At 42.4% G+C, this 72,089-nt stretch overlaps 5 non-coding genes across 5 annotated transcripts; all 5 read left to right on the top strand.

The window, feature by feature from the left end:
- Positions 1-4,761: 4,761 nt before the first annotated feature.
- trnar-ccu lies at positions 4,762-4,835 on the top strand. The gene has a single exon. It is a non-coding gene; the product is annotated as a tRNA-Arg (tRNA).
- A 10,042-nt stretch (positions 4,836-14,877) lies between these two features.
- trnar-ccu lies at positions 14,878-14,951 on the top strand. Its single transcript has one exon. It is a non-coding gene; the product is annotated as a tRNA-Arg (tRNA).
- Positions 14,952-39,105: 24,154 nt separating this feature from the next.
- trnar-ccu lies at positions 39,106-39,178 on the top strand. Its single transcript has one exon. It is a non-coding gene; the product is annotated as a tRNA-Arg (tRNA).
- Positions 39,179-55,022: 15,844 nt separating this feature from the next.
- trnar-ccu lies at positions 55,023-55,095 on the top strand. Its single transcript has one exon. It is a non-coding gene; the product is annotated as a tRNA-Arg (tRNA).
- Positions 55,096-61,911: 6,816 nt separating this feature from the next.
- Positions 61,912-61,984, top strand: trnar-ccu. Its single transcript has one exon. It is a non-coding gene; the product is annotated as a tRNA-Arg (tRNA).
- Positions 61,985-72,089: the final 10,105 nt, after the last annotated feature.

The following is a 72,089-nucleotide window of genomic DNA, read 5'->3' on the forward strand; positions in this document are numbered from 1 at the left end:
TCCAGTCAGACAATTAATGGAGTGGATTCCACTGAGATCAAGAAAAATCAAGTGGGGCAGAAGAATTTAAGGCAGATTTATATCAGGGTTGTAGTCATAGGAACAATACCAGCCAGTTCATTCTGGTGTTTAATTGATGTGTTCAAATTATGAGGAGCCGAGATGGAGTGGATAGGAAGGACCTGCTTCCCTTAGCACAGAATTCGATTCCCAGTAAATATAGATCTAATTCTTTGATAAAACAATCAGAGGGGAGTGGAGGTGATTTTTTTTCCAGCCAGAGGAGGGTGGGTGTCTGAAAATGCACGAGAGTTAGAAACTCCCACCACATTTAAGAATACCAGGGTAAACACTTGAAGTGCTAACATCACAGAGCAGTGGACCGAGACCTGGAAAGTGGGATTAGGCCGAAATGCCCGTTTACAGCCAGCACAGACAAGATGGGATGAATGGCCTCAAACTGTGATATAGATTTCTTTGATTCTTTTTACCTGGAAAATGCAGGTGATATTGTTTCCGAACAAAAGCTGCCTTCCTGTCATAGAATAATGATGGGGGAAGATCTTTAGATATTTGTTTCTAGCCCAAAACCTACCCTACCCCAGATGGGACTTGAATCCATAATTCCTGGCTTGAAAGGACATTGCGTGAGCCATTAGGCCACTAGAGTTGTGCACATTGGAAGCTCAGAGCTTGCAATTTGCTCCTTTCTCTCCATGTGATCAGTGGACGATTAGATGCTTTTGTGGACCAGCCCTTTCTTTCCAAACAGAACCGCATTGTCTCAATTCCAAAGGTCCCAGTAATCATCGTGTGATTGGATCTGACTGATTCGTGTGCATTAAAAAGTGAAAATGCTGGAACTGATCAGCAAGTATGGCAGTATCTGTGGAGAAAGAAACTGAGGTAAAGGTCCAGTTCAATGACCTTTCATCAGAAATGGGGAAAGTTAGAAAACCGATAGTTTTTAAACAAGTGAAAGGGGTGAGGGTGGAACAAGAACAACAGGGCAGGTCTGTAACAGGGCAGTAGATGGGAGACAATAAATGACAAAAGAGTTGGCGATGCAGAACCAAAGGGATTGGTAATGGGACAAGTAAAGAAACAAAAGATGTGCCCAGAGGAGGTGTGAATGGCAGAATAATGAACAGCTGCCATCTGAAAGCAACACAAGAGAAAGACAAGGTTAAGACTGAAACATGCATTGAAAAGGAAATAAAATGGGGGTGTCAGAGATGACAGTCTGAAATTGTTGAACTCAATGTGATTCTGGAAGGCTGTAAAGTGTCTAATCAAAAAATGAGGTGTTGTTCCTCGAAATTACATTGAGCTTCACTGGAACATTACAGGAGGCCGAGAACAGAGAGGTGGGTGTGGGAGCGAGGTGGGGTATTAAAATGGTAGGTGGCCGCAAGCTCAGGGTCACACTCGCAGACTGAATGGTGGTGTTTGGTAAAGTGATCACCCAGTCTGTGTTTGGCCTCTGTAATGTAGATCAGACTGCATTGTGACCTGAAAATACAGTATAATAAATTGAAAGAAGAAGAAAGAAACAGTTACTGTTTCACCTGAAAAGAGTATTTGGGGCCTTGGATGGTGAGCAGAGAGGAGGCAAAAGAACAGGTGTTGCATCTCCCATACTTGCAAGTAAAGGTGCTGTAGGAATGGGAGGGGTTATTGGGAGTGACTGAAGAATAGACCAGGGCACCACAGAGGGAATAGTCCCTTTGGAATGCTGAAGGAGAGGAGGGTGAGAGATGAATTTGGTGGTCGGTTACAATCCCTGTCAGCACCAATAACTGTTAAATAAGAGAGCTGAATTCCCAGTGACTGACTGAAAGAATCACATGATAAGCTGTCACATTTGAAGACTTTTCCTGTAGCAAACAAATTGAAATCAATTACAACTAAATATTATTTAGTAAACAACCAATACTGAACTAAAGAAAAGGTATTCCTCTTTAACTTCCTAACACGATCAAAAACCTCATGTCATGTTTATATGTTACACATACCACATACCATGGCAACCAAGTCTTCTTATTGGCTTATCATTGGGCAGAACTAGTAGGAGATCACATTTCCATGTCCATTACTCAATTTTACTTTGTATTAAAAAGACAGTTTAATGTATAACCATCTTGTAAAACCTCGCACTCATAACAGGTGCACAACACTGGAGGTGGGGGAAATTTTACAGTATATTTGGATTTCCAAAAGGCATTCTATAAGGTGCCACATAAAAGGCTACTGCAAAGGATGAGAGATCATGATGTAGGGGTGACTTATTAGCATGGATAGAGGACTGACTAACTAACAGGAAACTGAATGTCGAGATAAATAGGTCATTTAGTGGCTAGAAAACTGTAACTAGTGGGAGTGCCACACAGATCAGTACTGGGGATGCAACTATTTACAATCTATAATGATGAACAGGATAAAGGGACTGACTGTATTGTAGTCAAATTTGTTGATTATACAAACATAACTTGGCAAGCAAGTTGTGAGGAGTATACAAAGAAATTGAAAAGAGATATTAAGGGAGTGGGCATAAAATGGTAGATGGAGAATAATGTGAGGGTGTCCGCTATGGCGGAAAGAATAAGAAAGCAGGATATTATTTAAATAGAGAGATTCTGCGGTACAGAGGGATGTGCATGTCCTTGTACATGAGTCACAACAAAGTAGCATGCAGGTACACCAAGTAATTAAGAAAACAAATAGAATATTGGCACTTATTGTAATGGAGGATGGATTATAAAAGCAGGGATGTCTTTCTACAACTGGCATTGATGAGCTCACACTGAAGGTGCTATGTACAGTTTAGCTTCTGTTACAAAAGCAGTGCAATGGTAATGTCACTGAATTAATAATCCTATGATTGATGCTAGATCTCTGGGGGCAAGTGTTTGAATCCCACCATGGCAGTGGGTGGAATTTAAACTCACTCATTAAATCTGGAATTATCACAATAAAACTAACTAAACACATAAAGATGTAAATGAGACAGATAAAGCAGGAGTATAATAAATATAATGTCCATGCAGTTGCAATGTGTCAATGAATAAGGCATTGGATTCTGGAGCCAGGGCCAGTCCCACCTGGGGTGAGCAAGATAATGAAAGTAATGGGAGAAATTACAGAGATGTTGTTCACAATGTTCCAACCAAACCTCCTTAGATTCAGGGGTGGAGTTAAAGGATTGAAGAATTGCAGATGTTACACCCTTGTTTAAAGAAGGGGAGATGAAGAAACCTGACAAATAAAGGCCAGGCAGTTTAACATCAGTGATAGCAAAGCTTTTCGAAAGTGTGAACTGGGGGGACATTAATAACACTTGGACAAGTATTGACTAATAAAGGAGAGTCAGCAACAATTTGTTAAGGCCAAATCACTTTTGACTGACTTGTGTTATGATCCTCGTCGAGACCAATATCTTTTAAAAACGATGAATTTCCTAAACAACCAATTTAAATAAACTGAAGGACAAGGCTCCATTTCTTTAGACTTTAACTGTGACAAATAAACTCAAGTCAACACAGGTCAAACATTAATTAACAGGCAACTGATACATCAAACTAGAGTAAAAGTAAAATTTCACATTCACCAACTAACAGAACCAAAATATGATAAGCATCTTATTAAACTCTTTCACACAATGCTACACTTCTGGCAGATATGTAGCATTATAAGAATACTCCCACATCTACCCCCAGATCTCCAGCAGAGGCTCACTTCACCAGGTCGAAGCTTCTAGTGTCCTTCCATAATCATCCCACACCCCGTTCAAGTTTTGAGGATTTGATTATCACCAGTGAGGCACATTTCAATGACACATCAGTCCTTAAATCTTCAAGGGCCCATGTTTTCTGTTCCCTTTCTTTTGAACAGAAAGTGAACACTCACAAGCATCCTGCTTGGTTGTTAACACAAAAACAGTTCAGCTGAAGTAGCTCATTTCTTTCTCCCTCTTGGCTAGCGGCCATCCTTTCTCCATGAGATGCTATGAAAAAGTGATAAAACTGCCCCTCGCCCCCACCCCCCCCACCCCGCCCACACCCACCACACCCCCCCCCCCCCCACCACTCCACGTCAATGGATTTCTGTTTGAGTTTCTGTCCCCGTGGCAACCTGATCACATGGGCATGTCTGCAAGTTGAGGTGTTCAATCAGAATTCTCTGATTTACTTTAAGTTAAAGGCACATTTCAAAACATAATTCTCTTCAATGTTAGGGCTAAGCCACAGCTGACTGGTACACATTAACGGCTTGGAGTGACAGGGCACAATTTTGAAGTTCACAAATGATGTGAAACTCAGAATTGTAGTAAACAGTTAGGAAGATGCCAGTTCACTTCAAACCACAAGCTGGTGGATTGGGCGAACCAAGTTATTTAAACAGGATTTGTGCTAAACAAATCCATGGTGATTCTCCTTAATTAACCGGCATTTGCCCAAGTGACTGTGAATTTTGTGCCGAATTATCATTTCTAGAAACTTCCACACAATCAGGCCAATTACAATAGACACTTAAGGAGGTTCAGCTGGACCGATTGTCAATGTACAAGAGACAATCACATCCTGTTACATCATTGTTGGGAGCTTTGTAATTGATAGAATTTGGTTGTGAATGAAAAGAAAGTGCTGGGCCACAAAATACCTTCAGATTTGTCAGGGATTCTCAACAGGAACTGACCTTCTGTCCCATCATGACTCTAGAGACAGAGGGATAATTAAATAGCTGCAACAGCAATACCTATACAGCCCCAGTGGCCTAATGGATAAGGCACTGGCCTCCTAAGCCAGGGATTGTGGGTTCAAATCCCATCTGGGTTGGGGAGGCTTTTGCCTAGAAACAAACATCAAAGAAACTTTCACAAACACTGGCAGATTGATTTCCTTTCAATTTCTTATCCAATCTTGGCTGTTCCTGTGCAGCACCCTTCTCTGTCACTTGTTTCTCATTGGTACAATCCAGTGCAATGTTCCGACTAAACTGTGAGCCACCCAACGTTCAGGGGTTAATATCACCTGCACTTTCCAGGCAACTACTGTCCCTTTCATTCCTGTCTTCAGCTCACCCAACACCCCAGGCACAGTTGTTAATTTGAAATGTTGACACCCAATTGCAATACACGTACCATTCGTGTTACCAGATTCAGGGATGAAATACACACACACTCTTCCTCTAAACTTCAAGATACAAAGGTTCAAATGCTACCTGGCCCTTCTCCTTATATCCTTTTGAGATCCTGACTCTCTGATTGGAGGGTGTCCTAAGATCATAAGAAATAGGAACAGGAGTGGGCCATTCCGACAATCACAACTGCTCCACCATTCAATAAGATCATGGCTGATCTGACTGTGGCCTTAACTCCACTTTCATGCCTGTCCCCCCACCATAACCCTTGTCTCCCTTGTAGATCAAGAATCTGTATAACTCAGCCTTGAATATATTCAATGACCCAGCCTCCACTGCTCTATGGGGAGGAGAATTCCAAAGATTAATGACCCTCTGAGAGAAGCAATTCCTCCTCATCTCCATCTTTAAGGGGCACCCCTTATTTTGAATGTGTTCCCACTAGTTCTAGATTCCGGCATTAGGGGTAATATCGTCTCTGAATCTACCCTGTCAAGCTCCCTTAGAATCTTACATGTTTCAATAACATCTCCTGTCATTCTTCTAATTTGCAAATAATATCGGCGTAATCTGCTCAACCTTTACTGATAAGGCAACCCCTTCATCCCAGGAATCAGCCCAGTGAATCTGCTCGAACTGCTTCCAATGCAAGTATATCACTCATTAAGTTAATTTTTTACTCTTTCAAGGGATGTGGGTGCCACTGGCAAGGCCAGCATTTGTTACCCATCCCTAATTGCCCTTGAGAAGCTGGTGAGAACATATATGCCCAAATAAATGGTGTTGTCATAGGTTCTCCTCTAAGCCCCGTCTTCATCAATATTTTTGTTCATTTACTTAAGAAAAGCCTTTTCAATGCAATGACCCCTAACCTCTGAACCCTTGCACATTTCAGTTATGTAGTTGACATGTTTGCTATATTTCAAACTGAAGCTGCATGTAAGAATTTCTTTACACACCTCAATGTGCTCCATCCCACAATCAAATACACTTTTGAAATGGAGTTGTCTAACGAACTCCCCTTCCTCAATGTGCTAGTTGAGAAATAAGCTCATGGGTTCTCTACTACTCTCTGCAAGCCGACCTTCACTGGTCAATATACACATTGGGATTCCTAAAGCTCCATCCACTATGAAATTGGCTTGTTCGAGGATCTCTAAATAGGGCCCGAGCTATTTGCTCACTGTGTAAGCTTGGTGCTGAAATAGTGGGCATCACAGCTCTCCTGCGGGATAATGGCTTCCCTGTTCAGATCATTGCTCATTATGTATCTTGCGTACTCACAAGTTTACCCATGGCTGCCACCTTCAGGCCTGAAAAGTGCCCAGTCTACCTCAGATTGCCCTGGAAGGGGAAGGTAGCTCAAAAATTTGAGTAACTATTCAGCAGCAAAATGAGTCGTATTTTCCACTAACAGGGCATGGCTGTCAAGACAAAAAGACACTCTGTCCACCACACAAATGAATAATGCAGTATATGAATTTCAGTGCCGGTGTGATGCCAGTCTGACAAAGACTGACGGAGTGAATCAAACAGCATATCCCTTTGGCTGTTCATAATAGGAAAAGTACTGACCATACCCAACCAGCCCATGCTTACTAAACTCAGAACATAATGTCTAACATTAGATGTGATGCCATGATTGAACAGCACTTGGAGAACAATCATGAGTGTGCTAAGAATTGCACTGATAATCAAGTTAAGATTATCGGTTGGGATCACAATGTTGCTCGCTGATGCTTGTGAGTAACTATATCTATTCATATTCAGGGCCCTACTCTCCACAGGGAAAAGGAACATGGATGAGCATTGAGCCTTGTTTGAATTAAACAAAGCATGAGGAACAATTGTTCCCTGGTGCATTCTCCAGGGCAACCCTTTGACTAATCAGAGTCAATTTACCAACCAATCAGCACCCTTTTCTCATGCAGTATCAATTATTCCTTCCTTTGAAATTTGTGTGACATTCTTGTGTCTGTTTGGGTAGATCCCTCTACTTCCAAATTTGTAAAACATTTAGGAGCAGAGGAAGTCCAAAACCAAGATTTAGAAGGATGCTGCTGGGATGGAGACTTTTAGCCATGTTGAGAGAGTGGATAATCTCGGGCGGTTTCTTTCCAACACAAGTTGTTATGGGACATTTCTTTGGGATTGTAGTCACAGGAACAGGCCCAACCAGTTCATGCTGGCGTCTAATTAGTGTTTAAATTCTGAGGAGTCTAGCTGGAGTAGATAGGAAAGACCTGTTTCCCATAGCAGAGAATTCAATTCTCAGTGGTAATATATTTAAACTATATGATTAAAGGATCGGAGGATACCTGAGGAGAAACTCTCATCACATTTTAGAATACCAAGTAAACACTTCAAGTGTTAAAGTCACAGAACATTCAAGTGGGATTAGACTGGATGGCTTGTTTGCAGCCAGCATAGACACAATGGGATGAATGGCCTCCAACTGCGACATAAATAGCTTTGATTCTGTTTGCCTGGAACGTGCCAGTGACATTGCTCCCTGAGAAAAACTGCCTGCACCTCACAGAATAGCAATGCCTTGTTTCTAGCCCAAACTCTACCCCAACCCCGAGGAGACTGGAAACCACAATCCAAGGCTCCAGAAGCTACTGGGGATATGCGAAGGGACAGCTCGGAGCTTGCAATTTGTTCCTTTGTCCACTTGTGATCACTAGAAGGTTTGATGATTTTGTGGATCAGCCCCTTCTTTTCACAAAGAACTGCATTTTATTGATTCCAAAGGTCCCAGTAATGATTGTGCGATTGGATCTGACTGACTCCTTTGCATTAAAAAGTGAAAATGCTGGAAATACTCAACAGGTCTGGAAACTTCTGTGGAGAAAGAGAAAGAGTTAACGTGTGATGGGATCTGACTGGTTCCTGAGCAGAAAGAATTTGTGCAGTTGATTGATTGTAAAAAGCAAGTTTCTTTTCAGAGGTTTCCTTTATCGAAGTTTCTCTCAATCTAGAAGGCATTCCCCTGTCTGAAGCTAATTGATCTCTGTATATTTCAGCAATGAGGATTAAAGGTGGCTTTCAGCAAAACAAAGAGTATTGAATCATCTTATGTAACATTTGAAACCACAAGAGAAATCAACACTTTCCCCATTATTCCAAATGGACTAGAGATAGCTGCAACCATGATACACTTGATCATTGCTTTCCATTGACACTAAATTTCTCCTCTCCTTGTGGCTACTCACCTGATGTCCAGGAACAAGTCGACCAGTTCACAAACTGTAGTAATAATAAGTAGCAGTCGTGAGCACACTTGATTTCCACAAGCAGCTTGTTCAATGATAGTTTCTTGGAAATGTCACTGTCTATCATTAGGAAGGAGGATGAGAAAGTTTTCCTTCATCATGAAGTCTGTCATTTTGACAAGCAGTGCTCCATTGATAAGCTTTATATTACTGGATATGTGCTCTGATTTCTAATGAATCATGATATTTGATTCACAACAGTTTGTATCTCAGGACTGCATCAGAGAATCTCGTATATTTGTAAGAGTGCAAACATCAAAGACAATGATGTCAATCTTCATCAAATACATCACTGTGTTACTTCACATCAGGATGGTGAAGATATTCGATGCCCCAGAGAAGCGTACCAACAGGAACTGGTTGGATCAGTTCCTAAGGACATCATAGAGAGGGTGTTAAACATTTTGAGGGAGGAATGGGGAAGTTGTGATCCATGTGGTAATCAGTGACCTAGGAAGGAAAAGAGGTGAAGGCAGTTCTCTGCACCCAAGAGCATGAGTTGCTATGGATGTGTTGCTTTCCCAGTGCCAGGGTTAAGGACATCTCCTCACGGCCATAGAACAACTTGGAGTGGGAAGAAGATGATTCAGTCGTTGTCGTCCCGTCCATATGGGTACCAACTTAGATAGGGTTAAGAGGCTCTGTCCAGGGACTATGAGCAGCTACAGAGTCAATTAAAAAGCATAACCACAAAGGTAATAATCCCTGGGTCAATACATGAGCCATGAGCCCATTGACATAAGATCAGAGAGTTGAATATGTGGCTCAAATATTGGTGGGGAAGAAGTGGTTTTTGATTCACGGGGCAGCAGCAGCAGCACTGGGGAAAGAGCAGGGATGTGTAGTGCTAAATTTTGAGGTGCCTGAGCTCTAAGAAAATGCGTTGGGCATATCATTTCTAAATCTAATATTACATTGTTTTCCAAAGTATTAAACATTTAAGTCCCCAGACGTCAGCAAAACTATGCTTTTTAAATGAAAAATATTAGTTCCATTTGGCATTTTATTTTGAACGATGTGGTATCTTCAATTGTTAGTCTTTAGCATAGCTAGAATTTCATTATTTAACAGTTCAAACCTATTAAAAATATGAATTGCAGAAACTTTACTTACCTCTGCCTGGGGGATGGTGTATAGGGAGGGCACAGTTTTTCTTGATTTATATTTGTAACCTAGACCAGGGTGTAAAGGGCACAATTTCAAATTGTGATGATGATGCAAGAGTTGGAAGTGTTGTGAACTGTGAGGAGGGTAGTGATAGAATTAAAGAGGATATAGACAGGCTGGTGGAATGGGCAGACACATGGCAGATGAAATTTCATGTAGAGAAGTGTGAAGTGATATGTTTTGGTCAGAAGAACGAAGAGAGGTGACAGAAATGGTAGAGTAGTGGGACTAGCTGAGTTGCTGTTGCACAGAACTGACACAAAGACAATGTGCTGAATGACCTCCTTCTGTGCTGTATCATTCTATGATTCTAGTATCGATACATGCAAGGAACTTGATAAACACATGAGGAAGAATTAAGCTGAAGGTTACCCTGAGAGCGTGATCAAAAAGGGTGGGAGGAGGCATGTGTGGAACATAATCAACAACATAGATGAGGTGCGCCAAATGGCCTGGTTCTGTGCTGTAAATTAAAACTGCCAGAACGGAATACAAGCAATTTACTGTTTTTCATATCCTCAGGCCCTTAGAGCCAAGGAATTAATGTTTAGTAGGTAAACACAGCAGGATGTTCGGGGATATGGATACTGCTTTAGATCCCGGGAACCTTGAGCTTCAATGACTCTGAACAGCCTGTTTATGAGGAAGCTGTGTGCAGGGAGTTGTAAGGTCTGTATTTTTTATATAGTCAGGGAGCTGTACAGGAGAGTTACTGCTGATGCTGCTGCTGCGCATTGACTCAGAGACATTCAGCAGCAGCAGCGCGAGGCCTGGGACCCTGGGCCCTGTCTTCCTTTCACCACCTCTTGTCCTCCACAGGCTCCAGATTCACAGTTACACAGTGAGCTCCGCACGTTCCGGTCAACCCTTATCATCCGGCCTGAACTCAAACTCCAGGATCTCGTGGCCAAACTTGCCCTTGTGCCCCACATAATAAAACAGGTAGAATTCACTTGACATAGTCCCCTCATCGGCCACCTCTGAGTCACAAGTCGCACAGTCTCACATGGCTGTGAGAGGATTTCCCTCCAGTTCTGATTGTTGCCATCAATGAGACAAATCCCCCTGCATGTGTTACTCCCGGAAACAAGTAGCTTCAATGTTGGAGGCGGTGAGGATTAAAATCAACACCAATCTTACAGATTGAAAATCCAGTCAGACAATTAATGGAGTGGATTCCACTGAGATCAGTGGAAAGAAAAATCAAGTGGGGCAGAAGAATTTAAGGCAGATTTATATCAGGATTGTAGTTATAGGAACAATCCCAGCCAGTTCATTCTGGTGTTTAAGTGATGTGTTCAAATTATGAGGAGCCTGGATGGAGTGAATAGGAAGGTCGTGCTTCTCTTAGCAGAGAATCGATTCCCAGTGAATATAGATTTAATTCTTAGATAGAATGAACAACGTGGATAGGAGGAGATATTTTTTCCAGCCAGAGGGGGCTGGGGAATTGAAAATGCACTAGAATTAGAAACCCCCATCAGATTCAACAATACAAAGGTCAAAACGTAAGTGTGAAAGTCACAGATCAGTGGACCAAGATCTGGAAAGTGGGATTGGGCCGGATCACTTGTTTATAGCCAGCGCAGACATGATGGGATGAATGGCCTCCCACTATGATATAGATTTATTTGATTATATTTACCTGGAAAATGCAGGTGATATTGTTTCCAAACAAAAGCTGCCTTCCTATCACAGAATAACAATCAGGGATGATCTTCAGATACTTGTTTCTAGCCCACCTCAGGCAAGACTGGAAAATAAGATCCCTGGCTCTGGAAGATAGTACCATATCCATTAGGCCACTGGAGCAGCACAACCTAATAACTCAGAGCTTGCAAATTTCCCCTTTGTCTCCATGTGATCAGTGGAAGATTTGATGTTTTTGTGGACCAGCTCCTTTCTTTCCAAACAGAACCGCATTGTATCAATTCCAAAGGTCCCAGTAATCATTATGTGATTGGATCTGACTGACTCGTGTGTATTAAAAAGTGAAAATGCTGGAACTAATCAGCAGGTCTGGCAGCATCTGTGGAGAAAGAAATTGAGGTAAAGTTTCAGGTCGATGACCTTTCATCAGAAATGGGAAAAGTTAGAAAAGCGATAGTTTTTAAACAATTGAAAGGGGTGAGGGTGGAACAAGAACAACAGGGCAGGTCTGTAACAGGGTGGTAGATGAGAGACATTAAATGACAAAAGAGTTGGCGATGCAGAACCAAAGGGATTGGTAATGGGACAAGTAAAGAAACAAAAGATGTGCCCAGAGGAGGTGTGAATGGCAGAAACAGCTGCCATCTGAAAGCAACACAAGAGAAAGACAAGATTAAGACTGAAGCATGCATTGAAAATGAATCAAAATAGGGGTGTCAGAGATGACAGTCTGAAATTGTGAAACTCAGTGTGATTCTGGAAGTATGTAAAGTGTCTAATCAGAAAATGAGGTGTTGTTCCTCGAAATTACATTGAGCTTCACTGGAACATTACAGGAGGCCGAGAACAGAGAGGTGGGTGTGAGAGCGAGGTGGGGTATTAAAATGGTAGATGGCCGCAAGCTCAGGGTCACACTCACAGACTGAATGGTGGTGTTTGGTAAAGTGATCACACAATCTGTGTTTGGCCTCTGTAATGTAGATCAGACTGCATTGTGACCTGAAAATACAGTATAATAAATTGGAAGAAGAAGGCGCTAGTTACTGTTTCACCTGAAAAGAGTATTTGGGGCCTTGGATGGTGAGCAGAGAGGAGGCAAAAGGACAGGTGTTGCATTTCCCATACTTGCAAGTAAAGGTGCTGTAGGAATGGGAGGGGTTATTGGGAGTGACTGAAGAATAGACCAGGGCACCGCAGAGGGAATGGTCCCTTTGGAATGCTGAGGGAGAGGAGGGTGAGAGATGAATTTGGTGGTCAGTTACAATCCCTATTATCACCAATAACTGTTAAATAAGAGAGCTGAATTCCCAGTGACTGACTGAAAGAATCACATGACAAACTTTCACATTTGAAGATTCATCTTGGAGCAAACAAACTAAAATCAACTACAGCTAAACATTACCTAGTAAACAACCGATAGGCTGAACTGAAGATATTCCCATTTAACTTACTAATACGATCAAATACCCCATGTCACATTTATATGTTGCACATACCGCATACCGTGCCCATGGTAACCAGGTCTTATAGGCTTCTCATTGGGCAGAACTAGTAGGAGATCACATGCCCATCTCCATTACTCAATTTTACTTTGTATTAAATAGACAGTTTAAAACATAACCATCTTGTAAAACCTTACACTCAACAGATTCATAAAACTGGAGGTGGGGGAAATTTTGCCATGTATTTGGATTTCCAAGAGGCACTTTATTCGGTGCCAGAGGAAAGGATACTGCTAAGGATGAGAGCTGATGGTGTAGGGGTGGTTAGCATGGATAGAGGACTGGCTAACTAACAGGAAACAGAATGTTGAGATAAATGGGTCATTTGCTGTTTAGCAAACTGTAACTAGTGGGAGTGTCACACAGATCAGTACAGGGGATACAACTATTTACAATCTATAATGATGAGTTGAATAAAGGGACTGACTGTATTGTAGTCTAATTTGTTGATTATACAAAGATAGATAGACAAGCAAGTTGTGAGGAGGATATAAAGAGTCTGAAAGGGACATAGGTTAAGTGAATGAGCATAAAATGGTAAATGGAGAATAATACGGGAAAATGTCAGGGTGTCCACTATGGCAGGAAGAATAGGAAAGCAGGATATTATTTAAATAGCGTGAGACTACAGGGTTCTGTAGTACAGAGGGATCTGGGTGCCCTTGTATGTGAATCATTACAAGGTAGCATGCAGGCACAGCATAAGAAGGCAAATAGAATATTGGCATTTATTGTAAGGGGAGATGGAGTATAAAAGTGGGGATGTCTTTCTACAGCTGGCATTGATGAGGTCACACTGAGAGTACAGTTTAGGCTCCCTTCCTTGGGGCAACAGATAATAATCCTAGACTAATAATCCTGTGATTAAAGTTAGATCTCTGAGGACAAGTGTTTGAATCCCACCATGGCAGTGGGTAGAAAGTAAAGTTGCTTACCAAATCTAGAAATATATAGAAGTAAACTAACTAAACATATATAAAATGAGACAGATAAAGCAGGAGTATGACAAATATAATGCTCATGCAGCTGCAGTGTGTCATACATTAATTAACAGGTAACTGACATAACACACTAAGGTAAAAGTTAAATTTTGTACTCACAAACTAACAGAACCAAATGTGAAATACATCTTATTAAATTCTTTCACACAATGCTACACTTCTGGCAGATATGTAACATTGCAAGAATAGGCCCACAGTTACCCAAGCTCTCCAGCAGTGATTCACTTCTCCCCACTATGGCAAGTTGAAATTTCTAGTGTGGACAATTGCTCCACCCTGTTCAAGTTTTCAGGATTTGATTACCACTAGTAGCAATGACACATCAGTTCATAAATCTTCAGGGGCCCCGTGTTTTCTGTTCCCTTTCTTTTGAACAGAAAGTGAGCTCTCACAAGCAACCTGCTTGGCTGTTAACACAAAAACAGTTCAGCTGCTTCCCACAGAATTAGCTCCTTTCTCTCTCCAACTCAGCCAGCAGCCATCCTTTCACCATGAGATGCTATGAAAAGGGGTTAAAACTGCCACCGTGCCACACCCCCACCTCTCCCCCCGACCCCCCACCTCTCCTCCCCACCTCCCACCCCACCTCAATGGATTTCTATTTGAGTTTCTTTCCCCATAGCAACCTGATCACATGGGTATGTCTGCAAGTGCAGGTGTTTATTCAGAATTCTCTGTTTTTCTTTGAGTTAAAGATATGTTTCAAAACATAACTATCTTCAATGTTAGGGCTAAGCCACTGCTGATTGATATGTATTAATGGCTTGGAGGCACTGGGCACAATTTTGAAGTTCACAAATGATATGGAATTCAGAAGTGTAGTAAACAATTACAAAGATAACAGTTGGCTTCAAAAGGATACAGACAGGCTGGTGTATTGGGTGAACACAATGCAGATGAAATTCAATGCAAAAAAGAGGTTCAACTGGACCACTTGTCAATGTACAAGAGACAACCACATCCTGTTACATCATTGTTGGGAGCTTTGGAATTGATAGAATTTGGTTGTGAATGAAAAGAAAGTACTGGGCCACAAAATACCTTCAGATTTGACAGGGATTCTCGACAGGAACTGAACTTCTGTCCCATCATGACTCTAGAGACAGACAGATAATCCAATAGCTGCAATATTAACTTCTATATAGCCCCAGTGGCCTAATGGATAAGGCACTGGCCTCCTAAGCCAGGGATTGTGGGTTCAAGTCCCATCTGGGTTGAGGTTGATTTTTGCCCAGAAACAAACATCAATGAAACTTTCATGAACACTGGCAGATTGATTTCCTTTCAACTTCTCATCCAAGCTGTTCCTGTGCAGCACTCTTCTCTGTCACTTGTTTCTCATTGGTACAATCCAGTACAATGTTCCTACTAAACTGTGAGCCACCCAACATTCAGGGAGTAATGTCACCTGCACTTACCAGGCAAATACTGTCCCTTTCATTCCTGTCTTCAGCTCACCCAACACCCCAGGCACAGTTGTTAATTTGAAATGTCGACACCCAATTACAATACACGTACCATTCATGTTACCAGATTCAGGGATGAAATACACACACACGCCTCCTCCAAGCTGGAAGATACAAGGTTCAAATGCTACCTGGCCCTTCTCCATATATCCTTTTGAGATCCTGACTCTCTGATTGGAGGATCTCCTAAGATCATAAGAAATAGGAACAGGAGTAGGCCATTCCGACCATCACACCTTTTCCACCATTCAGTAAGATCATGGCTGATCTGACTGTGGCCTTAACTCCACTTTCATGCCTGTCCCCCCACCATAACCCTTGTCTCCCTTGTAGATCAAGAATCTGTCTAACTCAGCCTTGAATATATTCAATGACCCAACATCCACTGCTCTATGGGGAGGAGAATTCCAAAGATTAATGACCCTCTGAGAGAGGAAATTCCTCCTCATCTCCGTCTTCAATGGGACACCCCTTATTTTGAATGTGTGCCCACTAGTTCTAGATTCCCCCATGAGGGGAAACATCATCTCTGCATCTACCCTTTCAAGCTCCCTTAGAATCTTCCATGTTTCAATAAGATCATCTCTCATTCTTCTAAATTGCAAGTAAAATTGGCGTAATCTGCTCAACCTTTACTCATAAGACAATCCCGCCAACCCAGGAATCATCCTGGTGAATCTGCTCTGAGCTGTTCCCAATGCAAGTATATCCCTCCTTAAGTTATTTTTTGTTCTCTCATGCAATGTGGGCTTCACTGTCAAGGCCAGAATTTGTTGCCCATCCCTCATTGCCTTTGAACTAAGTGGCTTGCTGGGTTATTTACAGAGGGCAGTTAATAGTCAACCACATTGTCATGGGTCTGGAATATCATGTAGGCCAGAACAGCTAAGGATGGTAGATTTCCTTTCCTAAAGACCATTAATGAAGCAGATGGGTTTTTAGAAGAATCAATGATAGTTTCATGGTCACCATTACTGAGACTAGCTTTATATTCCAGATTTGTTGGCCAAAGAACTCTAGCTTTGAATCTCCTTCCTTTCCCAATCATGGGAACATATCTCCTCGTCCTCAAACTATGTCCGCTTGGAAGGGCTTCTATTGTTCAATAACTACATTGTCTACCAAATTCTGATTCCAATCCACCTGAGCCAGTCTCTGTTACTGAGTCCCAAGGATCACCACTGTATATTTCTCTCCAGTCTGAAAAGCAGCTGTTCACCATCACTGTCTGCTCCCCATCCCTTAATCAAATTCATATTCACACTGCCACTGTCTCTTTGATTGCTTGGGCTTTAATTTTGCTGACAAGACTGTTTGTTTTATTATGCATTCTGTCGTGGGATGTGGGTGTCAGCTGCAACTCCAGGATTTGTTGCCCATCCCAATTTGCCCTTGAGAAAGTGGTAATACCATCTATGACCAAACAGATGGTGTTGCCATATGTTCTCCTTTAGGCCCCACGTTCGCCAACATTTTTGTTCATTTACTTAATGAAAAGCCTTTTCAATGGAATGACCCCTAACCTCTGACCCCTTGCACATTTCGAATATGTAGATGATACGTTTGCTATATTTCAATCTGAAGCTGCATTTAAGAATTTTGTTACACACCTTAATGTGCTCCATCCCGCTCTCAAATGCACCTTTGGAATGGAATTGTCTAACAAACTCCCCTTCTTCAATGTGCTAGTTGAGAAATAAGCTCATGGGTTCTCTACTACTTTCTGCAAGCCGACCTTCACTGGTCAATATACACGTTGGGATTCCTAAAACTCCATACATTATAAAATTAGCTTTTTCGGCAATCTCTAAATAGGGCCCAAGTCATTTGCTGACTGCAAATTTGGTGCTGAAATAGGGCGCAGCACAGCTATCCTGCAGGATAATGGGTTCCCTGAAAAGATCATTGCTCATTATGTATCTCACATACTCACAAGTTTATCCATGGCTGCCACCTTCGGGCCTGAAAAGTGCCCAGTCTATCTCAGATTGCCCTGGAAGGGGAAGGTAGCTCAAAAATTTGAGCAACTATTCAGCAGCAAAATGAGTCATGTTTTCCAATAACAGGATACAGCCATCAAGACAAAAATACGCTCTGTCTACCACGCATATGAGTAATGCAGTATATGAATTTCAGTACTGGTGTGATGCCAGTCTGACAAAGGCTGACCAAATGAATCAAACAGCACATCCCTTTGGCTGTTCATAATAGGAAGAGTACTGACCATACACAACCAGCCAATGATCACTAAATTCAGAACATAATGTTTAACATTAGCTGTGATTCCATGATTGTACAGCACTCGCTGAGCAATCCTGAGTGTGCTACAAATTACACTAATAACCAAGTTAAGATTATCAGTTGGGCTCACAATGTGGCTCGCTGATGCTTGCGAGTAACTACATCTATTCATTCCACAGGGAAAAGGAACATGGACGAGCTTTGTGCCTGTTTTGAGTTAAACAAAAGCATGAGGGATAATTGTTCCTTGGTGCGTTCTCCAGGGCAGCACTTTGACTAATCATAGTCAACTTGCCAACCTATCAGCACGCTTTTCTCATGCAGTATAAATTGTTGCTCCATTTGAAATTTGACTTTCTTGTGTCTGTTTAGGTAGATCTGAGTATTTTCGAACTGGCGAAAGTTAGGACCCGAGGAGGCTCAAAGTGAAGATTTAGAAGGGTGCTGCCAGGGATGGAGAATTTTAGCCATGATGAGAAATTGGATAATATAGGGCTGGTTATTTCCAACAGGAATCATTATGGGAGATTTATTTGGGATTGTAGGCACAGGAACAGGCCCAAACAGTTCAAGCTGGTGTTTAATTAATGTATTCAAATTATGAAGAGTCTAGATGGAGTGGATGGAAAGGGCCTGCTTCCCTTAGCAGAGATGCCAATTCCCAGTGAATATAGATTTAAACTATATGATTACAGAATCAGAGGGGAAATGCTCATCACATTTAAGAATACCAGGTAAACACTTTAAGTGTTAAGATCACAGAGCAGTGGACCACGAGCTAGAAAGTGGGATTAGGTTGGATAGCTTGTTTACAGACAGCGTAGGATGAATGCCCACCTCCTGTGACAGATATTGCTTTGATTCTGTTTGCCTGGAAAATGCAGGTGACACTACTCCATGAGAAAAGCTGGTGCACCTCACAAAATAACAATAATCAAGGTCCTTGGTTCCACTCCAAACTCTATCCCACCCCCACAGAGACTGGAATCCGCAATCCCTAGATCTAGAGGCCAGTGCCTTATCCATTAGGCAACTGGGGATATCTAAGGTGACAGCTCACAGCTTGCAATTTGCTCCTTTGTCTCCATGTGATCACTGAAGGATTTGATTCTTTTGTGAACCAGCCCCTTTCTTTTCACACAGAACCCACATTGTATCAATTCCAAAGGTCCCAGTAATGATTGTGCGATTGGATCTGACTGACTCCTTTGCATTAAAAAGTGAAAATGCTGGAAATACTCAACAGTTCAGGAAACATCTGTGGAGAAAGAGACAGAGCAAATGTGTGATTGGATCTGACTGGTTCCTGTGCGGAAAGAATTGGTACAGTTGATTGTTTATAAAAAGCAAAGTTTTTTGCAGATGTTTCCTTGACTGAAGTTTCTCTGATTCTAGAAGGCATTTCCCTGACTGAAGCTAATTGATCTCTGTATATTTCAGCAATGAGGATTAAAGATGACTTTCGGCAAAACAAAGAGTATTGAGTCATCTTATGTAACATTTGAAGCCACAAGAGAAATCAACACATTCTCCATTAGTCTAAATGAGCTAGAGATACCTACAACATGATACACTTGATCATTGCTTTCCATTGACACTAAATTTCTCCTCTCCTTGTGGCTACTCACCTGATGTCCAGCAACAAGTCAAGCAGTTCCACAAACTGTAATAATAATAAGTAGCAGTCGGGAGCACACTTGATTTCCTCAAGCTGCTTGTTCAATAATAGTTTATTGGAAATGAAGTCTGTCATTTTGACAAGCTGTGCTCCATTGATGGGGTTTATATTACTGGATATGTGCTCTGATTTCTAATGAATCATGATATTTGATTCACAACAGTTTGTATCTCAGGACTGCATCAGAGATTCTCGTACATTTGTAAGAGTGCAAACATCAAAGACAATGATGTCAAACTTCATCAAATACATCACCGTGTCACTTCACATCAGGATGGTGAAGATATTCAATGCCCCAGAGAAGCGTACCAACAGGAACTGGTTAGATCAGTTCCTAAGGGCACCATAGAGAGGGTGTTAAACATTTTGAGGGAGGAATGGGGAAGTTGTGATCCATGTGGTAATCAGTGACCTAGGAAGGAAAAGAGGTGAAGGCAGTTCTCTGCACCCAAGAGCATGAGTTGCTATGGATGTGTTGCTTTCCCAGTGCCAGGGTTAAGGACATCTCCTCACGGCCATAGAACAACTTGGAGTGGGAAGAAGATGATTCAGTCGTTGTCGTCCCGTCCATATGGGTACCAACTTAGATAGGGTTAAGAGGCTCTGTCCAGGGACTATGAGCAGCTACAGAGTCAATTAAAAAGCATAACCACAAAGGTAATAATCCCTGGGTCAATACATGAGCCATGAGCCCATTGAAAAGCCTGTTTATGAGGAAACTGTGTGCAGGGAGTTGTAAGGTCTGTATTTTGTATCTAGTCAGGGAGCTGTACAGGAGGGTTACTGCTGATGCTGCTGCTGCGCATTGACTCAGAGACATTCAGCAGCAGCAGCGTGAGGCCTGGGACCCTGGGCCCGGCTTTCCCTTTGCCACCTCTTCATTGTAGGGTGGCCAAATTGCACTGTTAATGATAGAGTTGATCAGCAGACACTTCTTAGGTAGAAACTTTATCTTCCTTACCAAACATTGTTTTTAAAGGTATATTACACATTAAATAAAACACAAAATTCCACATCCCTCCCCTTTTACTCAGATATACATTGTATATTTACAAATACAATGTTCTCAAGGCAACAAAATATTTACGAGGTAAGTAATTTACAAGTTCAGTCTTTCTGGGGGTTTCCTTATGCGTGTGAAACATCTCAGCTCTATAACTTCAGATTCTTTGTCAGGAACCTCCTTTTCCAGAGTTGCCTGAACATCAGGTGCTTCAGTGGGAACTTGCAGATCTGTTTCCTCAACTCTCACAGGAACATCAGACATGCCAAGCCTGGGTTGAGTTCTCTCAACAGGAAACGCTGACCTGGTCGTGAACATTGGTAGAATCGATCCTCGGTGATTTGTTTCTCTGTTCCTTAGATGATGCACATGTCTCCGTATAACTCAGCCTTCCACCTCCATGTGGTAAGATAGAGGTCCAGTCACCACACTTATTTCACCCGGTAACCATTTTGGTCCTTCTCCAAAGGTCTTAACGTATACTATCTCTCCCATGGTAAGTTTCCTCTCACAACGATGCCAATCGTGTCTAGTTTTCTGGAAATCCTAATTCCTTTCCACCTTCCCTTCTAAATTTGGCATTATAAAGCTCAATCTCGCTCTGAGACAGTGTTTCATCAATAACTCCACAGGTGTGACACCTGTTGCTATGTGAGGGGTGGTCCTGCAATGAAAAAGAAAGCGTGCTAGCTTGGTTGCTAAGGAATCTTAGTTAGCTTTTTCACGCCTGCCTTGAACGTTTGAACTGCCCTTTCAGCCAGTCCGTTTGAGGAAGGGTGGTACGGTGCAGTTTTTACATGACTGATACTGTTGAAGCTGATAAACCGCTGAAACTCAGCACTCGTAAATGCTGTGCCATTATCAGAAACGACCACTTCTGGTAGTCTGTGAATAGCAACACATTGATGTAGCTTCTCAATTCTAGCTATCAACATTGGTGACTTCAACTCATATATATCCATCCACTTTGAGTGGGCATCAACAATGAGCAGAAAGGTCCCACATAGTCAATGTGCAACCACTCCCAGGGTCCTCCTGGCCACTCCCAAGGATGTAACGGAGCTGTTGAAGGTAACTTTTGCAGTTGCTAACATTGCACACAGCGCACAATTCTTCAAAAAACTCTCTATTTCACCATTCATCCCAGGCCACCTTAGGTAGCTGTGAGCTACTTTCAGGATGTTCCTGGATGTGCGCTGTGTGATTTAATTAGTAAAAGCTCTCTACCCTTTGGAGAAACTATGACCCGTGCTCCCCACAATAAGATGCAATACTGGCTGGTTATATCATGTCTTCTGTTGAAGTGCGGTTTCATTTTGTCAGATACGGTCTCCTGTGACCAACCATGTAGCACTTGTTCTCGTATTTGGGATAGGAATAGGTCCTGACCTGTCCAGTCTCTGATCTGTCGAGTGCGTACCGGTGAGGAATCTAAGAAATTTAGCAACAAAACAAGTTCCTGTGGAACTGGGGCGTCCTCATCATTTTCTTGTAAAGGCAAATGACTAAGTGCATCAGTGTTTGCGATTTGATTTCCGGACCTATGTACGAGTGTGTACTCGTATGCTGCCAGGATTAAAGTCCATTGTTGTATTCTTGCTGAGGCTATGGATGGTATAGCCCTGCCTTTGCTGAACAATCCTAGCAATGGTTTGTGGTTGAAACAAATGTAAAATGGCGGCCATGAATGTACTGGTGAAATTCCTTGACACCAAAGATGATTGATAGGCCCTCTTTTTCTATCTGCGAGTATCCCCTTTCTGCTGTGGTGATCGTTCTTGATAGGTAACCTATAGGCCGTTGTGTGCCATCATTCATTCGATGAGAGAGCACTGCTCCCAGTCCGTAGGGAGATGGGTCACATGTCAGCACTAATTCTTTTGTCAGGTCATAATGCACTAATAGACTGGACGAGAGCAATAATAGTTTCACCTTTATGAAAGCTTCTTTCTGGGTCGCCTCCCAAGACCAATGTAGAGAATGCAGGGGGCCAACACTGTAGAGAAATTGGGTAAGAACCGCCCATAATATTTGATCATTCCTTGGAATAATTTGAGCTATGAGGCGTTCTTTGCTGCAGGTGCCTCTCTCATGGCTCTCACTTTCTCCTCAATCAGGTGGAGGCCCTGTGAATCCACCCGGTGACCCAAACTGATTACCTACCTCGCTTGGAACATGCATTTTCCCTTTTTTTAAATGCACTCCAGCCTGCAAGAAACATTTTAAGATTTCTTCTGAGTTTGCCAAATGCTCTTTTCCAATGAATCCTGTCACCAACACATCGTCCATATAGACCACAACCTGGGGCAGTCCCTGCAGTAAGATTTCCATAGCTCTCTGAAAGATGGCACAAGCAGAGGAGACACTGATAGGCAATCGTGTATATTGGTACAACCCTTTGTGGGTATTAATTGCGACAAATTCCCAGGAGGCATTATCCAACTCTAGTTGCTGATTAATCTGAATCATGTTAAGCTTTGTCTACATTGTCCCTCCTGCCAGCTTGGTATACAGGTCTTCAATTTTTGGAATGGGGTGCCTGTCTGGTTTAGCTACTTTATTAACCATCAGTTTGCAGTCTCCACAAATTTGGACACTTTGGTCGGGCTTAAGGACATGGACCATGGGTGCTGCTCATTCTGAGAACTGAACAGATTGTACAATGCCCAGTTTCTCGAATCTGTTCTGTTCAACGTTGAATATTTCTCACAGGGCAAATGGCGCTGGTCTGGCTTTCATGAAGCGAGAGGTTGCTTCTGGATCCACATGAATATTGGCCTGCAAGCCCTGAATTTACCCCAGTTTGTCCTTAAAGATGGTGGTGTATTTTCAAAGTTGCTCGGGTAATCCATTTGCTCTCAACTGGAAAATTTCAGCGAATCTCCTTTAACCAGTTTCATCCCAGGAGGCTTGGCCCCTCGCCTGCTACCATCATCAAGGATAGCTTTGCCCATTGGCTTCCATAATGGACAATTACTCTACTTGTGCCTCTGACTTGAATGTCTTCACCTGTGTATGTTTTTAATTGGGCAGTTGTTACTTCTAAATTTAATTGATGTTCCCCATTATTCAGATATCTAAAGGTATGATCTCCAATTACTGTAATGGAAGCTCCTGTATCCACTTCCATTCCAATAGGTTTGCCATTTATTTTCACTGTTATAAACATTGATTCTGTCTATGCAACCTTCAGATTAAACAATGAGTAAATGTCTGAATTTGTTGTTTCAGGCTCTTCTACATTGCAGATCTCAATGGGTTTTTTATTTTGTTTAACAGCCTACTTGAATCTTTCCTTGCACTGTCTCATTGTGTGTCCATTTCTGTGACAATAATAAATTTGATTTTTTTAAACTGCAAATCATTATAAGATTGCTTGTTTCCACCTCTATTGAAATTATTCCTTGTTTTCGCTGCTAAGTCATTTTTCTCATTTTCTGGCTGTTTCTCACTTCTCAGCAGAGTCTTGCATTTTCGCACCCTTTTTGGTTGGGGTTTCCCACTATGGCTTTTGAATCTCTTACTATGCTTGCCATGGCCAGCACTATCTCCAGCGCCTTCCTGAAATTCAAATTCACTTCGGACAATAATCTCTTCTGAATCATGTCCTCATTCACACCGCACACTGAATGATCTCTGAGCATGTCGTTCAGAGTCGTACCAAACTTACAATGTTCTGTTAACTGCTTCAAACTCACCACATAGCATGCAATCGTCTCCCTATGAGATGTTCACTGTAATGAGAGCAATTGTTCGTGGCTGGATCTAAAAGATCAATTCTTCAGCATTGCAGCATTCTGAGAGGGAATTACTTCTTCGATTCAAATGGAATTTCTACCTCCAGTTGCTGGGCGAGGTACAGTGCTGATTTCATTTCATTTTATTTCTTCTGGTAAACTTGTTTGATCCTCATCGCCAGTTTGTTTTGGGGTGGCTGAGTTGTGCTATTAATGATAGAGTTGATGAGCAGAAACTTCTTAGTTGCAAACTTTAAGTTCCTTCCCAAAGATACTCAGCACCAACTACATGTGTGCTTTCACTTCAAACACTATCTCTGAACTACTAACATCTAACACAGAGGTAGCCCACACTACTTTCCCATTTGGTACTAAAGATCATGGGATCTTGCTTAACAAGCATCATTCTTAAAGGTTTATTACACACTAAATAAAACCATAATTACCACACTCTTAACCTCCCCAGACTCTGGATTCACAGTCACACTGCGAGCTCTAGACCTTCCGGTCAACTCTTACCATCCGGCCTAAACTCAAACTCCAGGAACTGGAGTTTGGCCAAACTTGCCCTTCTGCCCCACATAATAACATAGGTAGAATCCACTCAATATGGTTCCCTCGCCGGGCAACTCTGAGTCACAAGTCACACAGTCCCACGTGGTTGTGAGAGGATTTCCCTCCAGTTCTGATTGTTGACATCAATGAGACAAATCCCCCTGCATGTGTTACTCCCGGAAACAAGTAGCTTCAATATTGGAGGCGGTGAGGATTAAAATCAACACCAATCTTACTGATTGAAAATCCAGTCAGACAATTAATGGAGTGGATTCCACTGAGATCAGTGGAAAGAAAAATCAAGTAGGGCAGAAGAATTTAAGGCAGATTTATATCAGGATTGTAGTTATAGGAACAATCCCAGCCAGTTCATTCTGGTATTTAATTGATGTGTTCAAATTATGAGGAGCCTGGATGGAGTTTATAGGAAGGACCTGCTTCTCTTAGCAGAGAATTGATTCCCAGTGGATATAGATTTAATTCTTTGATAAAACAATTGGAGGGGATTGGAGAAGATCTTTTAATTCCAGCCAGAGGGAGGCTGGTGGTCTGAAAATGCACGAGAGTTAGAAACCTGCACCAGATTTAACAATAACGGAGTAAACACTTGAAGTGCTAACATCACGGAGCAGTGGACCAAGAGCTGGAAAGTGGGATTAGGCCGGATTGCCTGTATATAGACAGTGCAGATACAATGGGATGAATGGCCTCAAACTGTGATAAAGGTTTCTTTGATTCTTTTTACCTGGAAAGTGCAGGTGACATTGTTCCTACACAAAAGCTGCCTTCCTGTCACAGGACAATGATGAGGGAAGACTTTTTTTTCCCCCCAACCTACCCCAACCCTAACAGATCCTAAACCCACAATCCATGGCCCCAGAAACCAGCACCTTCTCCATTAGGCCACTGGGGCTGTACATACTGAAAGCTCAGAGCTTGCAATTTGTTCCTTTCTCTCCATGTGATCAGTGGAAGATTTGATGTTTTTGTGGACCAGCCCTTTCTTTCCAAACAGAACCTCATTGTATCAATTCCAAAGGTCCCAGTAGTCATCGTGTGATTGGATCTGACTGACACATATACGTTAAAAAGTGAAAATGCTGGAACTAATCAGCAGGTCTGGCAGCATCTGTGGAGAAAGAAATTGAGGTAAAGTTTCAGGTTGATGACCTTTCATCAGAAATGGGAAAAGTTACTGCTAAGGATGAGAGCTCATGGTGTAGGGGTGATTTATTGGCATGGATAGCGGACTGGCTAACTAACAGGAAGCAGAATGTTGTGATAAATGTCATTTACTGGTTTGCAAACTGTAATTAGTGGAGTATCACACAGATCAGAACTGGGGATATAACTATTTACAATCTATAATGATGAACTGGATAAAGGGACTGACTGTATTGTAGTCAAATTTATTGATTATACAAATATAGCTGGGCAAGCAATTTGTGAGGAGAGTACAAAGAGTCTGAAGAGGAATTAAGCTTAAGGGAGTGGGCATAAAATGGTAGATGGAGAATAATGTGAGGGTGCCTGATATGACAGGAAGAAGAAGCAAGCAGCATATTATTTCAATGGAGAGAGACTACAGGATTCTGCAGTGCAGAGGGATCTGGATGTCCTTGTACATGAGTCACAACAAGATAGAATGCAGGTGCAGCATTACATTAAGAAGACAAATGGAATATTGGCACTTATTGTAAGAGGGGACTGAGCATAAAAGTAAGGGTGTCTTTGTACAACTGACATTGATGAGATCACACTGAGGGTGCTGTGTACAGTTTAGGCTCCATTGGTTGGGGCAACAGCAGTGTAATGGTAATGTCACTAACCTGAGAATCCTGTGATTGAAGCTAGATCCTTGGGGGAAAACTGTTTGAATCCCACCATGGCAGTGGGTGGAATTTAAACTCACTTACTAAATCTAGAATTATAAACAATACAACTAGCTAATGACAAATGTACTGTTCATGCAGCTGCAAAGTGTCAATGAATAAGGCATTAGATTCTGGAGCCAGGACCAGTCCCACCTGGGGTGAGCAAGATGATGAAATTAGTGGGAGAAATTACAGAGATGCTGTTCACAATGTTCCAACCAAATCTCCTTAGATTCAGGGGTGGAGTTAAAGGATTGGAGAATTGCAGATGTTACACCCTTGTTCAAAGAAGGGGAGATGAAGAAACCTGACAAATAAAGGCCAGGCAGTTTAACATCAGCGGTAACAAAGCTGTTAGAAAGTGTGAACTGGGGGGACATTAACAACACTTAGACAAGGATTGACCAATAAAGGAGAGTCAGCAGTGATTTGTTAAGGACAAAACTTGTTTGACTGACTTGTGTTATGCTCCTCATACAGACCAATATCATTTTAAAAATGATAAATTCCAAAACAACCAATGTAAATAAACTGATGAACAAGGTTCAATTTTTTAAGACTTTAACTGTGACAAATAAACTAAAGTCAACACAGGTCAAACATTAATTAACAGGCAACTGATACATCAAACTAGAGTAAAAGTTAAATTTCGCATTAACCAACTAACACCACCAAAATACGAAATACATCTTAATAAACTCTTTCACACAATGCTACACTTCTGGCAGATATGTAGCATTATAAGAGTACTCCCACAACTACCCCCAGAACTCCAGCAGAGCCTCACTTCTCCAGGTCGAAACTTCTAGTGCCCTTCCATAATCATCCCACACCCCGTTCAAGTTTTGAGGATTTGTTATCACCAGTAAGGCACATTTCAATGATACATCAGTCCTTAAATCTTCAAGGGCCAATGTTTTCTGTTCCTTTTCTTTTGAACAGAAAGTGAACACTCACAAAGCATCCTGCTTGGCTGTTAACACAAAAATAGTTCAGCTGCTTCCCACAAAAGTAGCTCCTTTCAGTCTCCCTCTCAGCCAGCGGCCATCCTTTCTCCATCAGATGCTATGAAAAGATGTTAAAACTGCCACCAACCCCCACCCCCCATCACCCCATCACCCAACCTAACCCCATTACCCCCTAACCACCCCAGCACCCCCGCTACCCACCCACCTCCCCACCACCACACCCTCTACCCACCCCGTAACCACCTCCTAACCCTCCGACCACACCCACCACACCCCCACCTCAATGCAATTTTGTTTGAGATTCTCTCCCCATGGCAACCTGATCACATGCGCATGTCTGCAAGCCCAGGTGTTCATTCAGAATTCTCTGATTTACTGTGAGTTAAAGGTACATTTCAAAACATAACTCTCTTCAACGTTAGGACTAAGCCACTACTGATTGATACACATTAACTGCTTGGAGGCACTGGGGACAATTTTGAGGTTCACAAACAATGTGAAACTCAGAATTGTAGTAAACAATTAGGAAGATGACAGTTGACTTCAGAAGGATATAGACAGGCTGGTGGATTGCGTGAACTAAGTTATTTAAACAGGATTTTCACAAAACAAATCCATGATGATTCTTCTTAATTAACCTGCATTTGCCCAAGTGACTGTGAACTTTGTACCAACTTATCATTTATCGAAACTTCCCCACAATCAGCCCGATTACAATAGACCCTTAAGGAGGTTCAGCTGGACCAATTGTCAATGTACAAGAGAGAACCACATCCTGTTACATCATTGTTGGGAGCTTTGGAATTGATAGAATTTGGTTGTGAATGAAAAGAAAGTGCTGGGCCACAAAATACCTTCAGATTTGTCAGGGATTCACGACAGGAACTGACCTTCTGTCCCATCATGACTCTAGAGACAGACGGATAATCTAATAGCTGCAGCATTGACTCCTACACAGCCCCAGTGGCCTAATGGATAAGGAACTGACCTCCTAAGCCAGGGATTGTGGGTTCAAGTCCCATCTGGGGTGAGGCTGATTCTAGCCCAGAAACAAACATGAAAGAAGCTTTCTTAAACATTGACAGATTGATTCCTTTTCAATTTATTATCCAATCTTGGCTGTTCCTGTGCAGCACCCTTCTCTGTCACTTGTTTCTCATTGGTACACTCCTGTGCAATGTTTCTACTAAACTGTGAGCCACCCAACATTCAGGGGGTAATGTCACCTGCATTTTCCAGGCAAATACTGTCCCTTTTATTCCTGTCTTCAGCTCACCCAACACCCCAGGCACAGTTGTTAATTTGAAATGTCAACACCCAATTATAATACACGTACCATTCATATTACCAGATTCAGGGATGAAATACACACACACTCTTCCTCAAAGCTGGAAGATACAAGGTTCAAATGCTACCTGACCCTTCTCCTTATATCCTTTCGAGATCCTGACTCTCTGATTGGAGAGCGTCCTAAGGTCATAGGAAATAGGAACAGGATTGGGCCATTCCGGCCATCACACCTGCTCCATCATTCAATTCATGGCTGATCTGATTGTGGTCTTAACTCCACTTTCATGCCTGTCCCCCCACCCATAACCCTTGAATCCCTTGTAGATCAAGAATCTGTCTAACTCAGCCTTGAGTATATTCAATGACCCAGCTTCCACTGCTCCATGGGGAGGAGAATTCCAAAAATTAATGACCCTCTGAGAGAGGCAATTCCTCCTCATCTTCATCTTCAATGGGACATCCCTCATTCTGAATATGTGCCCACTAGTTCTAGATTCCCCCATGAGGGGAAACATCATCTCTGCATCTACTCTGTCAAGCTCCCTTAGAATCTTACATGTTTCAATAAGATCACCTCTCATTCTTCTAAATTGCAAATAATATCGGCGTAATCTGCTCACCCTTTACTGATAAGACAATCCCTTCAACCAAGGAATCAGCCCAGTGAATCTGCTTTGAGCTGCTTCCAATGCAAGTATATCACTCTTTAAGTTTTTTTTTACTCTTTCACGGGATATGGGTATCAATGGCAATGTCAACATTTGTTGCGCATCCCTCATTGCCCTTGAACTGAATGGTTTGCTGGGATATTTACTGATGTCAGTTAATAGTCAACCACATTGTCATGGGTCTGGAGTCATATGTAATTCAGATCAGGTAAGGATGATAAATTTCCTCCCCAGAAGACCATAAATGAACCTGATGAGTTTTTATGATAATCAATTATAGTTTCATGGTCAACATTACTGAGACTAGCTTCATATTCCAGGTTTCTTGGTCAGGGAGCTCTAGCTTTGAATCTCCTTTCTTTCCCAATCATTGGAACATGTCTCCTCTTTCCTCAAACTATGTCCTCTTGGATCAATTACTACTTTGTCTACCAATTTCTGATTCCAATCCACCTGGACCAGTCTCTGTTACTGAGTCCCGAGGATCACCACTGTATACTTCTCTCCAGTCTGAAAAGCAGCTGTTCACCATCACTGTCTGCTCCCCATCCTTTAATCAAATTCATATTCACACTGCCACTGTCTCGTTGATTCCTTGACCTTTATTTTCTCTTATAAGACTATACCTTCTTTAAATATTCTTTTGGGGTATGTGGGCATCACTGGCATGGCCAGCATTTGTTACCCATCCCTAATTGCCCTTGGGAAGGTGGTGATACCATGTATTCCCAAATAGATGGTCTTGCCATTGGTTCTCCTCTAAGCCCTATCTTCATCAACATTTTGTTCATTTACTTAAGAAAAGCCTTTTCAATAGAATGATTGCTAACCTCTGACCCCTTGCACATTTCGGATATGTAGATGATACCTTTGTTATACTTCAATCTGCAGCTGCATGTAAGAATTTCTTTACACACCTTAATTTGCTCCATCCCACGCTCAAATACACTTTTGAAATAGAGTTGTCTAACAAACTTGCCTTCCTCTATGTGCTAGTTGAGAAATAAGCTCAGGTGTTCTCTACTACTGTCTGCAAGCCGACCTTCACTGGTCAATATGCATGTTGGGATTCCTAAAGCTCCATATGTTAAAAGATTGGCTTTTTTGGCAAATTCTAAACATGGCCCAAGCTATTTGCTCACTGTGCATGCTTGGTGCTGAAATAGGCGGCATCACAGCTATCCTGCAGGATAATAGCTTCCCTGATCAGATCTTTGCTCATTATGTATCTCACATACTCATAGGTTTATCCATGGCCACCGCCTTCAGGCCTGAAAAGTGCCCAGTCCACCTCAGATTATCCTGGAAGGGGAAGGTAGCTCAAAAATTTGAGCAACTATTCAGCAGAAAAATGAGTCATATTTTTTCTAACAGGGCACGGCTGTAAAGACAAAAAGACAAATGAGTAATGCAGTATATGAATTTCAGTGCTAGTGTGATGCCAGTCTGCCAAAGACTGACAGAATGAATCAAACAGCACATCCCTTTGGCTGTTTGTAATAGGAAAAGTACTGACCGTACGCAACCAGCCCATGCTCGCTAAACTCAGAACATGTCTAACATTAGATGTCATTCCATGATTGGACAGCTCTTGGTGAACAATCCTGACAACCCTGAGTATGCTAAGAATTACACTGATAATCAAGTTAGGATTATCAGTTGGGATCACAATGTGGCTCCCTGATGCTTGCGAGTAACTACATCTATTCATACTCAGGGCCCTACACTCCAAAGGGAAAAGGAACATGGACGAGCATTGAGCCTGTTTTGAATTAAACAAAAGCATGAGGGACAATTGTTCCCTGGTGCATTCTCCAGGGCAACACTTTGACCAATCAGAGTCAATTTATCAACCAATCAGCACCCTTTTCTCATGTAGTATAAATTGTTGCTTCCTTTGAAATTTGACTTTCATGTGTCTGTTCGGGTTGATCTCTCTATTTTCGACTGGTAAAATATTTAGGAGCAGAGGAAGTTCAAAGTGAAGATTTAGAAGGATGCTGCCAGGAATGGAGAATTTTAGTCATGATGAGAAATTGGATAATGTAGGGCTGATTCTTTCCAACAGGAGTCATTATGAGAGATTTATTTGGGATCGTAGGCACAGGAACAGGCCTAACCAGTTCATGCCGGTGTTTAATTAATGTGTTCAAATTATGAAGAGTCTAGATGGAGTGGATGGGAAGGCCCAGTTTCCCTTAGCAGAGAATTCAATTCTCAGTGTTAATTTATTTAAACTATATGATTAAAGGATCAGAGCGGACCTGAGGAGAAACTCTCATCACATTTTAGAATACCAGGTAAACACTTCAAGTGTTAAAGTCACAAAACAGTCAAGTGGGATTAGACTGGATGGCTTGTTTACAGCCAGCATAGATACAATGGGATGAATGGCCTCCAAATGTGACATGTATTGCTTTAATTCTGTTTGCCTGGAAAGTGCAGTGACATTGTTCCGAGAAAAGCTGGCTGTATCTCACAGAATAACAGCTAACAAGGTCTTTGTTCATAGTACAAACTCTATCCCACACCAATGTGGACAGGAACCCACGATCCTTAGATCTAGAGGCCAATGCCTTATCCATTAGGCTGCTGGGGATATCTAAGGTGACAGCTCATAGCTTGCAATTTGTTCCGTTGTCTCCATGTGATCACTGGAGGATTTGATGTGCTTGTGGATCAGCCCTTTCTTTTCACAAAGAACTGCATTTTATTGATTCCAAAGGTCCCAGTAATGATCGTGCGATTGGATCTGACTGACTCCTTTGCATTAAAAAGTGAAAATGCTGGAAATACTCAGCAGGTCTGGAAACATCTGTGGAGAAAGAGACAGAGTTAATGTCTGATTGGATCTGACTGGTTCCTGAGCAGAAAGAATTGGTACAGCTGATTGTTTATAAAAAAGCAAGTTCCTTTACAGAGGTTTCCTTGATGGAAGTTTCTCTGAATCTAGGAGGCATTTCCCTGACTGAAGCTAATTGATCTCTGTATATTTCAGCAATGAGGATTAAAGATGACTTTTGGCAAAATAAAGAGTATTGAATCATCTTATGTAAAGTTTGAAGCCACAAGAGAAATCAACACATTCTCCATTATTCTAAATGAACCAAAGATACCCACAACATGATACACTTGAACATTGCTTTCCATGGACACTAAATTTCTCCTCTCCTTGTGTCTACTCGCTTGATGTCCATCCACAAACTGTAGTAATAATAAGTAGCAGTCATGAGCACTCTTGATTTCCTTAAGCAGCTTGTTCAACGATAGTTTCTTGGGAATGTAACAATCTATCATTAGGAAGGAGGATGAGGAAGCTTTCTTTAATCATGAAGTCTATCATTTTGACAAGCAGTGCTCCATTGATGAGGTTTCTATTGATGGATATGTGCTCTGATTTCTAATGAATCATGATATTTGATTCACAACAGTTTGTATCTCAGCACTGCATCAGAGACTCACATACATTTGTAAGAGTGCAAACATCAAAGACAATGATGTCAATCTTCATCAAATAACTGTGTCACTTCACATCATGATGGAGAAGATATTCGATGCCCTAGAGAAGTGTAACAACAGGAACTGGCTGTATCTGTTCGTAAGGACATCATAGAGAGGGTGTTAAACATTTTGAGGGAGGAATGTGGAAGTTGTGATCCATGTGGTAATCAATGACCTAGGAAGGAAAAGAGGTGAAGGCAGTTCTCCGCACCCAAGAGCGTGAGTTGCTAAGGATGTGTTGCTTGCCCAGTGCCAGGGCTAAGGACAGCTCCTCACGGCCGTAGAGCAACTTGGAGTGGGAGGAAGAGGATCTAGTTGCTGTCATCCACATGGGTACCAACTTCGATAGGGGTAAGAGGTTTTGTCCAGGGACTATGTGCAGATTCAGAGTAAATTAGAAAGCACAACCACAAAGGTAATAATCTCAGGGTCAATACATGAGCCATGAGCACGTTCATTTTGGGTAATTAAGATCAGAGAGTTGAATGTGTGGCTCAGATATTAGTGTGGAAGAAGTGGTATTTTATTCATGGGGCAGCAACAGCAGCACTGGGGTGTGTAGTGCCAAATTTTGAGGTGCCTGAGCTCTAAGAAAATGCGTTGGATGTATCATTGCTAAATCTAATATTATGTTGTTTTCCAATGTATTGATCATTTGTCAGCAAATCTATGCTTTTAAATGAAAAATATTCGTCCTAGTTGGCATTTTACATTGAGCCATGTAGTATTCTGAATTATTAGTCTTTAGCATAGCTAGAATTTCATCATGTAACAGTTCAATTATTTAATTCAAACCTATTAAAAACATGAATTACAGAAACTTTACTTACTTCTGACTGGGGCATGGTAAATAGAGAGGCCACAGCTTTTCTTGATTTATATTTATAACCTAGACCAGGGTGTAAAGGGCACAATTTCAAATTGTGATGATGATGCAAGAGTTGGAAGTGTTGTGAACTGTGAGGATGATAATGATAGACTTCAAGAGGATATAGACAGGCTGGTAGAATGGCCAGACACATGGCAGATGAAATTTAATGTAGAGAAGTGTGAAGTGATACATTTTGATCAGGAGAACTAGGACAGGTGACATTAATGGAAGAGTAGTGAGACTAGCTGAGTTGCTGTTGTACAGAACTGACACAAAGACAATGTGCTGAATGACCTCTTTCTGTGCTGTATCATTCTATGATTTTAGTGTAGATCCATTCCAGGAACTTGATAAACACATGAGGAACAAAGAAGCTGAAGGTTATCCTGAGAGTGTGATCAAGAAGGGTGGGAGGAGACATGTGTGGAACATAATCACCAACATAGATGAGGTGGGCCAAATGGCCTGGTTCTGTGCTGTAAATTAAAACTGTCAGCACGCAATAACATCCTCAGGCCATTAGAGCCAAGGAACTAATGTTCAGTAGGTAAACACAGCAGGGGATCCTAATGCTGCTTTAGATCCTTGAGCTTCAATGACTCTGAACAGCCTGTTTATGAGGAAGCTGTCTGCAGGGAGTTGTAAGGTCTGTATTTTTTATATAGTCAGGGAGCTGTACAGGAGAGTTACTGCTGATGCTGCTGCTGCGCATTGACTCAGAGACATTCAGCAGCAGCAGAGTGAGGCCTGGGACCCTGGGCCCAGCTTTCCATTCATCACCTCTTAACCTCCAAAGGCTCCAGATTCACAGTTACACAGTGAGCTCCGCACGTTCCGGTCAACTCTTATCATCCGGCCTGAACTCAAATTCCAGGATCTCGTGGCCAAACTTGCCCTTGTGCCCCACATAATAACACAAGTAGAATTCACTCGACATGGCCCCCTCGCCGGCCACCTCTGAGTCACAAGTCACACAGTCCCACGTGGCTGTGAGAGGACTTCCCTCCAGTTCTGATTGTTGTCATCAATAAGACAAATCCCCCTGCATGTGTTACTCCCGGAAACAAGTAGCTTCAATGTTGGAGGCGGTGATGATTAAAATCAACACCAATCTTACAGATTGAAAATCCAGTCAGATAATTAATGGAGTGGATTCCACTGAGATCAGTGGAAAGAAACATCAAGTGGGGCAGAAGAATTTAAGGCAGATTTATATCAGGATTGTAGTCATAGGAACGATCCCAGCCAGTTCATTCTGCTATTTAATTGATGTGTTCAAATTATGAGGAGCCTGGATTGAGTGGATAGGAAGGACCTGCTTCCCTTAGCACAGAATTCGATTCCCAATGAATATAGATTTAATTCTTTGATAAAATGATCAGAGGGGAGCGGAGGAGATTTTTTAATTCCAGCCAGAGGGGGGTGGAGATCTGAAAGTACGCTAGAGTTAGAAACAACCATCACATTTAAGAATACCAGGGTAAACAGATGAAATGGTAAAATCACAGAGCAGTGGACCAAGAGCTGGAAAATGGGATTGGGCTGGATTGGTCGTTTACAGCCCGCATAGACACGATGGAATGAATGGCCTCCCATTGTGATACAGATTTCTTTCATTCTATTTGGCTGGAAAATGTGGGTGATATTGTTTCAAAAGAAAAGCTGCCTTCCTGTCACAGAATAATGATCAGAGAAGATCTTTAGATATTTGCTACTTGCCCAAAATCCAGCCCACCCCAAGATCCTCGGCTCCAGAGGCCAGTGCAGTATCTATTAGGTCACTGGGGCTGCACATACTGAAAACTCAGAGCTTGCAATCTCCTCCTTTGTCTCCATGTGATCAGTGGAAGATTTGATGTTTTTGTGGACCAGCCCTTTCTTTCCAAAAAGAACCGCATTGTATCAATTCCAAAGGTCCCAGTAATCATCGTGTGATTGGATCTGACTGACTCGTGTGCATTAAAAAGTGAAAATGCTGGAACTAATCAGCAGGTCTGGCAGCATCTGTGGAGAAAGAAATTGAGGTAAAGTTCCAGGTCGATGACCTTTCATCAGAAATGGGAAAAGTTAGAAAAGCGATAGTTTTTAAACTAGGGAAAGTGGTGAGGGTGGAACAAGAACAACAGGGCAGGTCTGTAACAGGGTGGTAGATGGGAGACATTAAATGACAAAAGAGTTGGCGATGCAGAGCCAAAGGGATTGATAATGGGACAAGTAAAGAAACAAAGGATGTGCCCAGAGGAGGTGTGAATGGCAGAATAATGAACAGCTGCCATCTGAAAGCTACATAAGAGAAAGACAAGGTAAAGACTGAAACATGCATTGAAAATGAATCAAAATAGGGGTGTCAGAGATGACAGTCTGAAATTGTTGAACTCAATGTGATTCTGGAAGGATGTAAAGTGTCTAATCAGAAAACGAGGTGTTGTTCCTCGAACTTACATTGAGCTTCACTGGAAAGTTACAGGAAGCCGAGAACAGAGAGGTGGGTGTGAGAGCGAGGTGGGGTATTAAAATGGTAGGTGGCCGCAAGCTCAGGGTCACACTCGCAGACTGAATGGTGGTGTTTGGTAAAGTGATCACCCAATCTGTGTTTGGCCTCTGTAATGTAGATCAGACTGCATTGTGACCTGAAAATACAGTATAATAAATTGAAAAAAGAAGGTGCTAGTTACTGTTTCACCTGAAAAGCATATTTGGGGCCTTGGATAGTGAGCAGAGAGGAGGCAAAAGGACAGGTGTTGCATTTCCCATACTAGCAAGGAAAGGTGCTGTAGGAATGGGAGCGGTTATTGGGGGTGATTGAGGTGTAGACCCGGGCACTGCAGAGGGAATGGTCCCTTTGCAATGCTGAGGGAGAGGAGGGTGAGAGATGAATTTGGTGGTCAGTTACAATCCCTATTATCACCAATAACTGTTAAATAAGACAGCTGAATTCCCAGTGACTGACTGAAAGAGTCACATGACAAACTTTCAGATTTGAAGACTTTTACTGTAGCAGGCAAACTAAAATTGACCATAACTAAATATTATTTGTAGACAACCAATACACTAAACTAAAGAAAATATATTTCTCCAAAACTTCCGAACACGATCAAAAATCCCATGTCACATTTATATGGTACAGATGCCACATACCCTGCCCATGACAACCAGGACCTGTAGGCTTCTCATTGGGCATAACTTGTAGGAGATCACATGTACATCTCCATTACTCTCTCTCACTTTTTATTAAACAGACAGTTTAAAGCATAATCATCATGTAAAACGTCACACTCAACAGATGCTCAACACTGGAGGTGGGGCAATTTTGAAGCGTATTTGAATTTCCAAAAGGCATTCTATTCGGTGCCACATAAAAGGACACTGCTAAGATTGAGAGCTCATGGTGTAGGGGTGATTTATTGGCATGGATAGAGGACTGGCTAACTAACAGGAAGCAGAATGTTGTGATAAATAGGTCCTTTACTGGTTAGCAAACTGTAACTAGCGGAGTGCCACATGGATCAGTACTGAGGATATAACTATTTACAATCTATAATGATTAATTGGATAAAGGCACTGACTGTATGGTAATCAAATTTGTTGATTATACAAATATAGCTGGGCAAGCAATTTGTGAGGAGAATACAAAGAGACTGAAAAGGAATTAAGCTTAAGGGTGTGGGCATAAAATGGTAGATGGAGAATAATGTGACGGTGCCTGCTATGATGGGAAGAAGAAGCAAGCAGCATATTATTTCAATGGAGAGAGATTCTGCAGTGCAGAGGGATCTGGATGTCCTTGTACATGAGTCACAACAAGATAGAATGCAGGTGCAGCATTACATTAAGAAGACAAATGGAATATTGGCATCTATTGTAAGAGGGGACTGAGTATAAAAGTAGGGGTGTCTTTCTACATCTGACATTGATGAGATCACACTGAGGGTGCTGTGTACAGTTTATGCTCCATTGGTTGGGGCAACAGCAGTGTAATGGTAACGTCACTAACCTGAGAATCCTGTGATTGAAGCTAGATCCTTGGGGGAAAACTGTTTGAATCCCACCATGGCAGTGGGTGGAATTTAAACTCACTTACTAAATCTAGAATTATAATTAATAAAACTGGATAATGACAAATGTAATGTTCATGCAGCTGCAGCGTGTCAATGAAGAAGGCATTGGATTCTGGAGCTTGTGTTATGCTCCTCATACAGACCAATATCATTTTAAAAATGATGAATTTCCAAAACAACCAATGTAAATGAACTGATGGACAAGGTTCCGTATTTAAGACTTTAATTGTGACAAATAAAGTTGACACAAATCAAACATTAACTAATAAGTAACTGATACATCAAACTAGAGTAAAAGTAAATTTCGCATTAACCAACTAACACCACCAAAATACGAAATACATCATATTAAACTCTTTCACACAATGCTACACTTCCGGCAGATATGTAGTATTATAAGAATACTCCCACAGCTACCCCCAGATCTCCAGCAGAGGCTCACTTCTCCAGGTCGAAACTTTTAGTGTCCTTCCATAATCATGCCACACCCCGTTCAAGTTTTGAGGATTTGATTATCACCAGTGAGGCACATTCCAATGATACATCAGTCCTTAAATCTTCAAGGGCCAATGTTTTCTGTTCCCTTTCTTTTGAACAGTAAGTGAACACTCACAAAGCATCCTGCTTGGCTGTTAACACAAAAATAGTTCAGCTGCTTCCCACAAAAGTAGCTCCTTTCAGTCTCCCCCTCAGCCAGCAGCCATCCTTTCTCCATCAGATGCTATGAAAAGGTGTTAAAACTGCCACTGTGCCCCACTCTCCCCCCAACCCCCACCCCTCACCTCAATGGATTTCTGTTTGAGATTCTCTCCCCACGGCAACCTGATCACATGGGCATGTCTGCAAGCCCAGGTGTGTTTTCAGAATTCTCTGATTTACTGTGAGTTAAAGATACATTTCAAAACATAACTCTCTTCAATGTTAGGACTAAGCCACTGCTGGTTGATGCACGTAAATGGCTTGGAGGCCCTGGGCACAATTTTGAAGTTCACAAATGATGTGAAACTCAGAAGTATAGTAAACAATTAGGAAGATGGCAGTTGAACTTCAAAAGGATATAGACAGGCTGGTGGATTGGGTGAACTAAGTTATTTAAACAGGATTTTCACTAAACAAATCCATGATGATTCTCCCTAATTAACCTGCATTTGACCAAGTGACTGTGAATTTTGTACCATATTATCATTTCTAGAAACTTCCCCACAATCAGCCTGACTACAATAGACCTTTAAGGAGGTTCAACTGGATCAATTGTCAATGTACAAGAGACAATCACATCCTGTTACGTCATTGTTGGGAGCTTTGGAATTGATAGAATTTGGTTGTGAATGAAAAGAAAGTGCTGGGCCACAAAATACCTTCAGATTTGTCAGGGATTCTCGACAGGAACTGACCTTCTGTCCCATCATGACTCTAGAGACAGACGGATAATCCAATAGCTGCAGCATTAGCACCTGTACAGCCCCAGTGGCCTAATGGATAAGGCACTGGCCTCCTAAGCCAGGGATTGTGGGTTCAAATCCCATCTGGGGTGGGGCATGTTTTGGCCCAGAAACGAACATCAATAAACACTGGCAGATTGATTTCTTTTCAAATTATTATCCAATCTTGGCTGTTCCTGTGCAGCACTCTTCTCTGTCACTTGTTTCTCATTGGTACAATCCAGTGCAATGTTTCTACTAAACTGTGAGCCACCCAACATTCAGGGGGTAATGTCACCTGCACTTTCCAGGCAAACATTGTCCCTTTTATTCCTGTCTTCAGCTCACCCAACACCCCAGGCACAGTTGTTAATTTGAAATGTCGACACCCAATTATAATACACGTACCATTCAAGTTACCAGATGCAGGGATGAAATACACACACACTCCTCCTCCAAGTTGGAAGATACAAGGTTCAAATGCTACCTGGCCGTTCTCCTTATATCCTTTCAAGATCCTGACTCTCTGATTGGAGAGCGTCCTAAGGTCATAGGAAATAGGAACAGGATTGGGCCATTCCGACCATCACACCTGCTCCATCATTCAATAAGATCATGGCTGATCTGACTGTGGCCTTAACTCCACTTTCATGCCTATCCCCCCACCATAACCCTTGTCTCCCTTGTAGATCAAGAATCTGTCTAACTCAGCCTTGAGTATATTCAATGACCCAGCCTCCACTGCTCTATGGGGAGGAGAATTCCAAAGATTAACGACCTCTGAGAGAGGCAATTCCTCCTCATCTCCGTCTTTAATGGGACACCCCTTATTTTGAATGTGTGCCCACTAGAATCCCCATGTGGGGAAACATTGCCTCTGCATCTACCCTGACAATCTCACTTATAATCTTAGATGTTTCAATATTATCACCTCTCGTTCTTCTAAATTGCAAATAATATTGGTATAATCTGCTCAACCTTCACTGATAAGACAATCCCTTCATTCCAGGAATCAACCTAGTGAATCTGATCTGAGCTGCGTCCAATGCAAGTATATCCCTCGCTAAGGTATTTTTTTACTCTTTCTTGGTATGTGGGCTTTGCTGGCAAGGTCAGCATTTATGCCCATCCTTCATTGTCCTTGAACTGAATGGTTTGCTGGGATACTTACAGAGGGCAGTTACAAGTCAGCCACATTGTCATGGGTCTGGAGTCACATGTAGGTTAGAACAGGTAAGGATGGCAGATTTCCTTCCCTAAAGACCAATAATGAACCAGATGGGTTTTAAGACAATCAATGATAGTTGCATGGTCACCACTACTGAGACTAACTTTATCTTCCAGATTTCTTCGTCAGGGATCTCTGGTTTTGAATCTCTTTCCTTTCCCAATGATGGGAACGTGTCTCCTCTTTCCTCAAACTATATCCTCTCGGACGGACTTCTATTGTTCAATAACTACTTTGTCTACCAATTTCTGATTCCAATCCACCTGGACCAGTCTCTGTTATTGAGTCCCAAGGATCACCACTGTATACTTCACTCCAGTCTGAAAAGCAGCTGTTCACCATCACTGTCTGCTCCCCATCCCTTAATCACATTCATATTCACACTGTCACTGTCTCTTTGGTCCCATAACCTATTATTTTGCTTACTGGACGATTCCTTTTTTACATATTCTTTCAGGGTATGCGGGCATCACTGGCAAGAACAGCATTTGTTACCTATCCCTAATTGCCCTTACGAAGGTGGTGATAACATCGATGCCCAAATAAATGGTGTTGCCGAAGGTTCTCTTCTAAGCTCCACCTTCATCAACATTTTTGTTCATTTACTTAAGAAAAGCCTTTTCAATTCAATGACACCTAACCTCTGACCCCTTGCACTTCGGATATGTAGATGATACCTTTGCTATTTTTCAATCTGCAGCTGCATGTCAGAATTTCTTTACACACCTTAATGAGTGCCATCCCACGCTCAAATACAACTTTGAAATGGAGTTGTCTAACAAACTCCCCTTCCTCAATTTGCTAGTTGAGAAATAAGCTCATGGGTTCTCTACTACTGTCTGCAAGCTGACCTTCACTGGTCAATATACACGTTGGGATTCCTAAAGATACATACGTTATAAGATTGGCTTTTCTGGCAAACTCTAAACCGGGCCCAAGCTATTTGCTCACTGTGTAAGCTTGGTGCTGAAATAGGGGGCATCACAGCTATCCTGCAGGATAATGGCTTCACTGTTCAGAACATTGCTCATTATGTATCTCACATACTTACAAGTTTACCCATGGCTGCCACCTTCAGGCCTGAAAAGTGCCCAGTCCACCTCAGATTGCCCTGGAAGGGGAAGGTAGCTCAAAAATTTGAGCCACTATTCAGCAGCAAAATGAGTCATATTTTCCACTAATAGGGCATGGCCGTCACCACAAAAAGACACTCTGCCTACCACATAAATGAGTAATGCAGTATATGAATTTCAGTGCCGGTGTGATGCCAGTCTGACAATGAATCAAACAGCACTTCCCTTTGGCTGTTTCTGAAATCACTAAGCTCAGAATGTAATGTCTAACATTAGATGTGATTCCGTGATTGGACAGCACTCACTGAATAATCCTAAGTGTGCTAATAATTACGCTGATAATCAAGTTAAGATTATCAGTTGGGCTCACAATGCGGCTCCCTGATGTTTGTGAGTAATTACATCGATTCATACTCAGGGCCCTAATCTCCAAAGGGAAAAGGAACATGGATGAGCATTGAGCCTGTTTTGAATTAAACAAAAGCGAGGGAGACAATTGTTCCCTGGTGCAGGCTCCAGGGCAACAGTTTGACCAATCAGAGTCAATTTACCAACCAGTCAGCACCAGCACCCTTTTCTCATACAGTATAAATTGTTGCTCCCTTTGAAATTTGACTTTCTTGCATCTGTTTAGAGCATCTGAGCATTTTCAAGCTGGTAAAATATTTAGGAGCAGTGGAAGTTCAAAGTGAAGATTTAGAAGGATGATGCCAGGAATGGGGAATTTTAGCCATGATGAGAAAGTGGATAATGTAGGGCTGATTCTTTCCAACAGGAGTCATTACGAGAGATTTATTTAGGATTATAGGCACAGGAACAGGCCTAACCAGTTCATGCCGGTGTTTAATCAATGTGTTCAAATTAGATGGAGTGGAAAGGAAGGACCTGTTTCCCATAGCAGAGAATTCAATTCCCAGTGAATATATATTTAAACTAAATGATTAAAGGATCAGGTGGACCTGAGCAGAAATTCTCATCACATTTAAGAATACCAAGTAAATACTTCAAGTGTTAAAGTAGCAGAACAGTCAAATGGGATTAGACTGGATGGCTTGTTTACAGCCAGCATAGACACAATGGGATGAATGGCCTCCATATGTGATATGAATTGCTTTGATCCTGTTTACCTGGAAAGTGCAATGACATTGCTCCCTGAAAAAAAGCTGCCTGCAAGTCCCAGAATAACAACTAACAAGGTCTTTGCTTCTAAAACAAGTTCTACTCCACCCTTGAGGAGACTGGAACCTACAATCCCTAGCTCCAGAAGCCAGTGCCTTATCCATTACACCTCTGGGGATACAAGAGGTAATAGCTCAGAGCTTGCAATTTGTTCCATTGTCTCCATGTGATCACTGGAGGATTTGATGCTTTTGTGGATCAGCCCTTTCTTTTCACAAAGAACTGCATTTTATTGATTCCAAGGATCCCAGTAATGATCATGTGATTGGATCTGACTGACTCCTTTGCATTAAAGAGTGAAAAAGCTGGAAATACTCAACAGGTCTGGAAACATTTGTGGAGAAAGAGACAGAGTTAATGTGTGATTGGATCTGACTGGTACCTGTGCAGAAAGAATTGGTGCAATTGCTTCCTTATAAAAAGCAAGTTCCCTGATCGATGTTTCTCTGATTCTCGAAGGCATTTCCCTGACTGAAGCTAACTGAACTCTGTATATTTCAGCAATGAGGATTAAAGATGACTTTCACCAAAATAAAGATTATTTAATCACCTTATGTAGTGTTTGAAGCCACAAGAGAAACCAACACATTCTCCATTAGCCTAAACTAATTAGAGATACCTACAACCATGATACATTTGATGATTGCTTTACATTGACACTAAATTTCTCCTCTCCTTTGGCCGCTCACCTGATGTCCAGCAACAAGTTAACCAGTTCTGCAAACTGTAGTAATAATAAGTAGCAGTCGTGAGCACACTTGATTTTCTCAAGCAGCTTGTTCAATGATAGTTTCTTGGGAATGTCAGTATCAGGAAGGAGGATGAGAAAGCTTTCCTTAATCATGAAGTCTGTCATTTTGCTGAGCTGTGCTTCATTGATGTGGTTTCTATTGCTGAATATGTGCTTTGATTTCTAATGAATCATGATATTTGATTCACAACAGTTTGAATCTCAGGACTGCATCAGAGATTCTCCTACATTTGTAAGAGTGCAAACCTCAAAGACAATGTTGTCAAACTTCATCAAATACATCACTGTGTCACTTCACATCAGGATGGAGAAGATATTCGAAAACCCAGAGAAGCGTACCAACAGGAACTGGTTAGATCAGTTCCTAAGGACACCATAGAGAGGGTGTTAAACATTTTGAGGGAGGAATGGGGAAGTTGTGATCCATGTGGTAATCAGTGACCTAGGAAAGAAAAGAGGTGAAGGCAGTTCTCTGCACCCAAGAGCATGAGTCGCTAAGGCCATGTTGCTTGCCCAGTGCCAGGGTTAAGTACAACTCCTCATGGCCGTAGGGCAAGTTGGAGTGGGAGGAAGAGAATCCAGTTGTTGTCGTCCACACATGAGAACCAACTTACATATGGATTAAGAGGCGCTATCCAGGGACTCGGAGCAGCTACAGTGTAAATTAGAAAGCACAACCACAAAGACAACAATCTCTACGTCAATACTTGAGCCATGAGCTTATTATTGACTTAGGGTAAATAAGATCAGGGAGTTTAATGTGTGGCTCAAATATTGGTGGGGAAGAAGTGGTTTTTGATTCACGGGGCAGCAGCAGCAGCACTGGGGAAAGAGCAGGGGTGTTGTGCCAAATTTTGAGCTGCCTGAGCTCTAAGAAAATGTGTTGGGTATATCATTTCTAAATCTACTATTACATTGTTTTCCTGTCTCTTAATCATTTGAGTCCCGAAAAGTCAGTAAAACTATGCTATTTAAATGAAAAATATTACTCTTGGTCGGCATTTTACATTGAGCCATGTGGTATTTTGAATTATTAGTCTTTAGCATAGCTAGAATTTCATCATGTAACAGTGCAATTATTTAATTCAAACCTATTAAAAACATGAATTACAGAAACTTTACTTACTTCTGACTGGGGGATGGTAAATAGAGAGGCCACAGCTTTTCTTGATTTATATTTGTAACCTAGACCAGGGTGTACAGGGCACAATTTCAAATTGTGATGATGATGCAAGAGTTGGAAGTGTTGTGAATTGTGAGAATGATAATGATAGACTTCAAGAGGATATAGACAGGCTGGTGGAATGGCCAGACACATGGTGGATGAAATTTAATGTAGAGATGTGTGAAGTTATACATTTTGTTTAGGAGAATGTGGACAGGTGACATAAAAGGTAGAGTAGTGGGACTAGCTGAGTTGCTGTTGCACAGAACTGACACAAAGATGTGTGCTGAATGACCTCCTTCTGTGCTGTATCATTCTATGATTCTCGTATAGATCTATTCAATGAACTTGATAAACACATGAGGAACAAAGAAGCTGAAGCTTACTCAGAGTGTGACCAATAAGGGTCGGAGGAGCTCTTGTGGAACATAAACACCAACAAGATGATTTGGGCCAAAAGGCCTATTTCTGTGCTGTAAATTCCATGTAAATCTGCCAACACAGAATACAAGCAAGTTACTGTGTTTCACAGCATCAGGTCATCACAGCCAAAAAATTAATGTCAGTAGGTAAACACAGCAGGATGTTTGGGGACATTGATGCTGCTTTTGATCCTGGGAGCCTTGAGCATCAAAGACCCTGAAAAGCCTGATCATGAGGAAGCTGTGTGCAAGGAGTTGCAAGGTCTGTATTTTTTATATAGTCAGGGAGCTGTACAGGAGAGTTACTGCTGATGCTGCTGCTGCACATTGACTCAGAGACATTCAGTATCAGCAGAGTAAGGCCTAGGACCCGGGGCCCAGCCTTCCCTTCACTACTTCTTAACCCCCACAGGCTCCGGATTCACAGCCACACGGCAAGCTCCGCACATTCTGGTCAACTCTTACCATCTGGCCTGAACTCAAACTCCAGGATCTCATGGCCAAACTTGCCCTTGTGCCTCACATAATACAGGCAGAATCCACTGAACATGGTCCCCTCACTGGCCACCTCTGAGTTACAAGTCGCACAGTCCCACGTGGCTGTGAGAGGACTTCCCTCCAGTTCTGATTGTTGCCATCAATGAGACAAATCCGCCCCGAATTTGTTACTCCCGGAAACAAGTAGCTTCAAAGTTGGAGGCGGTGATGATTAAAATCAACAACAATCTTACAGATTGAAAATCCAGTCAGACAATTAATGGAGTGGATTCCACTGAGATCAGTGGAAAGAAAAATCAAGTGGGGCAGAAGAATTTAAGGCAGATTTATATCAGGATTGTAGTCATAGGAACAATCCCAGCCAGTTCATTCTGCTATTTAATTGATGTGTTCAAATTATGAGGAGCCTGGATGGAGTGAATAGGAAGGATCTGCGTTTCTTAGCACAGAATTCGATTCCCAGTGGATATAGATTTAATTCTTTGAAAAAACAATCAGAGGGGAGAGGAGGAGATTTTTTAATTCCAGCCAGAGGGAGGCTGGGGTCTGAAAATGCACGAGAGTTAGAAACCCGCACCAGATTCAACAATAACGGAGTAAACACTTGAAGTGCTAACATCACAGAGCAGTGGACCGAGAGCTGGAAAGTGGGATTAGGCCGGATTGCCCGTCTAGAGCCAGTGCAGACACGATGGGATGAATGGCCTCAAAATGTGATAAAGATTTCTTTGATTCTCTTTACCTGGAAAGTGCAGGTGACATTGTTTCCAAAGAAAAGCTGCCTTCCAGTCACAGAATAATGATCAGGGAAGATTTTTAGATATTTGTTACTAGCCCAAAATCCAGCCCACCCCAAGATCCTCGGCTCCAGAGGCCAGTGCAGTATCTATTAGGTCACTGGGGCTGTACATACTGAAAACTCAGAGCTTGCAATCTCTTCCTTTGTCTCCATGTGATCAGTGGAAGATTTGATGTTTTTGTGGACCAACCCTTTCTTTCCAAAAAGAACCACATTGTATCAATTCCAAAGGTCCCAGTAATCATCGTGTGATTGGATCTGACTGACTCGTGTGCATTAAAAAGTGAAAATGCTGGAACTAATCAGCAGGTCTGGCAGCATCTGTGGAGAAAGAAATTGAGGTAAAGTTCCAGGTCAATGACCTTTCATCAGAAATGGGATAAGTTAGAAAACCGATAGTTTTTAAACAAGTGAAAGGGGTGAGGGTGGAACAAGAACAACAGGACAGGTCCATAACAGGGTGGTAGATGGGAGACATTAAATGACAAAAGATTTGGTGATGCAGAGCCAAAGGGATTGGTAATGGGACAAGTAAAGAAACAAAAGACGTGCCCAGAGGAGGTGTGAATGGCAGAATAATAAACAGCTGCCATCTGAAAGCAACACAAGAGAAAGACAAGGTTAAGACTGAAACATGCATTGATAAGGAAACAAAATGAGGGTGTCAGAGATGACAGTCTGAAATTGTTGAACTCAATGTGATTCCAGAAGGCTGTAAAGTGTCTAATCAGAAAATGAGGTGTTGTTCCTTGAAATTAGATTGAGCTTCACTGGAACATTACAGGAGGCCGAGAACAGAGAGGTGGGTGTGAGAGCGAGGCGGGGTATTAAAATGGTAGGTGGCCACAAGCTCAGGGTCACACTCGCAGACTGAATGGTGGTGTTTGGTAAAGTGATCACCCAGTCTGTGTTTGGCCCCCGTAATGTAGATCAGACTGCATTGTGACCTGAAAATACAGTATAATAAATTGAAAAAAGAAGGTGCTGGTTACTGTTTCACCTGAAAAGCATATTTGGGGCCTTGGATGGTGAGCAGAGAGGAGGCAAAAGAACAGGTGTTGCACCCCCATACTTGCAAGGAAAGGTGCTGTAGGAATGGGAGGGGTTATTGGGTGTGATTGAGGAAAGGACCAGGGCCCCGCAGAGGGAATGGTCCCTTTGGAATGCTGAGGGAGAGGAGGGTGAGAGATGAATTTGGTGGTCAGTTACAATCCCTGTCAGCACCAATAGCTGTTAAATAAGAGAGCTGAACACCCAGTGACTGACTGAAAGAATCACATGATAAGCTTTCACATTTGAAGTCTTTTACTGTAGCAAACAAACTAAAATTAATTACGACTAAACATTAGTTAGTAGACAACCGACACACTAAACTAAAAAAATATATTTCCCCTTAACTTCCTAACATGATCAAAAATCCCCATGTCGCGTTTATATTGGTACAGATGCCACATACTGTGCCCACGGCAACCACGTCTTATTGGCTTGTCATTGGGCAGATCTAGTAGGAGATGACATGTACTCAATTTTACTTTGTATTAAATAGACAGTTTAAAACATAATCATCCTGTAAAACCTTGTAATCATAACAGATGCACAACACTGGAGCTGGGGTATATTTGGATTTCCAAAAGGCATTCTATAAGGTGCCACATGCAAGGTCATTGCAAAGGATGAGAGCTCATAGTGTAGGGGTGATTTATTAGCATAGATTGAGGACTGGCTAATTAACAGGAAACAGAATGTTGAGATAAATAGATTATTTGCTGTTTAAAAAACTGTAACCCTTGGAGTGCCACACAGATCAGTACAGGGGATACAACTATTTACAATCTATAATGATGAGTTGGATAAAGGGACTGACTGTATTGTGGGCAAATTTGTTGATTATACGAAGATGGATAGACAAGCAAGTTGTGAGGAGGATACGAAGAGTCTGAAAGGGACATGGGTTAAGGGAGTGGGCATAAAATGGTTGATGGAGAATAACGTGAGAAAATGTGAGGGTGTCCACTATGGCAGGAAGAATAGGAAAGCAGGAAATTATTTAAACAGAGAGAGACCACAGGATTCTGTAGAACAGAGGGATCTGGGTGCCCTTGCAGATGAGACACAACAAGGTAGCATGCAGGTACAGCAAGTAATTAAGAATATTGGCACTTATTGTAATGGGGGATGGAGTACAAAAGTAGGGATGTCTTTCTACAGCTGGCATTGATGAGGTCACATTGAAAGTACTGTGTACAGTTTAAGCTCCCTTGCTTGGGGCAACAGCAATGTAATGATAATAATCCTAGACTAATAATCCTGTGATTGAAGTTAGATCTCCGGGGGCAAGTGTTTGAATCCCGCCTTGGCAGTGGGTAGAAAGTAAAGTTACCAAATCTAGAAATATAAAGAATCAAAGTAACTAAACATATAGAGATCAAAATGAGACAGATAAAGCAGGAGTATGACAAATATAATGCTCATGCAGCTGCAGTGTATCAAACATTAATTAACAAGCAACTGACACATCACACTAGAGTAAACGTTCTGCTGAGAGAATATGAGCAGCTAGGGGCTAAATTAAAAAGCAGAACCAAAAAGGTAATAATCTCCGGATTACTACCTGAGCCATGAGCTAATTGATACAAGGCCAATAAGATTAAAGAGGTAAATGCGTGGCTCAAAGTTTGATGTGGGACAAATGGGTTCAAATTCATGGGGCATTGGCACCAGTACTGGGGAAAGAGGGGGCTATTCCGTTCGGACTGGCTCCACTTGAATCATGCTGGGACCAGTGTCCTGCTGAATCGCATAACTAGGGTTGTAGATACGGCTTTAAACTAAATAGTGGGAGGTAGGGATCAGTTGCATGGAAATATAAAAAATTAAAGTTTAAGGAGAGGGTAAGAGTGCAAGTTAGTGACGAGGCTGATTGCTATCAAAAAGTGAAAGTAAGAGACAGAGTGTGTGAACGCCATATTGCACCAAAGAATCATATAAGAGTAGGGAAAATTGACAATAGGGCAAACTTAAAGGCTTTGTATCTGAATGCACATAACATTCGTAATAAAACTAATGAGTTAACAATGCAAATAGAGATAAATAGGTATGATCTGGTGGCAATTACTGAGAAATGGTTACAGGGAGAACAAGTTTGGGGGTGGAATATCCAAGGGTACTCAGTGTTTTTGAAGGATAGACAGGAAAGAAAAGGAGGTGATGTAGCTTTGTTAGTAAAGGAAGAGTTCAGTGCTATAGTGAGGAATGATATAGACACTGGAGAGCAAGACAAGTCAGTCTGGGTAGAAATAAGAAATAGCATGGGAAAGAAGTCCCTGGTGGGAGTAATCTATAAGTCCCCAAACAGTAGTTTAGCAGTATAAACCAGGAAGTACTGGGAGCATGTTAAAAAGGCACAGCAATAATCATGGATGATTTTAATATGCACATAGACTGGATTAATCAATTTGGCAAGGGTAGCTTTGAGGGAGAGTTCATAGAATGTATTGGAGATTGTTTCTTAGAGCAATATGTTGTGGAACAAACCAGAGAACAGGCTATTTTGGATTTGGTTTTGTGTAATGAGATGGGATTAATTAATGATTTCATAGTAAAGGATCCTCTAGGGAAGAGTGATCATAGCATGATGGAATTTCAAGTTCAGTTTGAGAGCAAGAAACTTCAGTCCTGTACTAATGTTCTGGGGTTAAACAAAGGTAACTACATAGGCATGAGGGCAGATTTGGCCCGAGTGAACTGGGCAGGAAGACTACAAGGTAGGACAGTTGATGAACAATGGCAGATATTTAAGGAAATATTCAACTCCCCCCAATTAAAATATATCCCAATGAGAAAGAAAGATGGTAAAAGGGGGAAAAAAGCATCCATGGCTTAAGCAAGGAAGTTAAAGATAACTTAAAGGCTAAAACTAAAGCATGCCAAATTGCAAAGGTCAGTGGCAGACTGGAAGATTGGGAAACTTTTAAAGATCAACAAAGGGTTACTAAAAAAAAAATAAAAAGAGTAAACGTAAATTATGAAAGAAAACTAGTGCAAAATGTAAAAACTGATAGCAAAAGCTTCTACAAGTATATAAAAGAAAAGAAAGTAGCTAAGGTGAATATTGGTCCCTTGGAGGATGAGACTGGGGAGCTAATAGAGGGAAGCGCAGAAATGGCAGTGATGCTTAATCAATATTTTGCTTCAGTTTTCACAGTGGAGGACAGTAGTACCACCTAATTGTAACAGGTAGTGCAGAGGATATAGAGAAGGAAGATTAGAACAATCACCATCACTAGAGAAAAAATACTGAGCAAACTATTGGGATTAAAGGGTGACAAGTCCCCAGGACCTGATGGCCTCATCCCAGGGTCTTAAAGGAAGTGGCAGCGGAGATAGTGGATGCATTGGCTATAATATTCCAAAATTCCCTGGATTCTGGAAAGGTTCCAGTGGATTGGAAAAATGCTAATATAACACACTTATTCAAAAAGTAGGGGGGGGGGGGCAGAAAGTAGGAAACTGTAGACCAGTTAGTTTAATGTATGCCATTGGGAAATTGTTGGAATCCATTATTAAGGAAGTAGTAATGGGGCAATTGGAAAGTCAAAATGCAATCCATCACAGTCAGCATGGTTTCATGAAGAGTAAATCGTGTTTGGCTAATTTGCTAGAGTTCTTTGAAGATGTGACAAGCAAAGTGGATAATGAGGATACTGTAGATGTAGTATATCTGGATTTCCAGAAGGCCTTTGATAAGGCGCTGCACAAAAGATTAATACACAAGATAAGATCACATGGGGTTATGGGTAATATATTAGCTTGGACAGAGGATTGGCTAACCAACAGAAAGCAGAGAGTCAGGATAAATGGGTCTTTTTCTGGATGGCAAGCTGTAATTAGCGGGATGCCACAGGGTTTGGCCCTTGTGCCCCAGCTATTTACAATCTTATTAATTACTTGGATTCAGGGATAGTAGGTACTATAGCTAAATTTGCAGATGACACAGAATTAGATGGGAAAGTAAGCTGCAATGAAGGAATAAGAAATTTACAAATGGATATGGACAGATTAGGTGAATGGGCCAAAATTTGGCAGATGGAGTTTAACGTGGATAAGTGTGAGGTTATCCTTTTTGGTCGGAAGCATAAAAAGGTGACTTATTATTTAAATGGAGAGAAACTTCAGAATGCTTCAGTGCAGAGGGATCTGGGTGTCCTTGTGCATGAATTGCTGAAAGCTAGTATGCAGGTACAGCAGGTAATAAGAAAGGCAAATGGAATTTTGGCATTTATTGCTAAAGGAATAGAGTATAAAAATAGGGAAGTGTTGTTGCAACTGTACAAGGCATTGGTGAGACCGCACCTGGAGTACTGTGCACGGTTTTAGTCCCCTTACTTGAGGAAGGATGTAGTTGCACTGGAGGCAGTTCAGAGGAGGTTCTCTAGATTGATTCCAGAGATGCAGGGCTTGTCTTATGAGGAGACATTGAGCAATTTAGGCCTATACTCGCTAGAGTTTAAAAGGATGAGAGGAAATCTAATTAGACGTGGAGCAGACGTTTCCCCTTGTGGGGCATTCTAGAACAAGAGGTCATAGTTTTAGGCTAAGGGGTGGTAGATTTAAATCAGAGATGAGGAGGAATTACTTTTCTCAAAGGATCGTGAATCTGTGGAATTCACTGCCTCAGAGAGCAGTGGATGCCGGGACGCTGAATAAATTTAAGGAGGAGATAGACAGATTTTTTCATTAGTAATGGGTTGAAAAGTTATGGGGAGAGGGCAGGAAATTGGAGTTGAGGCCGAAATGAGATCAGCCATGATAGTAATGAATGGTGGGGCAGGCTCGAGGGGCTGAATTGCCTACTCCTGCTCCTTGTTCTTATGTTCTTATGTAAGAGTTAAACTTTGTATTCACAAACTGACAGCACCAAAATATGAAATACATCTTATTAAATTATTTTACAAAACGCCACACTTCTATCAGATATGTAGTATCAGAAGAATAGTCCCTCAGTGACCCCCAGCTCTCCAGCAGAGATTCACTTCTCAATATTAGGTCAAAACTTCTAGACTCCTTCGACAATCATTCCACCCCTGTTCAAGTTTTGAGGATTTGATTATCACCAGTAAGGCACGTTTCAATGACATACTATTCATTAAAACTTCAAGGGCCCCATGTTTTCTGTTCCCTTACTTTTAAACACAAAGTGAGCTCTCACAAGCATACTGCTTGGTTGTTAGCACAAAAATGGTTCAGCTGCTTCCCACAGAAGTAGCTCCTTTCTTTCTCCCTCTCAGCCAGCAGCCATCCTTTCTCCGTGAGATGCTATGAAAAGGTGTTAAAACTGCCACAGTGCCCCACCCCCACCTTAATGGATTTCTGTTTGAGTTTCTCTCCTCATGGCAACCTGATCACATGGGTATGTCTGCAAGTGCCAGTGTTCTTTCAGAATTCTCTGTTTTACTTTGTTAAAGATAGGTTTCAAAACATAACTATCTTCAATGTTAGGGCTAAGCCACTGCTGATTTGATACATATTAATGGCTTGGAGGCACTGGGCATGATTTTGAAGTTCACAAATGATATGAAACTCAGAAGCAAAGTAAACAATTAAGAAGATAACTGTTGAGTTCAAAAGGATATATAGACAGGCTTGTGGATTGGGTGAACACATTGCAGATGAAATTCAATGCAAAAAGATGTGAGGTGATATATTTTGGCAAGAAGTATTTTAATGGGGCTTCAAGCTCAGAGAGACCTGGGGTTGTGTGTGTGCCAATCATTAATAGAATTCAGACAGGTTTACTAGAATGGTTCCAGGGATTATGGTGATAGACTCGAGAAGCTTGTTGTTCTTCGAGGAGAGGAAGCGAAGAGGAGATTTCATAGTGGTGTTCAAAATCATGGAGGGTTTAGAAAGAATAAATAAAGAGACTCGAGATTTAAGCTGAATGTCAAAATAATGTCAGGCAACATGAGGAAAGATGTTTTTTACATGAAAAATGGTTATGATTTGGAATAAATTGGAATGAATTGTTTGATCCAGTGGTAGATTGAGGTCAATTGGAACCTTCAAAAGAGAGTTGGATAAATACTCAAGGCAAAGAAAAATGCGGGGAAATGGGAAAAGAATGGGATTAATTAGGTTGGTTTTGCAAAGTAGCAGTACAAACATGATGGGCTGAATAGCTTCTTTCTGTGTTGCATTATCTCCAATTCTAGGATTCTGATGCAATGCTACAATGTGGATGTGTATGAAAGGAAAGGGTGAGACACAAGGCTTCAAATCTTGCAGTGATTATCTAGAGACAAAGGACCACGTTGTAAGCTCCAAGCTCCTGCCCAGTGTAGTCCCAGTGGCCTAATGGATAAGGCACAGGCCGGTGGAATTGTAGATTGGGGTTTAAGTCCAAGCTATGCTGAAGTTAAACGTTGGCTAGGAAACAAATGCCGAAGCACTTTCACTAAGCCAGCCTCTCCACATAACTAAAATCTCTCATCCCTGGCACCATGTTATTAAATCTGCAACTAACATTTCCCCAACAATTAACTGCACCAGTTGCTAATGCACAAGAGCAGATCCTGTCACATCATTGCTGGGATCTTTGGAATTGATACAATGTGATTCAATGGGTCGGCCCTGGAAAAGCATCTAATCTTACAGCAATGACATAGAGACAAAGGGCCATGTTACAAGCTCATCTCATATGTATCCCCAGGGGCCTAATGGACAAGAGACCAGCTTCTGGAGCCAGGGATGGTGGTATCAGGTAGAGCAGGGCTTGGGCCACAACCAGATATCAAAACACATTCTGTAACGGGTAGGTAGAGTTTCTCTTATCTGAGCAACTAACTGAGCGGCTCCTGTTCTGACTCCCTTGCTGTCACAATCCAGTACAATCTTCCAGTTGTGCACCATCTCAATATTCAGGGATAATATCACCGACAGTTTCCAGGCAAATACATTCCTTTCAGCTCCTATCTTCAGTTAGCCAACACCCCAGGCACTGTTAATATTTGAAATCTAGACCCTCAAATCTGATTCATGTTATCTGAATTGAGTTTAATCTGTCAATTGTCCACCCGTTCCTCCAAGCTGTCTGTGTCCTTTTGAAGCTGAACATTATCCACAGTTCACAATACTGCGAGCTTTGTGTCATCTGCAAAGTTTGAAATTGTGGAGACCGAGGTCTAGGTCATTAACATGTATCAGAAAGATCAGGGGTCCTAACATCGACCCCTGGAGATTTCCACTATAAACCTTCCACCAGCCTGAAAAACAACCATTCACAATGACTCTCTGTTTCTGTCACTCAGCTAATTTTGTATCCTTGCTGTTACTGTCCCTTTTATTCCATCAGCTCTAGTTTTACTGACAAGTCTGTTGTGAGGCAATTTATCAAATGCCTTTTGCAAATCCATGTACCCACACCAACTGCACTGCTCTCATCAACCCACTCTGTTACCTCACCAAAACAAAACCTCAACCAAGTTATTTAAACAGGATTTTCACCAAACAAATCCATGATGATTCTTCTTAATTAACTTGCATTTGCCCAAGTGACTGTGAATTTTGTACCAAATTATCATTTCTAGAAATTTCCCCACAAACTGGCCGATTACAATAGACCCTTAAGGACCAATTGTCAATGTACAAGAGAGAACCACATCCTGTTACATCATTGTTGGGAGCTTTGGAATTGATAGAATTTGGTTGTGAATGAAAAGAAAGAGCTGGGCCACAAAATACCTTCAGATTTGTCAGGGACTCTCGACAGGAACTGACCTTCTGCCCCATCATGACTCTAGAGACAGACGGATAATCCAATAGCTGCAGCATTAGCACCTGTACAGCCCCAGTGGCCTAATAGATAAGGCACTGGCCTCCTAAGTCAGGGATTGTGGGTTCAAATCCCATCTGGGGTGGGGAGATTTTGGCCCAGAAACAAACATCAAGGAAGCTTTCATCAACATTGGCAGATTGATTTCGTTCCAGTTTATTATACAATCTTGGCCGTTCCTGTGCAGCACCCTTCTCTGTCACTTGTTTCTCATTGGTACAATCCAGTGCAATGTTTCTACTAAACTGTGAGCCACCCAACATTCAGGGGGTAATGTTACCTGTACTTTCCTCTTAACTAACCTGCATTTGCCCAAGTGATTCTTAATTTTGTGCCAAATTATCATTTCTAGAAACTTCTCCACTATCAGCTGACTATAATAAGCACTTAAGGGGGTTCAACTGCACCAATTGTCAATGTACAAGAGAGAACCACATCCTGTTACATCATTGTTGGGAGCTTTGGAATTGATAGAATTTGGTTGTGAATGAAAAGAAAGTGCTGGGCCACAAAATACCTTCAGATTTGTCAGGGACTCTCGACAGGAACTGACCTTCTGTCCCATCATGACTCTAGAGACAGACGGATAATCCAATAGCTGCAGCATTGACTCCCTTATAGCCCCAGTGGCCTAATGGATAAGACACTGGTCTCCTAAGTCAGGGATAGTGGGTTCAATTCCCATCTGGGATAGAGTGATTTTGGCCCAGAAACAAACATCAAAGAAACTTTCGTAAACACTGACGGATTGATTTCCTTTCAAATTATTATCCAATCTTGGCTGTTCCTGTGCAGCACCCTTCTCTGTCACTTGTTTCTCATTGGTACAATCCAGTGCAATGTTTCTACTAAACTGTGAGCCACCCAACATTCAGGGAGTAATGTCACCTGCACTTTCTAAGCAAATACTGTCCCTTTTATTCCTGTCTTCAGCTCACCCAACACCCCAGGCACAGTTGTTAATTTGAAATGTCGACACCCAATTACAATACACGTACCATTCATGTTACCAGATTCAGGAATGAAATACACACACACACCTCCTCCAAGCTGGAAGATACAAGGTTCAAATGCTATCTGGCCCTTCTCCTTATATCCTTTTGAGATCCTGACTCTCTGATTGGAGGGTGTTCTAAGGCCATAAGCAACAGGAACAGGAGTGGGCCATTCCGACCATCACACCTGCTCCACCATTCAATAAGATCATGGCTGATCTGACTGTGGCCTTTCCTCCACTTTCATGCCTGTCCCCCCACCATAACCCTTGTCTCCCTTGTAGATCAAGAATCTTTAGAACTCAGCCTTGAGCATATTCAATGACCCAGCCTCCAGTGCTCTATGGGGAGGAGAATTCCAAAAATTAATGGCCCTCTGAGAGAGGCAATTCCTCCCCATCTCCGTCTTCAATGGGACACCCCTTATTTTGCATGTGTGACCACTAGTTCTAGATTCTCCCATTAGGGGAAACATCGTCTCTGCATCTACCCTGTCAAGCTCCCTTAGAATCTTACATGTTTCAATAAGATCACCTCTCATTCTTCTAAATTGCAAATAATATTGGCTTAATCTGCTCACCCTTTACTAATAATACAATCCCTTCATTCCAGGAATCAGGCTAGTGAATATGCTCTGAACTGCTCCCAATGCAAGTATATCCCTCTTTAAGTTTTTTTTACTCTTTCATGGGATGTGGGCTTCGCTGGCAGGGCCAGCATTTGTTGCCCATTCCTCATTGCCCTTGAACTGAATGGCTTCTGAGGCATTTCAGAGGGCAGTTAAGAGTCAACCACATTGCCATGGGCCTGGAGTCACATGTAGGTCAGGCCAGGTAAGGATGGCAAATTTCCTTCCCTAAAGACCACATTTGAAGCAGATGGGTTTCAGGACAATCAATGATAGTTTCATGGTCACCATTACTGAGACTAGCTTTATATTCCAGATTTGTTAGTCAGAGATCTCTAGTTTTGAATCTCCTTCCTTTCCCAAACATGGGAAGGTGTCTTCTCTGTCCTCAAACTATGTCCTCCTTGAAGGGCTTCTATTGATCAATAACTATCTTGTCTACCAATTTCTGATTCCAATCCACCTGGTCCAGTCTCTGTTATTGAGTCCTGAGGATCACCACTGTATATTTCTCTCCAGTCTGAAAAGCAGCTGTTCACCATCACTGTCTGCTCCCCATCCCTTAATCAAATTCATATTCACACTGCCACTGTCCCTTTGATCCCATGACTTTCATTTTACTTACAAGGCTATTCCTTCCTTAAGTATTCTTTTGGGGTATGTGGGCTTGAGAAGCTAGTGATAACATTGATGCCCAAATAGATGGTGTTGCCATAGGTTCTTCTTTAGGTCCCATTTTCACCAACGTTTTTCTTCATTTACTTAAGAAAAGCCTTTTCATTGAATTAACCCTTATCCTCTGACCCCTTGCACATTTCGGATATGTAGATAATACGTTTGTTGTATTTCAATCTGCAGCTGCATGTAAGAATTTCTTTACACACCTTAATGTGCTCCATCCCACAATCAAATACACCTTTGAAATGGAGTTGTCATGGGTTCTCTACCACTGTCTGCAAGCCGACTTTCACTGGTCAATATACACGTTGGGATTCCTAAAGCTCCATACATTATATAATTGGCTTTTTCAGCAATCTCTAAATAGGGCCCGAGCTATTTGCTCACTGTTCAAACTTGTTGCTGAAATCAGGGACATCACAGCTATCCTGCAGGATAATGGCTTCCCTGATCAGATCATTGCTCATTATGTATCTCACATACTCATGAATTTGCCTAAGGACTCCACCTTCGGGCCTGTAAAAGTGCCCAGTCTACCTCAGATTGCCTTGGAAGGGGAAAGTAGCTCAAATATTTGAGCAACTTTTCAGCAGCAAAATAAATCGTATTTTCCACTAACAAGATGCGGCCGTGAAGACAAAAATACCTTCTGCCTACCAAACAAATGAGTAATGCAATATATGAATTTCAGTGCCAGTGTGATGTCACTCTGCCAAAGACTGATGGAATGAATAAAACAGCACATCCCTTTGGCTGCTCGTAATAGAAAGAGTACTGACTGTACCCAACCAGCCCATGCTTTCTTATCTCAGAATATAATGTCTAACATTAAATGCCATTTCACGATTGAACAGCACCTGGTGAACAATCCTGAGTGTGATAAGAAGTACACTGACAACCAAGTTAAGATTATCAGTTGGGATCACAATGTGGCTCCCTGATGCTTGCAATTAACTACATCTATTCATACTCATGGCCCTATTTGCAGGCAAACGGAACACGTCGGAACACTGAGCCTGTTTCTAATTAAACAAATGCATGGGGGATAAATGTTCCCTGCTGCAGTCTCCAGGGCAACAAATTAACCATTCAGAGTCAATTTACCAACCAATCAGCACCCTTTTCTCATCCAGTATAAATTGTTGCTCCCTTTGAAATTGACTTTCTTGGGTCAGTTTGGGTCGATTTCTCTGTTTTCAAATTGGCAAAAGTTAGGAGCAGGGGAAGCTCAAAGTGAAGATTTAGAAGGATGCTTCCAGAAATGGGGAATTTTAGCCATGTTGAGAGAGTGGATAATCTAGAGCTGTTTCTTTCCAACAAGAGTCGTTATGGCAGATTTATTTAGGATTGTAGTCACAGGAACACAGCCAACCTGTTCATGCTGGGGGAGAGAAGTGGAGGGGGGTGGTGTGGTTGTAGGCAAAAGCAGTGATAGAAGCAGATCATCAAAAGATGTCACAGACGGCAGAACAAAAGAACACATAGGTGTCGAAGTTGGTGATGTTATCTAAACGAATGTGCTAATTAAGAATGGATGGTAGGGCGCTCAAGGTATAGCTCTAGTGGGGGTGGGGGAAGCATAAAAGATTTAAAAATATTTAAAATTAATGGAAATAGGTGGGATAAAGAAAAATCTATATAATTTATCGGAAAAAAAACAAAAGGAAGGGGGAAGAAACAGAAGGGGGGTGGGGATGGAGGAGGGAGGTCAAGACCTAAAGTTGTTGAATTCAATATTCAGTCCGGAAGGCTGTAAAGTGCCTAGTCGGAAGATGAGGTGTTGTTCCTCCAGTTTGCGTTGGGCTTCACTGGAACAATGCAGCAAGCCAAGGACAGACATGTGGGCAAGCGAGGAGGGTGGAGTGTTAAAATGGCAAGCGACAGGGAGGTTTGGGTCATTCTTGCGGACAGACCGCAGGTGTTCTGCAAAGCGGTCGCCCAGTTTACGTTTGGTCTCTCCAAAGTAGAGGAGACCGCATTGGGAGCAACGAATGCAGTAGACTAAGTTGGGGGAAATGCAAGTGAAATGTTGCTTCACTTGAAAGGAGTGTTTGGGCCCTTGGTTGGTGAGGAGAGAGGAAGTGAAGGGGCAGGTGTTACATTTTTGCGTGGGCATGGGGAGGTGCCATAGGTGGGGTTTGAGGAGTAGGGGGTGATGGAGGAGTGGACCAGGGTGTCCCGGAGGGAACGATCCCTACGGAATGCCGACAGTGGGGCTGAAGGGAAGATGTGTTTGGTAGTGGCATCATGCTGGAATTGGCGGAAATGGCGGAGGATGATCCTTTGAATGCGGAGGCTGGTGGAGTGATAAGTAAGGAAAAGGGGGACCCTATCATGTTTCTGGGAGGGAGGAGAAGGCGTGAGGGTGGATGCGCGGGGGATGGGCCGGACACGGTTGAGGGCCCTGTCAACGACCGTGGGTGGAAAACCTCGGTTAAGGAAGAAGGAGGACATGTCAGAGGAACTGTTTTGGAAGGTAGCATCATCAGAACAGATGCGACAGAGGCGAAGGAACTGAGAGAATGGGCTGGAGTCCTTACAGGAAGTGGGGTGTGAGGAGCTGTAGTCGAGGTAGCTGTGGGAGTCGGTAGGCTTGTAATGGATATTGGTGGACAGTCTATCACCAGAGATTGAGACAGAGAGGTCAAGGAAGGGAAGGGAAGTGTCAGAGATGGACCACGTGAAAATGATGGAGGGGTGAAGATTGGAAGCAAAATTAATAAATTTTTCCAAGTCCCGACGAGAGCATGAAGCAGCACCGAAGTAATCATCGATGTACCGGAGAAAGAGTTGTGGAAGGGGGCCGGAGTAGGACTGGAACAAGGAATGTTCCACATACCCCATAAAGAGACAGGCATAGCTGGGGCCCATGCGGGTACCCATAGCCACACCTTTTATTTGGAGGAAGTGAGAGGAGTTGAAGGAGAAATTGTTCAGTGTGAGAACAAGTTCAGCCAGACGGAGGAGAGTAGTGGTGGATGGGGATTGTTCGGGCCTCTGTTCGAGGAAGAAGCTAAGGGCCCTCAGACCATCCTGGTGGGGGATGGAGGTGTAGAGGGATTGGACGTCCATGGTGAAGAGGAAGCGGTTGGGGCCAGGGAACTGGAAATTGTTGATGTGACGTAAGGTGTCAGAGGAATCAAGGACGTAGGTGGGAAGGGACTGAACAAGGGGAGAGAGAAGGGAGTCAAGATAACGAGAAATGAGTTCCGTGGGGCAGGAACAGGCTGACATGATCGGTCTACTGGGACAGTCCTGTTTGTGGATTTTGGGTAGGAGGTAGAAGTGGGCCTTCAGAGGTTGGGCGACTATCGGGTTGGAAGCTGTGGGAGGAAGATCCCCAGAGGAGATGAGGTCAGTGACAGTCCTGGAAACAATGGCTTGATGTTCAATGGTGGGACCATGGTCCAGGGAGAGGTAGGAGGAAGTGTCTGTGAGTTGACGCTCAGCCTCTGCGAGGTAGAGGTCAGTGCGCCAGACAACAACAGCACCACCCTTGTCAGCGGGTTTGATGACGATGTCAGGGTTGGACCTGAGAGAATGGAGTGCAGTAAGTTCAGCGAGAGAGAGATTAGAATGGGTGAGAGGAGCAGAGAAATTGAGACGACTAATGTCGCGCCGACAGTTCTCAATGAAAAGATCAAGAGAAGGTAAGAATCCAGAGGGAGGGGTCCAGGTGGAGGGAGAATATTGGAGGTGGGTGAAAGGATCCGTTGAACAGGGAGAGGACTCCTGCCCAAAGAAGTGAGCCCGGAGATGAAGACGGCGGAAGAAGAGTTCAGCATCGTGCCGAGCCCGAAATTCATTAAGGTGAGGGCGTAGGGGTATGAAACTAAGTCCTTTGCTGAGCACTGAACGTTCAGCAACGGAGTGGGGAAGGTCAGGGGGTATAGAGAATACATGGCTGGGGCTGGGATTGGAAGATGGGGAGGGGACGGAGGGACAGGCAGGGGTGGAGGGTCCTAGATGGGTGTTGGTGTCGATGACTTGTTGGAGCTTGCGTTCCTTAGCACTTGAGAGAAAGAGAAAAAGTTTCTTGTTGAGGCATCAGATGAGCCGAAGAATAAAAGGAAACTGGGGGCACGCGCAGCTTTGAAAAAGGGTACGGCGGTGCTGCTGGAGGGAGAGGTCGAGTGTGTTCATATGGCGGCGCATGGCACTGAGTGTGGATCTCAGGATGCGATGGGAACAGCAGTCTGAGAAACGTTTTACGTCCCGGAAATGCCTGTAATCCTGGGTGGGTTCGAAACATGAGGGGTGGAATTTCAGTTGAAATCCACGTGGGGTAATTCGGAGACGGAGACAGTCACTGAGAAAGGAGATATGGCTGTGAAAGCGGGTTTTAGTAAACACCTTGTCAAGCACACTTAAGGAGGTTCAGCTGGAACAATTATCAATGTACAAGAGACAACCACATCCTGTTACATCATTGTTGGGAGCTTTGGAATTGATAGAATTTGGTTGTGAATGAAAAGAAAGTGCTGGGCCACAAAATACCTTCAGATTTGTCAGGGATTCTCAACAGGAACTGACCTTCTGTCCTATCATGACTCTAGAGACAAAGGGATAACCCAATAGCTGCAGCATTGACTCCTACGCAGCCCCAGTGGCCTAATGGATAAGGCACTGGCCTCCTAAGCCAGGGATTGTGGGTTTGAGTCCCATCTGGGGTAAGGCTGATTTTGGCCCAGAAAAAAACATCAAAGAAACTTTTATAAACACTGGCAGCTTGATTTCCTTTCAATTTATCATCCAATCTTGGCTGTTCCTGTGCAGCACCCTTCTCTGTCACTTGTTTCTCATTGGTACAATCCAGTGCGATGTTTCCACTAAACTGTGAGCTACCCAACATTCAGTGGGGTTCTTTATGGGGTATGTGGAACATTCCTTGTTCCAGTCCTACTCAGGCCCCCTCCCACAATTCTTTCTCCGGTACGTCAATGAGTGTTTCGGTGCCGCTTCATGCTCTCGTCCGGACCTGGAAAAATGTATTAATTTTGCTTCCAATTTCCACCCCTCCATCACTTTCATGTGGTCATTCACTGACACTTCCCTTCCCTTCCTTGACCTCTCCATCTTTATTTATGGTGATAGACTGTGCTGAAATGGGGGGCATCACAGCTCTCCTGCAGGATACTGGCTTCCCTGATCAGATTATTGCTCATTATTTATCTCACATGCTCACAAGTTTACCCATGGCCGCCACCTTCCAGCCTGTAAAGTGCTCAGTCTACCTCAGATTGCCCTGGAAGGGGAAGGTAGCTCAAAAATTTGAGCAACAATTCAGCAGCAAAATGAGTCGTATTTTCCACTAACAGGGCACGGCTGTCAAGACAAAAAGACAAATGAGTAATGCAGTATATGAGTTTCAGTGCCAGTCTGACAAAGACTGACGGAATGAATCAAACAGCACATCCCTTTGGCTGTTCGTAAGAGGAAGAGTGCTGACTGTACCTAACCAGTCCGTACTCCCTAAGCTCAGAATATAATGTCTAACATTGGATGTGATTCCGCAATTGGACAGCACTTGGTGAACAATCCTGTGTGTGCTAAGAATTACACTGACAAGCAAGTTTAGATTATTAGCTGGGCTCACAATGTGGCTCCCTGATGCTTACGAGTAACTACATCTACTCATACTCAGGGAAAAGGAACATGTATATGTGGTGTACCTGATTTGAATTAAATAAAAGCGTGGGGGACAATTGTTCCCTGGTGCAGTCTCCAGGGCAACACTTTGACCAATCAGAGTCAATTTATCAACCAATCAGCACCCTTTTCTCATGCAGTATAAATTGTTGCTCCCTTTGAAATTTGACTTTCTTACGTCTGTTCAGGGCGATCTCTTTATTTTCGGATTGGTAAAAAGCTAGGCGCAGAGGAAGCCCAAAATGAAGATTTAGAAGGATGCTGCCAGGAATGGAGAATTTTAGCCATAATGAGAGATTGGATAATGTAGGGCTGTTTCTTTGCAACAGGAGTCATTGTGGGAGATTCATCTGGGATTGTAGGCATAGGAAGACGCCCAACTAGATCATGCCGGTGTTTAATTAATGTTTTCAAATTATGAGGAGTCTAGATGGAGTGGATGGGAAGGACCTGCTTCCCTTAGCAGGGAATTCAATTCCCAGTGAATGTAGATTTAAACCATATTATTAAAGGATCAGAGGGGAAACTGTCAATACATTTAGTAATATCAGGTTAAACACTTTTAAGTGTTATAATCACAGAGCTGTGGACCAAGAGCCAGGAAGTAGGAAAACAAAAAATAAAAAATACCTGGAAAAACTCAGCAGGTCTGGCAGCATTGGTGGAGAAGAGTACAGTTGACGATTCAAGTCCTCATGACCCTTCAACAGAAGTAAAAATAGGAGAGGGGTGAAATATAAGCTGCTTTAAGGGGTGGGGAGGGAGAGAGAAGGGGGGTGGTTGTAGGGACAAGCAAGCAGTGATAGGAGCAGATAACCAAAAGATGTCACAGACAAAAGAACAAAGAGGGGTTGAAGGTGGTGATATTATCTAAAAGAATGTGTTAATTAAGAATGGATAGCAGGACACGCAAGGTACAGCTCTAGTGGGGGTGGGGTGAAATAAGACTAAACGGGCATAAAAAGTATAGATAAATGATCAGTGGAATACATTACAAATAATGGAAATAGGTGGGAAAAGAAAAATCTATATAAATTATTGGAAAAAACAAAAGGGAGGGGGAAGAAATGGAAAGGGGTGGGGATGGAGGATGGAGTTTAAGATCTAAAATTGTTGAACTCAATATTTAGTCCGGAAGGCTGTAAAGTGCCTAGTCGGAAGATGAGGTGTTGTTCCTCCAGTTTGCGCTGGGCTTCACTGGAACAATGTAGCAAGCCAAGGACAGACATGTGAGCATGAGAGCAGGGTGGAGTGTTGAAATGGCAAGCAACAGGGAGGTCTAGGTGATGCTTGCAGACAGACCGAAGGTGTTCTGCAAAGCGGTCACCCAGTCTGCGTTTGGTCTTTCCAATGTAGAGGAGACCGCATTGGGAGCAACAAATGCAGTAGACTAAGTTGGGGGAAATGCAAGTGAAATGCTGCTTCACTTGAAAGGAGTGTTTGGGCCCTTGGACGGTGAGGAGAGAGAAAGTGAAGGGGCAGGTGTTGCATACCTTGCGTTTGCATGGGGACGTGCCAATTTTTTCCAATATTTTATATAGATTTATCTTTTCCCACCCATTTCCATTATTTTTAATGTATTCCACTGATCATTTATCTATACCTTTTATGCCCTTTTAGTCTCATTTCACCCCACCCCTACTAGAGCTATCTGTACCTTGCCTGTCCTGCTATCCATTCTTAATTAGCACGTTCAACACCTCTTTGTTCTTTTATCTGTGACATCGTTTGGTTATCTCCTCTTATCACTTCTTGCTTGTCCCAACAACCACCTCCACTTCCCCGCCTTTAAACCATCTTATATTTCACCCCTCTCCTATTTTTACTTAGTTCTGTTGAAGGATCATGAGGACTCGAAACGTCAACTGTACTCTTCTCTGCCGATGCTGCCAGACCTGCTGAGTTTTTCCAGGTATTTTTTATTTTTTGTTTTGGATTTCCAGCATCCGCAGTTTTTTGATTTTGTTTTTAGCCAGGAAGTGGGAAGTGGGATTACGCTGGATCACTCACTTACTGCCAGCATAACACAATGGGATGAATGGCCTCCCACTGCGACATAAATTGTTTTGATTCTATTTGCCTGGAAAGTGCAAGTGGTATTGCTCCCTGAGAAAAGCTGCCTGCATCTTACAGGATAATGATTATCGAGGTCTTTGCTTCAAGCACAAACTCCACCCCACCCCCATGGAGACTGGAACGTACAATCCCCAGATCCAGCGGCCAGTGCCTTATCCATTAGGCAACTGGGGATATCTAAAGTGAAGAGCTCAGAGCTTGCAATTTGTTCTGTTGTCTCCATCCTGGAGGATTTTGTGGATCAGCCCTTTCTTTTCACAAAGAACTGCATTTTATTGATTCCAAAGGTCCCAGTAATGATTGTGCGATTGGATCTGACTGACTCCTTTGCATTAAAAAGTGAAAATGCTGGAAATACTCAACAGGTCTGGAAACATCTGTGGAGAAATAGACAGAGTTAACGTGTGATTGGATCTGACTTGTTCCTGTGCAGAAAGAATTGGTGCAGTTGGTTGTTCGTAATAAGCAAGTTTCTTTACAGAGGTTTCCTTGATCAAAGTTTCTCTGATTCGAGAGGGCATTTCCCTGACTGAAGCTAATTGATCTCTGTATATTTCAGCAATGAGGATTAGAAATGGCTTTCGGCAAAACAAAGAGTATTGAATCGTCTTATGTGGTGTTTGAAGCCACAAGAGAAATAAACACATTCACCATTACTCTAAATGAGCTAGAGATACAACCATGTTACACTTGATCATTGCTTTCCATTCTCACTAAATTTCCCCTCTCCTTGTGGCTACTCACCTGATGTCCAGCAGCAAGTCGACCAGTTCCACAAACTGTAGCAATAATAAGTAGCAGTTGTGAACACACTTGATTTCCTCAAGCTGCTCGTTCAATGATATTTTCCTGGAAATGTCACTGTCTATCATTAGGAAGGAGGATGAGAAAGCTTTCTTTAATCATGAAGTCTATCATTTTGATGAGCAGTGCTCCATTGACGAGGTTTCTATTGCTGGATATGTGCTCTGATTTCTAATAAATCATATTTGATTCACTCCTGCTTGAATCTCAGGACTGCAACAGAGAATCTCGTACATTTGTAGGAGTGCAAACGTCAAAGACAATGATGTCAATCTTCATCAAATACATCACTGTGTCACTTCACATCAGGATGAAGAAGATATTCGATGCCCTAGAGAAGCGTAACAACAGGAACTGGCTGGATCAGTTCCTAAGGGCATCATAGAGAGGGTGTTAAACATTTTGAGGAAGAAATGGGGAATAGATCCATGTGATACTCAATGACCTAAGTAGGAAAAGAGATGAAGGAAGGAGGAGAGTGTGAGAGGACTCTGGGACAGGCAGTCAGCAGCACCTAGAGGAGAGAGCAAGAGGAAGACTCTGGGACAGGCAGTCAGCAGCACCTAGAGGAGTCAGAAGTTGAAAAGGAGCACAAGAGGAGCCGGGAGTTGAAAAGGAGCGCAAGAGGAGTCAGGAGTTGAAGAGAAGCACGAGAGGAGTCAGGAGTTGAAGAGGAGCACGAGAGGAGCCGGGAATTGAAGAGGAGCTGGGAAAGCAGGGGTGACTGTGGGAGTTCAGTGAGTACCGTGAGTACGGCCGGGTAAGCATTTACTACTTTTATTGCATATAGTTTTATGGTCTTATTTTGTGGTTCATCGTTTTTAGGGGCTATATTCTGTAACAACAAGAAGCAGGGAAGAAGGGCCCATGAGTGATTGATATTAAGTATCTTCCAAAAGGTTTAATTTAATTTAAAGGGGTAAGTCATGGCAGGAGAGTTCAAAGCCATGGTGTGCTCCTCCTGCTCTATGTCGGAAGCTGGGCACATTTCCAGTGCCCAGGGCCAGCATGTGTGCAAGAAGTGTCTCCAGCTGCAGCTCCTCGAAGCCTTGGTTTCAGAGCTGGAGCGGCGGCTGGGGACATTGTGGAGCATCCGCAAAGTGGGGAGTATTGTGGATAGCACGTATAGAGAGGTGGTCACACTGCAGGCTAAGAGTCCACATGTAGGAATTGAATGGGTGACCACCAGGCAAAGCAAGAGGACTAGGCAGGCAGGCAGTGCAGGAATCTCCTGTAGCTATTCCCCTGCAAAACAGATATAACACTTTGGATACTGTTGAGGGGAATGACCTCTCAGGAGAAAGCAGCAACAGCCAAACTCATTGTGCCGTGGTTGGCTCTGCTGCACAGGAGAGGAGTTAAAAGTGCAGGAATGCAATAGTTATAGGGGATTCAATTGTAAGGGGAATAGATAGGCATTTCTGTGGCTGCAAACGAGACTCCAGAATGGTATGTTGCCTCCCTGGTGCTATGGTCAAGGATGTCTCAGAGCGGCTATAGGACATTCTGAAGGGGGAAGGTGAACAGCCAGTGGTCGTGGTACACGTTGGTACAAACAACATTGGTTAAAAAAAGGGATGAGGTCCTAAAAGCAGAATATAGGGAGTTAGGAAGTAAGTTGAAAAGTAGGACCTCAAAAGTAGTGATCTCAGGATTACTACCAGTGCTACGGGCCAGTCAGAGGAGAAATAGCAGGATATATTGGATGAATACGTGGCTGAAGAGATGGTGTGAAGGGGAAGGTTTCAGATTCTTGGGATAGCGGGACTGATATATGAAGAGAGATTGAGTCAGTTAGAATTATATTCGCTGGAGTTCAGAAGACTGAGGGGGGATCTCATAAAATCTATAACTTTCTAACAGGACTAGACAGGGTAGATGCAGGAAGGATGTTCCCGATGGTGGGGGAGTCCAGAATCAGGGGTCACAGTCTGAGGATGTGGGGTAGACCATTTAGGACTGAGGCGAGGAGAAATTTCTTCACCCTGAGAACAGTGAGCCTGTGGAATTCGTTACCACAGAAAGTATTTGAGATGAAAACATTGTATGTTTTCAAGAAGGAGTTAGCTATAGCTCTTGGGTTGAAAGGGATCAAAGAGTATGGAGAGAAAGCGGGAGCAGGCTATTTGAGTTGGATGATCAGCCATGATCATAATGAATGACAGAGCAGGCTTGAAGGGCTGAATGGCCTACTCCTCCTCCTTGTTTCTATGTTTCTAAGCTCTCTGCACCCAAGAGCATGAGTTGCTAAGGACGTGTTGCTTGCCTAGTGCCAGGGTTAAGGACATCTCCACACGGCCGTAGAGCAACTTGGAGTGGGAGGAAGAGGATCTAGTTGTTGTCGTCCACCTGGATACCAACTTAGATTGGTTTAAGAGGCTCTGTCCGGGGACTATGAACAGCTACAGAGTAAATTAAAAAGCACAACCACAAAGCTAATAATGTCTGGATTACTACATGAGGTACGAGCAAATTGACATAGGGTAAATAAGATCAGAGAGTTGAATGTGTGGCTCAAATATTAGTGTGGAAGAAGTGGTATTTTATTCATGGGGCAGCAGCAGCAGCACTGGGGTGTGTAGTGCCAAATTTTGAGGTGCCTGAGCTCTAAGAAAATGTGTTGGACGTATCATTGCTAAATCTAATATTATGTTGTTTTCCAGTACATTAATCAGTTGAGTCTTCAAACGTCTGTAAAACAATGCTTTTTAGGTGAAAAATATTAGCATTTTGTTTCGGACCATGTGGTGATTTGAATCATTAGTCTGTAGCTTAGATGGAATTTCATTATGGAACAGTGTAATTATTTAATTCAAACCTATTAAAAACATGAATTACTTCTGACTGGGGGATGGTATATAGAGAAGCCACAGCTTTTCCTGATTTATATTTATAACTACGAACTGGGTGGACAGGGCACAATTTCAAATTGTGATAATGATGCAAGAGTTGGAAGTATTGTGAACTGTGAGGAGGATAGTGATAGACTTCAAGATGATATAGACAGGCTGGTGGAATAGGCAGACACGTGGCAGGTGAAAATGAATGTAGAGAAATGTGAAGTGATATATTTGGGTCAGAAGAACGAGGAGAGGTGACATAAAATAATGGATTCAATTCTAAAGGAAATGTAGGAGCTGAGGGACGTAGATGTATATGTGCAGAAATCATTCAAGATGGCAGGACAGGTTGAGAAAGCAGTTAATAAATTATACTGATCCCTGGGTGTTATCAATAGGGGCACAGAGTACAATAGGATATAAGCTATAAGTCTTGATAAAACACTGGTTCAGCCTCAATGGGAAGGATGTGAAATATTAACGAGAATGGTTCCGAGGATGTGAGATTCAGTTATGCAGATAGATTGGTGATGTTGGGGCTGTTCTCCTTGGAGAAGTGAAGTTGAAAGGAACTTTGATAGGCTTGTTTAAAATCATGAGGGGTCTGGATAGAGTAAATGTGGAGAAACTGTTCCCATCAGCAGAAGTTCGAGAACCCTAAACTGATCAACAAAAGAACCAGAGGCGACATGAGGAAAAACTTTGTTATACAACAAGTGGTTTGGATCTAGAATGCACTGCCTGAGAGTGTGGTGGTGATGGATTCGACTGCAGTTTTCAAAAGGGAACTGGATAACTATCCAAAGAGCAAAGACTTCACAGGGCTAGAGGGAAAAGAAAGGGTAGTGGGACTAGCTGGGTTGCAATTGCAGAGAAATGACACAGAAACCATGTGCTGTAACCTTCAACAATTCTACTATTGATACATTCAAGGAACTTGATAAAGACATGAGGATGAAGGAAGCTGAAGGTTACCCTGATAGTGTGGTCAAGAAGGATGGGAGGAGGTTTGTGTGGAACATAAACACCAACATAGATGAGGTGGGTCAGATGGCCTCTTTCTGTGCTGTAAATTCCATGTAAAGCTACCAAGACAGAATACAAACAATATACTGTGTTTCATATCCTCAGGCCATTACAGCAGCAGGGTGTTTGGGGATAATGATGCCACATTGGACCCTGATAACCTTGAGCTTCAAAGCCCCTGAACAGCCTGTTTATGAGGAAGCTGTGTACAGGGAGTTGTAAGGTCTGTAGTTTTTAACAGAGGGAGCTGTACAGGAGGGTTACTGCTGATGCTGCTGCTGCACATTGACTCAGAGACATTCAGCAGCATCAAAGTAAGGCCTGGGACCCTGGGCCTGGTCTTCCCTTTGCCACCTCTTTGTTGTGGGATGGCTGAGTTGCACTATTAATGAAAGGATTCATCAGCAGTCAATTCTTAGGTGGAAACTTTAAGTTTATTTACAAAGTTACTCAGCAGCAACTGCACATGTGCTTTCACTTCAAACTCTATCTCTACGCTACTAACATCTAACCACATAGGTAGCCCATGCTGCTCTCCTATTGGGTACTAAAGATCATGTGACCTGCTTTAACACGTACTATTCATAAAGGTATATTACACACTAAATAAAACCACTCTTAACCTCCCCAGACTCCGGATTCACAGTCACAGCACGAGCTCTGGATATTCCGGTCAACTCTTACCAACCAGCCTGAACTGAAACTCCAGGATCTCATGGCCAAACTTGCCCTTGTGCCCCACAGAATAACACAGGTAGAATTCACTCGACATGGTCCCTTCGCCGCCCGGCTCTAAGTCACAAGTCGCACAGTCTCACGTGGCTGTGAGAGGATTTCCCTCCAGTTCTGATTGTTGCCATCAATGAGACAAATCCCCCTGCATGTGTTACTCCCGGAAACAAGTAGCTTCAATATTGGAGGCGGTGAGAATTAAAATCAACAGCAATCTTACAGATTGAAAATCCAGTCAGACAATTAATTAAGTGGATTCCACTGAGATCAGTGGAAAGAAAAATCAAGTGGGGCAGAAGAATTTAAGGCAATTTATATCAGGATTGTAGTCATAGGAACAATCCCAGCCAGTTCATTCTGCTATTTAATTGATGTGTTCAAATTATGAGGAGCCTGGATGGAGTGAATAGGAAGGACCTGCTTCCCTTAGCACAGAATTCGATTCCCAGTGGATATAGATTTAATTCTTTGATAAAGCGATCAGAGGGGAGCGGAGGAGATTTTATTTTCCAGCCAGAGGGAGGCTGGGGGTCTGAAAATGCGCGAGAGTTAGAAACTCCCACCACATTTAACAATAACAGGGTAAACACTTGAAGTGCTAACATCACAGAACAGTGGACCAAGAGCAGGAAAGTGGGATTAGCCTGGATCACTCCAGATTACAGAAAGTGCAGATATGATGGGATGAATGGGCTCCCACTGTGATAAAGATTTCTTTCATTCTATTTGCCTGGAAAATGCAGGTGATATTGTTTCCAAACAAAAGCTACCTTCCTGTCACAAAATAATAATCAGGGAAGATCTTTAGATATTTGTTTCTAGCCCAAAATCTACCCCACCCACAATGGGAATTGAACCCACAATTACTTGCTTTGGGGATGTCCATTGCTTTATCTATTAGGTCACTGGGGCTGTACATACTGAAAACTCAGAGCTTGCAATTTGCTCCTTTGTCTCCATGTGATCAGTGGAAGATTTGATGTTTTTGTGCACCAGCTCCTTTCTTTCCAAACAGAACCGCATTGTATCAATTCCAAAGGTCCCAGTAATCATTGTGTGATTGGATCTGACTGACTCGTGTGTATTAAAAAGCGAAAATGCTGGAACTAATCAGCAGGTCTGGCAGCATCTGTGGAGAAGGAAACTGAGGTAAAGTTCCAGGTCAATGACCTTTCATCAGAAATGGGAAAAGTTAGAAAAGTGATAGTTTTTAAACAAGTGAAAGGGGTGAGGGTGGAACAAGAACAACAGGGCAGGTCTGTAACAGGGTGGTAGATGAGAGACATTAAATGACAAAAGAGTTGGTAGTGCAGAGCCAAAGGGATTGATAATGGGACAAGTAAAGAAACAAAAGATGTGCCCAGAGGAGGTGTGAATGGCAGAATAATGAACAGCTGCCATCTGAAAGCAACACAAGAGAAAGACAAGGTTAAGACTGAAACATGCATTGAAAATGAATCAAAATGGGGGTGTCAGATATTACAGTCTGAAATTGTTGAACTCAATGTGATTCCAGAAGGATGTAAAGTGTCTAATCAAAAAATAAGGTGTTGCTCCTCGAACTTACATTGAGCTTCACTGGAACATTACAGGAGGCCGAGAACAGAGAGGTGGGTGTGAGAGCGAGGTGGGGTATTAAAATGGTAGGTGG

This window comes from Carcharodon carcharias, chromosome 18, assembly GCF_017639515.1.
Source record: "Carcharodon carcharias isolate sCarCar2 chromosome 18, sCarCar2.pri, whole genome shotgun sequence".
NCBI lineage: Eukaryota > Metazoa > Chordata > Chondrichthyes > Lamniformes > Lamnidae > Carcharodon > Carcharodon carcharias.